The 55,457-nt window shown below is 53.9% G+C and overlaps 1 protein-coding gene across 1 annotated transcript; it reads right to left on the reverse strand.

The window, feature by feature from the left end:
• Positions 1 to 8,428: 8,428 nt before the first annotated feature.
• Positions 8,429 to 47,566, reverse strand: MYOM3 (myomesin 3; the record flags this gene model as incomplete). Its single annotated transcript, XM_084244105.1, has 36 exons — positions 8,429 to 8,692; positions 9,645 to 9,700; positions 11,245 to 11,267; positions 11,454 to 11,490; positions 11,702 to 11,865; positions 12,968 to 13,076; positions 13,323 to 13,361; positions 13,627 to 13,714; positions 15,257 to 15,367; positions 16,426 to 16,493; positions 16,828 to 16,887; positions 16,999 to 17,143; positions 18,434 to 18,570; positions 19,175 to 19,219; positions 19,993 to 20,102; positions 20,640 to 20,796; positions 21,490 to 21,604; positions 25,239 to 25,417; positions 26,391 to 26,517; positions 26,720 to 26,907; positions 27,226 to 27,347; positions 29,543 to 29,717; positions 31,455 to 31,638; positions 32,011 to 32,138; positions 32,521 to 32,574; positions 33,240 to 33,439; positions 34,875 to 35,016; positions 35,913 to 36,074; positions 37,432 to 37,572; positions 37,997 to 38,041; positions 39,854 to 39,942; positions 41,482 to 41,577; positions 45,520 to 45,677; positions 46,325 to 46,484; positions 47,088 to 47,168; positions 47,406 to 47,566. 36 exons carry the CDS (start codon positions 47,564 to 47,566, stop codon positions 8,429 to 8,431), a joined length of 4,320 nt encoding a protein of 1,439 aa, XP_084100231.1.
• Positions 47,567 to 55,457: the final 7,891 nt, after the last annotated feature.

Consider the following 55,457-nt stretch of genomic DNA (forward strand, 5'->3'; position numbering starts at 1 on the left):
CTGAACAGGAAAAATGTCCACATAGTATATAACTAATAAAGGATTAATATCCAAGATATATATGGTAGGAAGGAAAGAAGGTAGAAAACCTATACAATTCAATAATAAAACAAATACTCCAGTTAATAAATGGGCAGCAGATATGAACAGACAATTCAACAAAGAGGATATCCAGAGGCTAAAAAATCCATGAAAAAATGTTCATCACTTCTAATAAGAGAGATGCAGATGAAAACCACAATGAGATACCATCTCACACCAGTAAGAAAGGCACATCTCAAAAAGACCCCAACAACAAGTGTTAGAGGGGATCTGGAGGAAAAGGAGTCCTTTTATGCTGTTGCTAGTGAACTGGTACAATCATTATGGAAAACAATTTGGATTTACCTTAAACAGCTAAAAATGGAAATACCATAGGACCTGGCAATCCCACTCTTGGGCATCTGGCCACAGAATATGAAACCATCAACACAAAACCCCATACGTTCCACAGTGTTCATAGTGGCAATATTTACAATAGGTGGGACATGGAAACAGCCTAAGTGTCCATCAGTGGGATGATTGGATCTGGAAGAATCAGTATATACGCACCATGGAGTATTATATAACCATAAAAAGGATGTGATGCAGCCATTTTCAACAAAATGGAGGGAATTTGAGAGAATTACGTGCAGCAAAGTCAGAACGAACAAAACAAATACTGGACATTTATATAACAGACAATTCCATAAGGAAACGTTTCAAAAACTAGTAGGCATTAATAAACATTCTGAGGGCTCTGAGGTTAAAAGGGAGGCTGAGGGGCTAGGGCGCACAAGGGATGATGGTGAGGGAAAAATAATACGTATCTCTTGTTAGGAAATATAAACGTGTTCTCTTACCAGAGCTAGGGAATGTGAAGATGACTTCTCCATGCAGTACACCTCTATTGCCGCCCCCCTCTTATTTAGGGGGCTAGTACACACTCCAGCAAATAAAAATACATGTCTCGTTAAAAAAAAGTGGAGACTGTGAAGGTATTACATAGGCATCATGGGATGTAGTCAGAAAAGTCTGAGAGCTGGCAGATTGGGGTTTAGAGCTTGGTTCGGCTGTGTACTGGGTAGACTCTGGAAAATCACTTAACCTCCTTGGTCTTCTTCTCCCTACTTGGCAGTGCTCCACCATTTGGCAGCTCCGCCAAAGGGCAATAGTCCAGACCTGTTGAGTGGGACCTGTAAATATATGTGCACATGTATAAATAGATATGTAGGTATAGATGTGCCTGTCTAAAAATGATTTGCCAGTGGAGCATCTGGTACTTAAAGTGCTATTTTCACTTGCCTAGAACACAAATGATTGGGGGATGTCATGTGGCGAGCACCAGATGGATAATGAGACAACTTTATTAAGCAGCTTTAGTGGCCTGTGAAATCAGTACAAAAACTGGTGGGAAGCAACTAAAGATATCACAGGATGTTAGACCCAGGAAAGTCAGCTCACTTGGCCAAAGTCAGCAGGAGCAGCCCACAGTCCCCCAGGTAGGGTTAGGGTTGCAGGCACGTTGGTTATCGCCACTTGGCAGGTGAAAATAAGGAGAGCAAATTTAGACTGTTTGCCCACTGGGCTCCATTCCAGCTGACAGCCGGCGTGAGTTACTACTGCTAGGAGATCTGAGCTCTTTGGCCAGAAAGCTGCATGCTTTTGTAATTCACTATATTGACATATTTACTTCAATTTCTGACTCAGAATTAAAGAGGGGAAGGCTCTGCTGGAAGCTGGATTGCCTCAAAGCCGGACTCCACCCAAGGTCTCGCTGATGGATTTGATGCTGGAAACCCAGGTAGTCAGGGACATTGGTTATCACCACTTGGCAGATGAAAATACTGAGTTCTGAGATTAGGTGACTAAGATAAATGAACTGAGATTTAAACCCACATAACTTGTCCCTGAAGCTGCTTAGGAGACCTGAGACTTTGTTATTAGAGAAAAACTAATAAGTTAAATGCAACTAGTTGCCTTTGCATCCTCAGAAAATAATCTGGAATCTACCATTTTAAATGGTTCTGTCCTTCCTGAGAACTATGCCTACACCTTAGTTCTTCTTCTCCCTACACCTCTGAAGGGAGGTTTATGTGGTTTATCTCAGTGTATTGATTTGAGAATTTTCTAGTTGAGTTATACAGCCTCCATTCCCTCTCTTCCTGTTCTATCAATAATTTGGATGTTATATGCATTGAGCTCCATAAACCTTTTCCTTTGCCACCAACTTTCCAGTTATCTTTTGGCCTCCAGTAAAGCGTGTACATATGCAGTGCCAGCAAGCACAGGGTAGATTTTCTATCAATTTGGGCAGATAAAAGACAGTTCTGGAGCCCTTAGTGGCTTTTCAGGCTTTTAAGTTTTAGGCTATTTCCATGCCAGTTGTTGTGGGGCAAGCCCGCAGGCTGGCAAGGCAGGGAGGCTGGGGGGGGGTGTGCCTGGGAGACTGCCCCTCCGCGTGTGTAGGGTAAAGAAAATGTCAGGCTTTTCTGCCCTTCCGCCATCAGGATAGATGATGGATCCTTGTCCTGAATGCATGCCTGATGGCGGGCACCTGGAATAGGGTGTGGGCAAAGGTAGATGGGATTCAACTGAGCTAAGACTGTGCTTTTTTAAGGGTGGCGTCACAGGGACGCCAGGAGCAGCAGTAGAAGCCGAAGCAGAAGCCGAAAGAGAAGCCGAGAAGCAGCAGAACGAACACAAGAGAGCCCAGATAGAGTGAAGACTTGCTGGGGGGCTGGGAGGCTGGGAGCCAGCACCCCTGCCTGCCATATGCCTGGTGAACCCCAATAAAAAACCTGCAAAACTACTGAGGACTCTGACTCCTCCTTTACCCGGTCTGCATGGGATCAGAAAACCTGCACTGTGCCCAGTCCGGCCTTTACAGCATGCCCGCCCCGTGAATCTTCACTCTCTTTGCTGTAGCTGTCCGTGTCTCTGAGTGATGCTGCCCTTATATTTCCTCAGCCTCCAGGCTCAGGAAATGCACACTTAGGCATGTGTACCCACCCATGCTCCAGGTGTCCATAATCAGACACGCGTGCCTGGGCCCACGCTCCCAGGCGTCTTCTTCATTCAAGGCCGCAGGTGATAGCCACAGAGACTTGTGGTGTAAAAGCCTGACCAGTTCATTTACCCTACAACATATTATCGTTATGTAAGCAGAGTCAAGTAATATTGTTATAGGACAGGAAGAGTGGTAGCCCAAGCCCCGCAAACCTGCCTATTCTAAATGGGTTCTGCCATCCGCCGCATCAACACAAAACACAGGAGACTTTAATGGGAAGGAACTTTAATAAAACTAGGAAACAATACAGGAAAGGCAAAGAGACTAGTTTCTAAATGAAGCACCCAAAGTTACCCGTCCCCTCGTGGGTAAAACTCCATCCATATGGGATCGGCCCAGAACAAGGCCCCAAAGCCTGCTACAAGTCTAAAGCATCTTCCAGTGGGGACCCACAGAAAAGGGTCACAAACAACCGGACAAGCCCGGAAGGAAAAGAGCAAAATCAACATCAAGATAAAAGCTGCCATTGTCACCTCCCCACGGGTCTCACCCACATCTGTGTCACCCAGTCCATGACCAAAAGACAAGCGCAGTTTCTTTACGTGTCTCTAGGCTCCATGCGCCTCCTCCAGGTCTCCTTCTGGCTCCATCCTGCTCCTTCCTTCCTCAGTCTCTTCTTCAGCTTCTCTTCTTCCTGCTCAGCTCCACCCTCCCTTGGGTGGGGCAGGGAACCTCCCCCTTTCCTGGGGACCACCCTGTTACAATATGGCATCTCCTTACTTACTAAGTCAATATCACCCAAGGAGACTGTCCCCAGAGTTGATTTCAAATAGATTTTTTTTTATGTAGAGGACGAAAAATTATATATAGGATTTCTCAACTATGTTAAGACTAGCAGGAAACGCCAAATAATGTTAACAAGTGGAGTGTGAATTGGGAATACTTTCAGCTCCCAGAACCTGAAAACCTGACTTGTGATGCCTTCGACACAGAAGCAGTTCCTTTTCTCTCATAAGTAGCCCCGAGGTCTGAGGGCCTGGTGACCGCAGCTTGGTGATGCCAGGGCTGGCCTCTTGGGATTGAGTCTTTTCTTTCTGGTCCCAAGATGGCTGCCCCAGGCAGGACGGAGAAAGGAGAGTAGCGTGGTGCCTGCAGGTCTGTCCTTTTTGTCAGGAATATCAAGAAACTACCATGTTGCTCCAGCAGATTTCTGTTTAGGTCTCTTTGGCCAAAATGGTGGCCTGTGGCTGCCCCCAGCTACCAGGGAGCCTGGGAAAGTGAATATTCTGCTTCCCCAGAGTAGAGGCGACAATGGCAGGGGGTGGGGATGTCTGTTAGGTTAGTTAATAAGCAATGTTTTCCACTCTGCTTGTTTCTAGTTGGTGGGCTTATATTTTTCTTGAAGCATTCACCGATTTTTCTACAAGTGTTTACATTTCTGTGATTGAAAAAATACAACAGATACTCTAAAAATCCCTTGTGGTCAGTCAAAAAATGTACAGAAGGAACTGTTGAATTCTGCGGGAGTTGCTCTGACCGAAGTATCTTTCCCCAGAGATGGTAACAAGACCCTCCCCAACCTCAGGGTGGGGGATGTGAAAGTCTCTCATTTGCTTAACACCCCCTCATTCCTGTTGCTCGGAGGCACTGTGCTAGCTGCCTGGCAAGGAGCCCTGGTCCAGCTCTCACAACAGCCCTCCTTCAGCACAAGAGATGCAGAAAGGTTAAATACCTAATTAAGCCACACTATGAGCAAAGGCAAAGCTGGATCTCAGTTACAGCACGAGGCTTTAATTTTGTAAGCTCCAGTCACGTAGGAAGCTCAGTAAAGGTTGCGTTGAATGAATGCAGAGGCGATGAATCATTTGTTATGTGTAATTTTTTTTTTAAACTACAGCCATCACTTGATAATTATTTCTTGTAGGGCACCTCAGTTACCATTCATTTTAATTAGTGCAATGGAAAAATAGCAGGCTTTAGAAATTGCCTGCAAGAGAGGAGCTCTGGGCTTCTTGCCTATATCGAATGTCCTTGACTAATTGCTGGATAACTAATAGGACTCCAGATGAAAAGACAGCTGAGGATTCGTTTCCCATGGAGCCTTTAAAATTTTTCATTTTGAACAAATTTCAAACATACGTAAAAGGAGAGTATAGTAGTATGATCTACCTACCACCCAGCTGCAAGAATCAGCTGTAAGAATCATCAATATTTTGCTTTTTCACTTCACTCCCTTGTCTTTTTTTTAATGGAGTATTTTAAAACAAAACCCAAAGACTCATTTCACCAGAACACTCTACAATTGGAATGAAAAGGCTTTTGTGTGGTTCCAAGTTTCTCTTTCTTTAGATCTGCTAGTACAGGAAGCGATATGAAAATCAGCCCAAGGACACAAGGATTTCTGGGCGGCCCCACAGAGGATGGGGCACATTCCTCACGGGCTGTGCAATTTATTTTGCTCTCCACCCAGGGCAGTCCTTGGGCCTCAAGATTTATGCTTTTCTCAACTGCTGAAAATAAAATATCTGGCTTCCTCTAGCTAGAGACATCTGGGGAATGTTGCTTCTGAAAGTATTTTTGGCACGAGAATAAAACCCAAGTTGCTGGAAGCGATTTGGAAATTTTCAGGTATTGGAAACATCTGATTAGAGCCTTGGCTGAGGCCTAGTGGGTAGAAGTTAATTGTTACACAGGCCACTCTCTTCCCAGCAGGGCTGTTGCCCCCTCTGCTCTTCCTGTTTGTCAAGGCTTTGGGGCCAGCATTGCACCAGGCTTGGTACGTGCAGGGAGGCAGGACAGGTGTGTGGGAGGCTGGTTTTGTGTAGAGGGATATCCCACAGGCTGAGTGCCCTTCCTCCAATCTGCACGTCCTGCCTGGCTCCCTGGGAGTGCAGCATGCTGGGGAGAACTTGCAGGCTCCCTGGAGAATGCAGCATTGTGTGCTCTCGATGGGCTCCCCCAGACAAGAGGGATGCATTTCCTGACTTCTCAGTCCCATGCGAGGCACCAGGGATCAGGCTGGACCAACTCAGAGTGAGCCGGTGGGAGCTGTAGCGAAGGAGAAGCTGGCGGGGTCCGGTGACAGGACGCTGAGAAGGTGGAGGCCGTGGGAACAGGTCAGGAAGGGGAGTGAGGTGAAGGCCTGTGTTCAGGCTGTAGAGTTGGATGAGGTGCCACTGGGAGCCTGACTCACTGCAAGATAATGTGTCACCTGCTTGAGAATGTTACCCTGGAGGGCCCTGCCAGCCAAGGAGAAGTTGTCAGCTTTCAGGGACAAGCTCCTGCTCCCCAGCTGAGCTCTTATTTCCAGCCCCAGGATCATGAGTTGAGGCGCTTTTTAGCATGCAAACCCACTCTCTACCAACAGGGGGCGCTCACATCATGCTCCATCAGCACCCAAGGAGGGCAGGTGCTTCTCAGGGGAGAACTTACCAATTAATGGCTGTGTACCCATCTCCCCACTGCTCGCTACACCTCTCCATGGAGCAAATTTTACCCTTCTGGGCATTGAGACCAAGAAACCACTTCCATTTATCCACCTACTTGTTGACTTGCTCATTCTTTACTCTGTGATTCTTGGTGTTTATTGACCACTTGGGCCTGGCTCGCCTCTGGGCTCCTGGCTCCTGGGCTGCCTCCATCATGCTCAGGGGCAATGTGACAGGTGGAATGTCCTCTGAAGCAGGATCGGGGGACTCTTGTGTTCGTCCTGATTTTGCTATGTCACTTGGGTTCTCAAGGGTCAGATCGGGGCCACTGTTGTAAAGTCGGGGCCACCGTTGCTGTGCCATTTGGTCTGATGGGCCCTGGGATAGGACGACGCTTCATGACCTTGGCAGCGTTGTGCCCACATGAGCTGCTGTCATCACCATCGCTGCCTCCCTCCCTGGGCTGGGGTGGGGTCTGGTGCAGGAGCAGCGAAGGGGCTACGTGTGCTGTGTGAGCTACCTAAGGCTGTAAGGGCTTGAAGCATTAGGTGCATGGATGCTGTGCTTTCCGATTTCTTTGAAGTTTGTGACGTTTTTTCCCACTGATACCTGAAAGAAGACAAGTCTCTCCTTTGAGATTCCATGGACAGAGTGGGGACTGGGCTAGGTTGGAGCTGCTTTCCTCACCCCTCATCACCAGGAGAGAGAAACAAAGGAGAATCAAATTCTCAGAATAAAAATCTTAGTGTCAGATGAAGGGCCCTCAGAAAGGATCTTTCAGGCTCGTTGCTTCACAGGTGGGAGACTGAAGTTCAGAGGAAGGAAGAGAATTGCTCAAGATCATACAGTGTGACTTCAAGCCCTGGAATGTGTGCCTCTGAGACCTGTACATCCTCATCCCCAGGCAGGACATGGCCCCCCAGCCCCCTGCCTTGCCTCCTCATCCCCGGGCTCACTGAGCCCCTGGCTGACGGTGCCATGTGACCTGGAGACTGAGCCACGGAGTGGGAGGCTCTGAGTTGCCCTCCAGATCTGATGTGTGCACAGGTGGTGGATGGGGGAGGGATTCATTTCACCCTTAAATTCCAATGATATTTCAGAAATCAGAGGCTGGTGTTATCTGGTGTTGGGAATATAGGTGATTTTATTTTCTCCTTCCCATTTATCATTTCCAGGGTTTTCAAAAGTTTTACAACCAACATCTATAACTTGATAGCCCCCACCCCCTCTGAATCTTACCAGAAAGAAGGGAATTGGAGTGCACTGGAATGCCCAGTCCCTTAGTGAGAGTCATCAAGCAAGACCAGCCCATGAGCCAAGCCGGCTAAAGCCTGGGGCTGGGGGGGGTCCCTAAGGTCACCCCTTCTAGCTGGGCTTCCAAGGGGACCTAGGCCGCATCACCCCACCTCCCTACCTTTGCTGTCACTGTGCCCCATGTCTGAAACGTCCTCTTGTCACCATCACCAAACCAGACTCCTTTTGCCCTGATTCTGCTAGTTTCTTGAAGGTGTTTCAAAGCCCTCCCTCCCCCATTGGGACAAACACGTCTCCCTCCTCTCTCACCAGTGACACTTTACGTGGACCTGTTTTGTCATCCTCATCATCTGCCTCGCCCTGGAGTAATTCATAGTGAGGTCTGTCTCTCCTACTGTCTCACCCTCCTTGAGGGTGGGGCCTGCCCTGATGCCATCCTCAGCCTGGCACATGCAGGATGAGAAAGCAGAGTTTAGAGTTAAAGTGAGTCCTGCATATCGGTCTCCCAACCCCAGTCTGGTGTGGACCCGGCTGCTAACCCAGTAGCCTCTGGGACCCCAGCAAGGTGTGTCCACTCCACCTGACCTCCTGCACTGGGTCCCACCCGTCCCCTGTCCCCCCCACCCCGCCCACCCCCATGGCCTGTGCCAGGCTGTGACCCTGGGTTGACCCTACTGGCGCATGCAGACTAGACCCGAGCTGTGCCTGCAGGCACCTGTCACAGCTTATTCAGCGCCTGGGGCTCTTCCCCGTGCTTGAACACGCCGATGGTGACCTGGCCTGTCTCCGAGCCGTACTTGTTCTTGACGAAGATGCCATAGCGCCCGCTGTCCTCAGTGTTGACCTTCTCGATGGTGATGGTGACCTCTGACCCCCTCACCTCCATGTGGTAGCGGTCAAGGAAGGCGACAGGCTGGTCATTCTTCAGCCAAGAGATCTCAGGGGCAGGGTCACCTGAGATGACACAGGTCAGGCACAGGGTCTTTGGAAAGGACAGGAAAGGAACACTTAGTCACCTCCTTGTCATAACCCTTGGCATCCACTGTCCCTCCCCCTGAGAGTTCCCAGTCCAAGTTGCTCCTTGTGATAAATTCATTATGTGTGTTTTTATTGTAGCCCATAAAGAGATACTACTAAAGGGAGAGACATTTGACTTGACCCTGCATCTTCTGGCTTCAGTTTTTCCCTGGAAATACTAACTAGTTAGAAGTCCAGGATTCCCCTAATAGTCATCTGCCGTGGAATGGTCTGAACTTTGCTTTAGGCTTTTCGGTTTATATGTGTGTCATGATGATTTTTGCCATGCAAATAAGGTTACACTGATCCAATCCAGAGGTTTGTGAATTGAAAATTCTCCAAGTTCTCATGAAAGCACCCTAGTACCATGGTCAGACTTCAGACTCTGGAACTGGGCTCCCTGGCGGGTGAGTCTTAGTTCTGCCCCTTCAAGCTGTGTGACCTCAGGCAAGTCTCTTAACCTCTCTGGACCTCAGTTTCCTCAGTTACAAAATATGACTTGTAACAACACCTATCTCATGTGGTTGCCTTGATGGATAAACAAGTTAAAATGTGTAATACACACGGAGTAGTTCCCAGCACAAAGTAAGCACCATACAAATGTCAGCTGGCACGCTCTAGAGCACTAGACTTGCGTAATATCAGCCTGGAAAGGGCTTTTTGGGATTGTCTAGTCTGTGGAAATGGAAGTTCATTGGGAGAAGACCTTGAGGGCCACCTAGTGAGATGGGGGCGGAGCTGAGAGATGCACCCCACGGGCCTGGCACCAGACAGCAGCCGCCATGTGGGAGCTTGACCCGACGCTGGTGGCCCAACCCCTCTGGCTTGAGTCCACGGTGCCAGCAGTTCATGGTCATTGATGGACATGCCAGGGGGGCGTGTGGGATGGCTGGCTGAGGGCTGGGGACGGTCAGTACCTTGTCTTCCATGATAGTGGCCACATCTGGCAGACCCCTCACCACTTTGGCACGATCTGAAAGGGAAAGCGAGACCACCTGTGAGGTTGGTTCCCGAAGCGGGTTCCACAGAGCTCAAGTTCCTTTTCAAGCCAAGCTTTTTTTTTATGTTTCTACCATTTTGGGTGGAAATCTTTGTGGCTGCAGTACATGTTACCTTGCCTTCGTAAACAGAATGGGGCATAGTATGTGTTTCTGTTGAGGACTTGAGGTCACTGTTGTGGCAGATGCCCCTTCAAGGACTGGGGGGGCAGTGTGTGTTGTGTCCACCTTAGGTCATGGGCCAGGGAAGTGAGCAGAGGGGGCCGGGAATAGTGGGGCCTCAGGGCCACTCTGACTCAGGTCAAGGAGGGGACCTGGTGGCCCCTGTCGACAGGCAGAAAGGAATGTGCGGAGGCCATTAAGCAATGGAGTTGGTCGGCAAGAGGGTGGGTGGCACAGGCCCTGCGTCACGGATTGGGACGTGCAGAGTCTGAAGGCCACGTTGTGTCCAGTGGAGCAGGGGGAGAATGACCCTGAATGGGGGAGGGGAGGCCCCAGAGGCGGATACTGTTGTAGGCAGGAGTTTCCAGGCCCTTCCCAGCAGGTCGACTGACCCCTGCCCCTGACTCTTTATCCCACAGCCCTAGCAACCACATCTGATGGATTCACTTCCCCCTCTGAGGGTCCTGGAGGGGTGTCCTGTCCTGGAGACAGCATTCCAGGATGGCAGGGGATGCTCTTGTTGGGTAAATGACTGGATGTCAGCGAGGGCTCCCCACCCCAACCCCCCCCCCCCCCCCCCCCCCCCGTGGGCTGGTGTTTCTCCCAGCTGCCGCAGGCTGAGCTGAGTTCCAGGCTATGCTCTCCCCACCCAGAGATGTGCCCCCTGCAGGGGCCTCCTCTTATGCAGCTACTTGAACCCCCAAGTGCTCCTTTCCAGACTCTGGGCCTGTATCCTGCCAAGCAGGGACACTGAGGAGCCACAACGCCATGGAAGGTGACTGACCCCCTCCCACAGATGGCCCCAGGCTAGGCGCCTCTTAATTCTCTCCTGGGTTTCTCAGAGTCTGCCTTGTCAGGCTGTTACGTGTGGCTCTGCTCTGCTGCCAGGTGTCTTCTCTCATGAAAAATCCCCCCTCCTGATCTGATGGGCCAGTGAGATGGGAGAGCTGGACCCTAGGACCAGGGATGCAGACAGGGCTGGGGACACCTGGTGAAATTCCAATGTGTGGACTTGGCGGCAGCCTGACCCTGCCCCTGCCCTCCCCCGGCAGCTCGGAGGCTGTGGATATGTCACTCTGGGTTTGGGCCATGACTGGATTCGATGAGGCCCCAATGCCCCAAGAGCCAGCACCAGCTTCAGCTGTGAAGTCGCCCCCCCCAGCCTTGATCCCAGCTGCCTCCTGACTTTCTGGTCCCATGGATGGTGTCTGTCGTCACCCTGCTACCAGCCAGGTCAGAGTCACAGAGCCACACGGGTCTCATGGGGAAAACAGGACTTCGCAGCCTGTTTGGAGACATGAACCCCTGGGGCAGCCACCCCAAAAACCAGAAACAAAACAACACTCAGTGTACTCACGCTTCTCGATGAAGGCCGCGGCCCTGAAAGACAGAATGGGGAAAAGGCTCAGGGCTCTGTTTGTTAAAGGGCAGTGCAGTCAGCATGGGGTGAGGGGGTGAGAGGGAAAAGAGGAGCTGGCTGGGGCTCCTGGGAAGGGTCTTGCACACAGAACATGCCACACCAAGAGGTGCCGGTGATCCATGCTCAGAAATGCAGAGCAAACTTACTTCAGTCTCTGGTATTCATCCATGGCATCGTCAAATGCTGCAAGAAAGGAAACGTGGAGACGAGAAGGTCAGGGCCACTGTCCTGTGACCCACAGGTAGAGGGTTCAGGGCTGACTGCCCCTGCACTCTCTCTTCCCATTCCAGGATTCTCTGGGGTGATGCCAGGTTGGGCAGGTCATGGAAGTCCTTCAGGAAGATCATGGGGTTTTCTGACAGGTTCTCTGTGGACAGACCAGCAGTCAGCTCACCTTGCCCTGAGAGATCGACTGAGAGCTGTTGCACTTCCTTCCCAGCAGCTATCTCCAGGGTGTATTTGCCCTTGTCTGAGTCTTTGGGGTCCAGGATGTGCAGCCAGATCTCATTCAGGGTGGTGCCAGCCCTCACCCGGTCACCACTCTCCAGGCGCTTCTCTCTGGATGTGAGACAGAGAAATGGTGAACAAACTCAGCCCTTGAGCACTGCCGCGCAGGACAGGCTGGCTGTCCCTGGGTCACAGGCGCCTCCTGCCCTAAACGCCTCTCCTGGGGCTTTGTCTGCAGAAGGCGGCGACTCTCCATGAGACACCCCATCAAAATCCATGCACTCATCGTTCATCAAGTCGTTCATCAGATCTGGGCACATCTACCCTCTGCACAGTCTGCCTGTGACGTCTCCAGCAGGCTGGGTCTTAGAGGAAACAGCACTCCAGAGTCAGTGCCCTGCACCTCCTTCTCCACCTTCGGGAGTCCTAAACCCTCTTCGTTCTCCTCATCCTAAACCCTCCAGGGTTTCTTCCCGCAGTCCTTAGAGGACATATACACTTTCTCAAATTTCATCCTTGGACCCACCCAGTCCAGATCTCCCCAGGGATGGGTTACAGAAGAGATACCTCTGAGCTTAGTCACAGGGCGTACACACTCTCTAGGGCAGGGGCCATGTTGTCCTGAAATTCAACTCAGTTTTGCTTTTACTCATTCAACAAACTTGACCAAGTCAGTCGGCCTTCTTCATAGAACGGGGGCAGTCATGGCTGCTCCACGAGGCTGAGACATGCAAATGAAGAGGTGCCCTGGGAGAAAATTCTGTTCTCCAGCTCTCTGGGGTTGCTTAGCTCCCAGCTGGGTCTCTGGTATCCATCTTACTCTCAAGCCCTGACCAGTGTTAGTTGCAAGTCCCACAGGGGCCTCTGTTGCCCTGCCTCTTAGCGTGACTGCCTGAGTTTGCGAAGGCTACAGAGGCCCACAAGGGCACATACCCCACTTGAACCCCTGGTTCTCCCGCATCCCTGAGTCATTCTCTCCCACAGTTACCAGAAGTTGCTTAAGCAACGATCCTTCTGTGGCCATGGACATTCTGGGAATCTACCAGGGTTCCCACCTTTCCTGGGGTCTCCCTTCTACGTCTGACAGCCGTTCCCTATCCCCAACTCCCTTTGTGGATAGCAGGACCAGTCTCTGCTAACCCCTCGGGACTAGTCTTGGGCAGCTGCTGGCCCCTCCCCGCCTGGCCAGGGCTCCAGGGCAAGGCCAACCTACTTGTGGTACCAGGTGGTTTTCATGTACTCCATGTTGTAGTATTTGACTTTGCTGAAGAGCCGGATTCCCTCCTCAGTCCCCTGGATTTTCAGTGGGGCTGCGGAGAGGGCTGGGGAGACATGGGAGAAGGGTGAGTTTTCCCCAGGGCCTTTTGGGCAGCACAGTTTGAAGTCACCTAGTTTGTCCCTGCTCTGGGGAAGAGGGAATGAATTGTTGTGAGGTAGCAAGAACTTCTCCCCTAGTCTCTGAAGTTGGAACTAAACCCACACCTGGTAGCCATGGCTGGTTGGAGGTCCCCTGGCGGCTCTCTGGGGGCGGGGCGGGGCAGGGCAGGGCAAAGAGGAGACTTGCTTACCACTAATCCTGCCCAACTCAGTGAGGAGGGCATCCAGGGCTGGAAGGAGACAGAAAAAATGGTTAGCTGACGTCTGGCCCCCCTAGGGACATGTCTGGAGCAGAGCACTCCTTGGGAAAGGCTGGCGGAGCTCTCGGGCAGGGTACAGGGCAACATCCCCGGCTTGTGGGGGAAGGAGAGTGGGGGATTCAGCGATTGACCCAAGCGACATGGCCCACAAACTTCACCCCACAGTCATCGGTCTCTGGGTTTGGTGTGATCCCCCAAGGCTCTCCTAACCATTGCTAAGGTGGCCAACTCCTACCTTCACTTGTGAGGTCCAATATGGTATTGTCCTCGCCTCGATCGTCAGAAACCACTGCTCTGTAAGTCCCCTCATTCTCTTTGGACATCTGAGACAAAAAATGAGAGAGGACGGTGCTGGCACAGGCCCCAGGAGTGATGGACAGCAAACCAGCAGGCTCCAGGTCTGCCCGTCATCATCTGTGTGACCCTGCAAGACCCAAGTCCTTGGGCCTCAGTTTAACCATCTGGAGCCAGCGATTGCCGAGGCTTCTGCTCCACAGCCCTTTGATTCCCAAGCTCAGGGCTTGTCTGGGCCTGGCAGTGGCGTGGGAGTTGAGGGTAGACGCAGGCACCCCACCTTTGGGTTCACAGGCAGCTGCCTGAAGCACAGCACAGTCAGCTGTCCTTGTCCAGCTTGTCTGAGAGTGGCGCCCCTCCACCTGAGCTGCCCTGTTGCCTGGGGGCCCCTGGAGAGAGGGACCCTTCTGGCCCTCTCTAAAAGGAAGTGTGCTTTCTTTTGCCCGGGACAATGGCGTCATTTCTGGTACAAGTTTTTCATGTGTGCCTCAGTTTCTTCATCTGTAAAATGGGGGCATGATCCTTGTCCTGGCCGTATGCTAGAGTTGCTGTGAGGAGCAGAGAAGATCTGGAAGCCAGAATGTTCTGCACTGATGGGTATGAGGCACCTGGACTCCACGCCCAGTGTGGGGAGCAAGCACTGTGCTGACAATCTTAGTTATTCTCTCCTTAGTTAGCAAACCTGTGTTGGCTCATTTTCCCTGCCCCCCAGGGAAGCCACAGAAATCAGCAGCGTGTTGAAGAACAAGCCTCAAGCCAGACAGAGAAAGACAAACACCATATGATTCCACTCGTGTGGTACACAGAGAAAACAAACAGATGGGCTAAATAAAACAAAAAATCAACTTTTGGACAGTGAGACCACATAGCGGTCACCAGAAGGAGGGGGGCGGCGAGTGGACTGGGACAGAGGGGGACTACAGTCTGGTGAAGGACAGCTGACTTAGCAGTGAGCTTCAAGTGGTGTAGACACTTTGATTCTCAATGATGAACTCCTGAGACGTGGGTGCTGTTTGGGTACAATGTTACTTAAATTAAAAAAAAAATAAAGGAGCAGCCTTGGGTTTCTATCTTAACCAGTATTCACTCCTCTGCACGCCAGGGCAGTGAGGCCCAAGCTCCAGGCCTTCGGTGCTCTGCTCTGACCTCCCTCCTATGCAGACACCCTCCCTGTAGGGTCAGGGCAGGAAGGAATCTTTGACAGAGCGTCCCTTTTGACCTGCTCACGTCACAGATGAACATTGAGGTTGGAGAGGGGCAGTGACCAGCCCAGTGGTGTAGGGAAGGACTTGGACTGGAGTCTAAGCCAAAGGAAAAAAATATATAAGCCATATGGATCTCATCTTTATTTAAAATTTTGGCATTTCCTCTATGGCCTTTTTTTGTGTGTGTTACTTTTGATTTAAAAAATCGTGCATGAAATATATTTCTTGCTCAATGAGCTTCTTAGAGCTCCCTTCAATGATGTGCGTTACTTGCTGCATCTTTGTCCTGTCCCTGCTCCTGATTCTCAGTCTGGTGCTCCTGGCCCTGCCTGGTGGGTGTGACCCTGAGGCCAGAGCGGCACTTACCTCTTTGATGCAGACAAGCGCAGCTCCAGTCTCGGGGTCGTACTGACCATCTGGTATCTCTGTATTCTGGAACAACCACTGGAACTGGGTCTCCTTCTTGGTGTTGGTCACCTGAGGGGGGTGGTTGATGAGACTTTATCAGGCTTTATCTTTTTAAGTGAGAACTCAAGTCATCAGAATTTATGAGCCCAACTCAGCCAAATCCTTCCTCACACCATGTCTTCTCTGCAGGTTTCTGGACTCTGATCTTTTTCTAATGGTATTCCCTCTTCCACCTGCTTTCTTCCATACTTTATGTTCCCTTGTAAGTGCCTGTGCAGCTTAAAGACAAGAGTTGGATGCCACCTCCTCCAGGAAGCCTCCCCTGAAGAACCACAGAGTGGCTCCCATGGTGATCAATCAATTCCCTGCACATGTCTTGATCACATAAGGAGGTTTTCCATGATCCTGCCTTGGACCATGGTCTCCTAGAAGACTTCTGTGCTCTTGGATGCCCAGTGCTTTGCAGTGTCTGGTGCATAGTAGGTGCTTTGAATTTGCTGAATGGATATGCTTCTGGGACAGCAGCTTCCCCACCACATCCTTCCACCAGATATCTAAAGAGGTTGTAGGTGTTGAGAAGGAGCATCAACTTTGGAGTCAGAATGAATTGGTTAAAGCCTGGGTCCTAGACTCGTCCTTATCCATGCAGTGGAGATAATAATGCCAATCTCACTGATGATTGTAAAGCAGATGAAATTACACACCAGGGGATCTTCCTAAACATAGCGAATCCTCACTTGCTCCCTGATCACCTGGTCCCACAGAACCCCTTCTGGGTGCCACTGGGAGACAGAAATAACATGTATTTCAATAGTAGCTCAAGGTGGACCCAGCTTACACTAATCCTGAGACTGAATTGCCATGGAAGTGAAAATACCTGCATGTGGGCAAGTCACGGTTCACTCTAATACGACCTATTTACATGACTATTTGAGAAAAGCAATGTGATACCACTAATATTGAAGCATGGGCTTTGCAAGGGGGTGACTTTGTATTCTAGTTAAACACAGAGTCCCTGGGGCTACTTCCAAGCATTGGGATTTGGGGGAGCTGGGCAAGGAATAGCCATCCCTGGGGACCAGCTGCTGGGCCTGGGGGCAGGCCTGGAGACAGGGAAGGGGATTTGCCTTGCAGGTCAGCAGCACTTCGCAGTTCTCCGTGACCTTCCACTGCAAAAACTCCTGGAAATAGGGACCTATGAATGCAAAACAAATGCACCCAGTTAGAGGCCAGTTTGGCCAGGGCGCCACCTGCTGGTGATACAGGGGAAGCTAGCTGGGGAGGGGCAGCTAAAGATTGCTGGCCCCTCAGATGCTGCCCTTACCGGGGCTGGGTGGAGCAGAGAGGCACCTAGTAGGGTGCAGTACTTAAGGAGGTGCTCAGTTTCAGGGTGGGAAAATCCAGGGGAGACCTAGCTTGGATTTCAGTGGTCCTCCTGGAGGACCCAGCAGGGCTGAGGGGATCTCTTAACCCACTAGGCCAACATTCCCCAGCTCTGACTACTTTGAATTTTCCCCAGCATCTCTTACCCTGTTTTCTCTTCCATTCTTTTCTCATAGCATCTGCCTTCCTCAGCAGTTTGTCAAAATCTGTGAAACACAGGGAGGCAAGTCAGAGATGGACAGAAGGCAAGGTCTGGCTGCAGGCCCTGGAGCCTGGCGCCGAGGTGGTGCGTGGGTGGGCGGGCAGGGCAGGCTGACCGTCATCCACCAGCGTCAGGGTGATCTGGTTTTTGGCTTTCCCATCCCGGAGCTGAGCCGTGTATGACCCTTTGTCTTCCTCAGACAAATTCTGGATGATGACTTCCACCAGGCCCTTCTCTCGCTCGAAGTTGATTTTGCGGTTCTGGGGAGAACAAATCCTTAGCATCTTTTCTATATTTTTCCCATCCTTGGGAATCATAGGGAATGTGGGGCACACATTGGGGCAAACTGGACTGGTGCGGGTGACAGTGTAGTTAGACACCTTCAGGACTGGGGAGGGGACCCTAATAGGCCTCTGCTGCTTATATAGATGGGGCAACCCCCACACCTGGGCCTGGGGACACCCCTAGAGACCCACAGGCACAAGAAAGTCTTAGGTACCTGGATTAATTGCAGTTAATAATAAGCCTCCAATCCCCATTGTGTCATATTTTGGGGCTTTTAAAAAATTTCTTTTATAATGTAACAAAAAAAAAAAAAAACCCTGTAAAAGTTATAAAGGGTAATATAAGAACACCTATGTGCTTGCTGCCCAGAATGAATGTTCATTTACATTTTGTCATGTTCTAACAGTTTTATTGTCCACATTTAGGATTTTATGCTATTTGACTTGACTTGTGTGTATGAGTTGAGGGAGTCACCTAATTTTACTCCATTTTTCCATCACAATAATAGGGTCTCATGACTGAATCTCTTGTGAGATTGAATTACCATGTCTTCAAGTAAAAACAGTTGCAGATGGACAACTCCTAGGGTTCACTCCAATAAACCTATTTACACGGATTCCAAAAAAGCAACGAGATACCACAACCATAACATGAAGAAAAAAATAAAGATAATATGTATTTCATAGCAGGTGCTCAGGCACAACCTCACTCTGCTATCCTGACTTATGAGGAGTTGGTCTGAATTTCAGAGAAGTAAGAAAAGCGAAAAGATCAAAAGCTCTTGAAGAACAGGAAAATGAATGAAAGAGCACAGGCAAGCGACTAAAAAAATAAAACTGTACTCAATGTGCCAAAATACTTGCATTTCTATCTCAGAGTTAGGGCCTACACTTGGATAATTACACGCATGATCTTTTCAGCTGAAGAAAGCCTGGTGGGACATTCAAAAATTGTGTGGGGTGGGGGAGCATGGAAAATTGGTTGGGGGAGCTTTCCTCCCACTGGCGGCATCGAGAGTCCCTGGCCCCGCTCTCCCCTCCCCAGGAAGCCACTGCCCCCTCCCTAGGTTGTCCCCCCTCCCCGCTACTAAAAGCCAGGGGTCCCACTCTCCCCAGCCCCCATCACATCCACAGCCAGGGACAGCCACAGCATGTGGTAATTTCGGAAATTCCCGCTAGGGGGCGGTGCCGGCCCGGGAACCCCTGGCCCGCCAAGTCACCCTCGGGGCCCCGAAGCTCACTTGGCGCTTCTGAGCCCCCAATTACCGGGGAGCTGAAGATCTCCTTGTCATTGAAGATTAGATGCAGCTCCGCCGCTGGAGATAACTTTTCTACTTGCAGCCAAAGCCGCACCTCTCCTCGCTCCAGGACGTCCACGTTCCAGCCCGAGATGAGCTTGACCACTGGGAGCAGAGGCGGGAAGGGGCCGTGGGGCAGCGCCCTGCTCCCCTCCCCCCTGCCCGGCCCAGCACCAAGGAGGCACCGCGGGCATTTAATCGGTGCCAAGTGCTTGGAGAGTGGAGGGAGACAGGCCTGGGGTGGGGTCCCAGAGGGTTTTGTGCTTCAGCTGGAGACTGAATTGATCCCGAGGGCCTGTGCGTCTCCCTCTGGCTGGGCACCCGACCCCAGGACTTTCAAAAACACTAATGTCAGGATCTGGCCCACGGGTTCTGACTTATCTGGGGCATGACCTGGGTCTGGGGATTTTGGAAAACTCGTGGGGTGATCCCATTGTGCCCCCAAGTTATGACCCTCTGCTCCAGGGAACGCACACAACTGGAGGTTTAGATGACCCAAAGTCGGGGAGGAAATCACCTGCACCGCCCTCCCTTGCCCCCACTTTGCTCCCTGCTGACTGCCCTTTCCCTTTCTGGGACACTCCAGCCCCATGAACCCTCATCCTCTGCCCGTGGGCTAGTTTCTGGCTGTGGCAGGACTCAGCTCTGCTCAGGACACCCCAGTGGGCCTGGCCGGCGCTGCCTGCGGTTGCTGGGCTGGACAACTTACCCGGGTTTCTGATCTCATGGCTCAACTTCTTCAGCTTGTTCAGTTCTGGTACGGAGAGGGGCAGGGAAGACACCAAAAAGAATCACATACCTGGGCAGCGGGTCGATGGGGGTCATCCTGAGTCTTGCCTCAACTTGGGGTGACTTGCTGCACAGGGCTGAGCACTCTGAGACCCCAGAAGGATGTGGCTCCTGGCCACCTGGAGATTGCTCACTCTTCCTGTCTTGCCAGGCCCAGATCAAGTGCCAGCTCCCCCAGGGAAGTGCCTACTATGTGCATTCTCACTAGTCCTCACACAGTGCTGTGGAGCGAGCATGATCACCACCCCTCAGCCCCCAGGCCCGCTGGTGTCCAAGACCAGCTTGTCAACTGTGCTATGTTGTCGTCATCCCCAAGGTCCTGGCCCCACACTGGACACTCCAGTCTTAGAAGTCTCTAGGGTTGTTCTGAAGAGTGTATCTTTGCTAACTGCTTCACTGTGGGCTTTTCTCATCTGCTAAACTGAGCCTTGGGCCTGTATGAGTGTCTGGCACAAAGTAGGTGCTCAAAAATTATGTGTTACATGGATGAACTGGCAGGGGTAGAGTTTATGCCTCATTTCCCATAGAAGACCCTGAGTCCTTTGCACACTGAGTTCAGAGCCTAGGATAGTGCCTGGCCTGTGTCAGGTGCTCAATAGATACTTATTAATTGATTGGCTGATTGGGTGGGTGAGGGACTACTTCTCTGAAAGTTGCTGCTGACTCCAGTCTGGGGCATGTGTTTGGGGCTCTACCTGGGCTTGTCTCTCTGGGGGATGGGGCAGGGGCATTAATTACCTTCCTCAGTCAGGGTGTGGCTCGCTGAGATGTCTTCATCAGCATCGGTGACCACCACTGAGTAGGTGCCCAGATCCTCAAGGTCGGGCTCTTTCAGGATGACCTTGGACCTGGCAGAATGAGGAGAACTCTGGAAGTCTCAGATCACACCCCCAGATCCTGGCCAAGCTGGGAAGCAGACTGAGCTGCCTGCTCAGGCCTCCGGGGGTTCCTCTGCCCAGAGCAGCTCTGGCCTGGGATTGCTGATGACCCTTACTGGCCAGGCTCTGGCACAGGGTCCACTTGCTGGCTGCCTTGCCCTGTGAAGCCCCTGGCTTTACCTCGTGCTAAGCAGGGCTGGATGGAGGAGTGAGTCAAGGGGCATCTGACAGGGGACACTGAGCCCAGGAGCCTTGCAAGGCCCAGTCACTGGTACCCAGTCTAGAAGTCCCGAGCGTCCCCCAGAGGCACTGGCACGGAGGCACACAGATCCCCCAGCCCCCAGGGTGGCAACCAGCATTGTCAGTGAAAGGCTGGGCAGCCCCTCCAAGCCCGTTATCTCTGGGTCTTGCTGGTGGTCTTACCTAAAAGCTACTGCCAACTCATCTGACAACATCTGGGACCTCTGGGCTAGTTGTGCACAGCACCCCCCACCCCAGCCCCCTTACTTGTTTGCTTCCTCCTCAATCTTGACCCTCTGGGGATCCGGTGGGCCCTTGTAGTCCTTGGACCATTGAAACTCTGAGCCGTCGGGGGCTTGGGGGGCTTCGAAAGCCAAGTAGATAAAGCCCTCTTCATCCACACCAACCTTGATCTCCGGGGCGTCTGGGGGCAGGAATCAAGGGAGGCACCAGATGTTTATAAACAGTAAACTAGGTCATGCCCCTGCCTTGCTTGGCCCCCAGTGACGCCCCACTGCACTTGACTAAAATAATAAACCACAGACTCTGCTGTGTGTTTTGAGCACTGGCATCTCAACTGAAAAGTCACCTCCTCAGAGAGGCCCTCCCTGACCACTCTGCTGTCATATGGTAGCTGTAACCTGGCCAGATAAGCTCTCTGAGCTACAGTACATAGCTCTAGAGAGGGACAAGGATCCTCGCTCACTCTTGTTGGGGGGCCAGGGCAGGTAAGGACCTAGCACAGCATCTGGTGTGTGTGGTCAGAGGGGGCCTCGGGAGTCGTGGCTGCAAGACAGGCCCAGCCAAGTGTGGCATCTCGATGGAGCTGGGGGGGTTTCAAGTGTCCATGGGGACTTGTGTGAGTTTCGGGAGGTGTCCTATGAAAGAATGGACGAGCCTGTCAAGTTGTCAGGTGAAGCTACGTTTCTACGTTGGGGATCCTGTAGAAATAAATGGGAACGGGGGATGGGTTAGGAAAGGCGGGGCCAGTGACGGGAGGGTCCAGGGTCCTGGTTGTCCTTCTGTGGCAGATCTGCAGGCTCCTGACCCCCTTCCGGAGCTCCTCCTGCCTCCAGGGCACAGCCCAGCAGTGTGTGCTGGCCGGCGCTGCCCCTACCTGGCTTGTCCTCCAGGAGTATGGGGTCGGTGGGCATGGACGGTTGCCCAGGACCAGCTGAATTCATGGCCTGAACTTGGAACATGTATGTCTTCCCCATCTGCAAGTCAGACACCTGGGGGTGGGGAGGAGATGGCTGCAGTGAGCACGGAGCAAAGACTCAGCCCTCCTGCAATCCTGGCCATAGGACTGGGGGAACCACTCGGTGGTGGAGTCTCAGGAAGGTGGAATCTGTTCTGGGGGTGGTGGTGGACAGGCAAGATGGACATAGCGCTCCTGATTTCCAGACCCCGAGTTCCAGTTTTGGGTTGGTCTCCCCCCTGGGATGGTCTCCCCCATGAGATGGTCTCCCCCCAGCTTGTGGCTCCTGGAAGGCCACCTGCTCGGGGCTGGACTCATCTCCTGCCTCCCAGCAGGAAACCCCTCTTCCTTCCGAGGCCCACCCCCTCCATCCATCATCCCAGACAGAAGCCCGGGGATTATCAGCATCTTTTTCTTGGTCCTGCACATCTCACTGTCAAGTTCTGCCCTTTATTTCCCTAACACTTCTTGACTGTGGCCTCCTCCTGCTGTGTCCCTGTCATGGCCACGACTGACACTTCGTGTTTATTCGCCTGGATTAGCCTAAGTTCCCTAAATAATGTCTCTGCCCCTTGTCCCTGAGTCTCTTCCCTCCGCCTGCCTTTCCAAGACGCCATCATGATTGTGCTTATACCCTTCAGCAGCCTTTGGGGTACAGCCTTTGGGGTAAAATTCAGATTGTGAGGTTTAGTACTAAAAGTCTCCCTCGTCTGGCCTCACCTCCTGTCCTCTATGCCCCCTTCATCCATGACACCCCCACATTCATCACTTCGTTTCCTGCCTCCCTGCCTTTGCCCTTGCTGAGCCCTCTGCCTGGAGCACCTGCTTCTCCTCCCCAACCACCCTCCCCTCCTCCCTGCAGCACCTATGCCAGCTCATCTCTGACCATCCACTCGGGTCCCTCAGGTTCCAGGACGGGTCTCTGACCTTTAGTGGGCTCTCCCTGAATCTCTTGGACCCGCCTTCATTGTACCAAAGTTTCTAACTGCCTGGCACCCAAGGACGGTGACCACATCTAGAACCTGGTTCAGACCTGGCACTAAGTAGGTGTCAAGAAGTATTTAGTGAGTGACTGGGTGAGTGGGTGTCAGCCAACCATGCACTCACAGCAACAGTGCCAAGTCAGGAGCTGGCCCGTCCAGCCTGGGCCAGGCTACGTGAGGAAGTGGACTCGCCATCCACTGCTCGCGCTCCCTCAGCTGGCCGCCCAGCGCTGGCTGGCTCTCCCATGGGGGGCCTGGCCCAGGGAAGGAGAAGCTGCAGGCTCTCAGAGCATCCCCCTGCCCGGAGCTTGTCCTCCCTGATTCTGCCTTCATGTTATTTTTCAAAATGAAAAAAAATTTTTTTTTTTACTATTAAAGAAATACATGTTTGTTGGGGGAACTATTAAAACAATAGGGAAGAATATAAAGTGAAGGGTTCAAGCTCCCCGGGCAGTCCCACCCCTAAAGATAACCAGAAGGAACAATTCTGTAAAAATCCATTTACACTTTAAATATTTGTAGGGCCTCCTTGGTGGTGCAGGGGGTTGAGCGCAATGCTGTGAAGCTATCCACAGCCTCTGCAGCGGGGGTTCGATTCCCGGCCAGCCAGGGAGATACCGACATGGCGCGGCAGACCTCTCCTGTCTCGCCCGCTGCTCCCCTCGGCAGTTGTGGGTCTGCTAGACTTAAGTGGCTGCTAGACTTAAGTGGCCTATTCAGCCACCATTATGGTTACCTGCAGTTCTGCATTCCTATATAAAGGTCAGAACTGTCCAGTCACAGTCATATGAGCCAAACCTTACAAGGTGCCTTTCATATCAAGCAAGAGCAGAAAGCTTCATCACTCTGGGAAGAGTGTGCATCAAGAGGTATGACTGGGAACGCCCGGGGGGCTGAGGACGGATGCATAAACTTACTCCTGACTCATACATCATGAGGTATGACCGGGAATGCCTGGGGGGCTGAGGACTGATGTATGACAAGGGAGACCCCAGAATCTGATCAGTGGAATGCCTTGTTGATGAGATTAGGACCGTGGCCGGGGGCCTGGAGTCTAGTTCTGATTACACTTTGTCATCAAGCTGATAACATGGTCAGCAGACTTGTGTCCCCCAAGCCCTAGATGACATTCCTGAGTTTCACCATCCTTTTCTCCTTGTCCTCCTAACGCACGTAGCTGATGCTCTATGATTATTCTAGCAACAAAAAGGGCCAGGATCTTGCTCTCAGCAGCATCCTGCCTTGTGCAGCCTGCTCCATGACTCCCGTGTCTTTATCAGTGTGGTGCTTTCGGTCTGTCCGCCTGTTCTGTTCCCCACTCTGTCTCTGCTGAATCCTCTTACTCTCCCATGCTTCTGGCCTGTACCCCAGTTTTTGTATAAATAAATAAATCTTTTAAAAATAAATATTCATAGACATGCAGACACGGGACATGCGCTGGGTTCTGGGTTAGACCTTATTCTTCCCACACTGTTGGGCTTTCCCCTTCTTGGTGCCAGCTAATGGGGTGCTGATGTGTGGTCTGAACACTCCACTGGAGACACACACCTTAGGGCTGCAGACAATCTAACCCAACGTCACCAGAACTGTCCTTGCACCTCGGGGGTGGAGGGAGCCATGGCCTATGAAAGTGGCCCAGGTGGGGGTCAGGTGCTCATGGATGGTCTGGGGTGCTCATGGACCCTCTACGCTGAAAGTTTGTGTCTGCTCAGGGTGCTTCAGCTGACACTTTGTTCTCCAACAGGTATTTGTGAATTGTCATGTCAGGGGGGGATCGTGTGTGCCTGCCTCTTCTACCTGGAGGAAGGTATAGCCACCATCACAGGTGACTAAGCCAATGATGCTGCTGGGTCTTTTATTGATCCAGAGAGGCTCACAGTTTGCTTCTCATTTAAATGAAGAAACATATCTGCATATGTATATGTTAATATATGCTATAGGTTAAATGAATAAACATGTTTATTAATATATAATATTAAGAAACATAAGCATGTGTTCAATATCTAACATATATATTATCTAACATATATATATTATCTAACATATTATGCTACTCTACATTCTTTTTTTTCTTAGCCACATAGGATGGATGTATTTTCATGTCAATGATACAAGTAGCTCCACCCTATTCTTTATGCCATTCCCACACATTCCTTAAGCTACTGTACTCTTTACACTAGCTGCCACAGGCTTCTACTCTACGGATACAGTATGATTTCTTTAAGTAGACCCCCTACTGGTGGGCATTGAAGTTGTTTCTCATTTTTGTCTTTATAAACACCTACAATGAGCATCACTGACCTTAGGTTTTTGCATATCTTCCTAGTCTCTATAATTCACATCTAGAAGCAAAATTCCTGGCTCAAGAGATGGGTATATCCAAGTGCATACATTTCTCATAAATAATGTACTTGTGAGTATTAACGCTGACATACCTGGCTGATTGTACATGAGGTTTTAGGGAGGAATCTGCCCAGTGTGGGGACAGTGAGGACTACAGGTTGGCCATACTTGGTATCAACTTGCTGTGTAACCCTGGGTAAGCCCCTCCCCCTCTCTGGTCCTGCTGCCCCTGAGTAAGGGCAGTGACCTCTGAGGGTCATCTGGATTCTGAGGTTTTGTGGTTCTGCCATGTCCAGTAGCAGGCTCAGGGGTGGGTCAGCGGATGAAGGGGCAGACACTTACCCTCAGGTGGGTGCCAGTGATGGGGTCTGCGGTGACTGGTTTCCATTGCTTAGAGCCTTCCTCCTGGAAACTGATGCGGTAGCCTGTGATGGGCCCGGCTCCCGTGTACAGTGGGGGCTCCCACTTCAGCATCAGTGAGGTGGCCCGCACCTCGGATGCTCGCACATCGTAGGGGGGGCCTGTGGGAGATGGATTTGAGCACAAATTGGGCAGCCAGGTCACCACTAGATAGCCAGCGGATCCCAGGACAGTCAGGCAGGGAGCCGACTGGGGAGTGAGAAGCTTGTCAACCTGTCATTCACAGCCAGGCCTGGCAGTGCCTGCTCTGGGTAGAGAGGGGGCCCGGGCTTCACGACAAAGCTCATGATGGGGCTCAAGATATGTCTAGCATCCCTGGCTCCCAGAGGCCTCCCTGACCCTCCTGACCCCATCCCTTCAGGGGCCTTTGTCACTTCAGTGTTTAGTGCAGGGGCTGAAGGCGTGGCCACTGCTGGCCGGCTCAGCCCATGTGGCTTTGAAGACTCTGGCCAAGTTACTTAGCCTCCATGTTCCTGTCTCCCCATCTGTAATAGCTGGGGAATAATAATATTTTTTATAATGTAGTGTACTTGTGAGTGTTAATGACATAATTTATGGCATGTATCAGTATACAGTTAGGGCCCAATAACTAGTTGTTTATAATTGTTGTCTAAGGCATCATGCATAGTAATCATCTACCGTTTTGGTTAAGTTTGGTGTTGAAAACAGAGCTGAGTTGAACAGATGATGAAAGATTGTGGCCCCACCTTCCTGGGGGCGGGTGAGGGGCTTGTGTAGGGGCCTTGTGTGTGAACAGCTTTCCCTGTTTGTCTGGGATTGAGTAGGTTCCTGGGAGATAAGACTTTCAGGATAAAACCTGGAAAATCCCAGGCAACCCCGGGGCATGTTGGTCATGCTGGTAATGCACCTTTAGGGTTCGAGATTGGTCTGTGCCAGAATCAGTGCTGAGACAGTGTGTCCGTGTAAGAGATTACAGGGTCATTTGGAACAAGGAGCTGGGGCCTGGTGGTCAGATGAGTGAGCTTGAATGCCCAGAGCTCCTGTGACCTCACCGGTCAGTTTGGGGAGGGAGAGGATGTAGGTGATTGGAGTCCAGCACCCCCGGCCTCTCACCTGGCTGGGGCATCGTCCACTCTTTACACTCAAACAGACTGCTGGGCGCTGACAGCTCGCCCACACCTGCCCAGTTTGCTGCCCGGGCCCGGAACTCATAGAAGTGTCCTTCTCGAAGGTTGCTGACCTGGAAAAGTAGAACATGCTGTGAAGCCAAGGCAGGAAGGGGTAGGGTGGCAGGTGGGGAGACTCAGCATGGGGATCTTGGGGCTTAGGCAAGATCAGTCAAATGGACGATCAAGGTTCTTTGGGCTCAGAGCCTTCCGACAGTGACCTCGGTCTCCACCTCACATGTCATGATGTGGGCTGCTGGCCCCTCCCAGCCTCACCTTGCAGACGTGGCTGGGGACCAGCTGCTGATTGACTGCGTGCCAGTCTAGCTCCTCCGAGTCGTGCTGGTCCAGGAAGTAGCCCAGGATCTTGCCACCTCTACAGCGCTTGGGGGGCTTCCATCCAATGACCATGTCATTTTTCCCACAGTTCAGCAGGATGAAGTCATATGGGGCAGATGGTGTAGCTGTGGGAAGGGGGGGTGGCAAGGAGAAGAGGGGAGCTGCTCCCTAAGGGGTCCAGGGAAACCTCCCCTGTGGGGACCACACTACTCTGGGGTACTAAGGTAGCCAGTGGCATCTGCTGGTAACCCTGACGCCTCCCCAGACTTCACTCCCCAGGTTCTTATTATCTGCCCTATGTTACTTCCTTCCCCAGAGAAAGTGTGATCGGGGCAGCCCCAGGTCCCCTCGGAGGGCTGGTGCCCTGCTAGCCTCTGGGATAGGACCCTCGAGAAGTGCTGCTCCCAGAGGCTTGCGGGCTGGACCTGTCCCTCTGGACTCACCCAGAGCCTGCTTGACCCTGATGGGCTCGGTGGCGGCTGAGCTCTCGCCTACTCCAGCCTCGCTCACTGACCTGACGCAAAACTCGTACTCCTTCCCGCTCCTCAGCCCAGGAACCGAAAACCTGGGCGAAAACATGCAGTCATCAGGGAACTTCCGGAGGGCTGGGAGACATTCCTGAACTTTCTAGAACAGCCGTGTGGAGTTAGTGGCCACCGGTGTGGTTGGATTTGAGGGTCCCAGATCAGTTCTTACCTGGAGTTATCACCCTTCCTCTAAAGGAATCCTACAGCCTGGAGGATGAAGTCCTCAAGGTTTTAAAAGAACGTGGCTCTTCCAGAGTCCACCATTAATTGCCAATTCTCTGGGAAAGGTGCCAGCCTAAGGCCCAGGTGCCAGGTAGCTGACCGCACTGCCCAGTACATCCTCAGGGCTTTGGGCCTTGTCCTTGATACACAAAAGGTTCTTATTATCTGCCCTATGTGATGAAAAAATGCAGCCTTTAAAGGACCCCCAAAGAGAACTCTTATCTGGGGACACACAGAGACAGTCTGGCTTAGAAAAAAATGTTCTTCTCATCCTTTCCCTGCAGGTGAAAACTCAGACTGCAGATTCTTTCTCCTTTTTCATTTATCAGCCTCTTCCTGTAGAAAGTCTTGTTCCTCAGGGAGCATCTCTTGGCCAGCTGACCCCAGGACCCTGGAGGACTTATACCTCATGCAGAGACACCTGTGTCCAGCAGGCACCTGCCTCAGGAGAAGGACAAAACCTGAGGGGGCAATGCTCAGGCTGCGCAAGGACAGGTGAGGCTGGGTGACACCCCAGGCTACCCCCTGTTGATGACAGAGGACGGTGGTGCTGATGGTCAGAGATGCTGATGGTAGGGAGGGCAGAGCCTCTCGTGCAGCGCTCCCTGTCCCTACAAGGTATGTAGTCAGACGTTCGCCTGGCACCCTCCAAAGAAGGTGGAGGGTGCCAGGGTGCTGCACTTACCCCTGCTTTGGAGAGCATTGGAAGTGGGACTGTCCAATTTCTTCACTTTACAGGCAGGGAAGGGCTCCCCCAGAGGGAGAGCGGCATGCTCAGAGTGCACAGTCTGTGGGAACAGCTCCTGGTCTCCTGAGTCTGGCACACGGCCCACCCATCCGTCCATCTGTCTGTCCATCTATCCGTCCATCCATCCAGCCATTGCTTGAGCATCTCCCGTGAGCCAGGCTTGGTGGGGCCCCGTGATCTGGCCCCCACAGCCTGGCAAGGCTTTCTCCACAGCCTCACCCAGCAGCCCTCCTGGGCAGCGGTGCTCAGCCTCCTTCTGCCATGACACGTGTGCCAGGTGACATGCAGACATGTGCCCGGTGCTCTGGATATGCCCGCAGAGTGTGCACCCCACCTTTTCACCCCCTTTTCATGACTCTTCCTCAACCCCTGCTCCCCTCCACCCCAGCAAAGCACATTGAATGTAAGTAGGGGAGGGGTTATTTTAGGGGTAACAGCTGTCAAAAAACCTGATCATTCTCCAACTTGGGAACTCAGCAGTGACGAGTTCCGAGCGAGCCCGCTCAGGTGACTGAGAAGTGCCAAGGACCAGTGTTCCCTTTTTCTGGGGTAAGATGATCTTGGGGCTCATGGCCTATGGTGAGGGGAGCCCAAGCTAATGGCCTGGCCAGTGATGGAAAAGAAGAGATTGGTGTTGCCAGCTGAACTCCCCACCCCCACCTCACAGAGTCTCAGCACTGAGAGAAGTCGTGACCTGGGAGCCTTGAGACTCCTGGGCCTGCAAACACCAGGGTCATGAAGCTTTGAGTGAGGAGTGGGTGCTGGGAAGGCGGGGGGACAGGAGTCTGCCCCCTCATGCCCAGTTTGCAGAAGAGGGAGCCCAGGCTCACAGTGAGTGGGAGGTGCCAGGACAGTGAGGTGGGTGTGGAGCCTGAACAGGCCCCTCCAGCCGCCCTTCTCTCTCTAAGCTCCTGGGGGAATCAGGCCGAGACGGTCATCTCCAGCTGCAGACAGCAGGCCCTCAGCAGCCATTTTCCCAGAGACGCCAAGTCCCAGTTCCTCCACATGCTAGCCAGGGGAATTCTGACAAGTTAATTAACTGCTCTGTGTTCCAGTTTCATCAATTTCATGGCCGCACAGTGATAATACAAATCCTATTCCTAAGTGCATAGGTTTGCAGTGAGAACTAAATGACCCAACATAAGACAATTGCCCAGAACCGTGCCAGGTGCCCACCACCACACTGTGAAGCGGGGGACTTCACTCTTATTACACCCCCTTCTCCCAGGATGCCCAGGGGCGGGAAGGGGGCGGAGAACTCACTTGTGGCCCTGGATGGGCTTGTTGTTAACTGTTTGCCACTCAGAGGACCCTGGCTCCCGGGAGTAGATGTAATAACCCAGGAGCTCTGGGCCTTCTGTCACCGGCTCCCAGGTCAGGGACACTGAGGTCTGCGTATCCCGTAAAGCTTGAACTTGAGCTGGAGGAGGCAGGGTCGCTAAGAAACAGAAAAGTGGGTGAGTGAGGGTGATGAGTGACACTCGGTGGCAGAGCTACGGCGGGGGGGGGGGGGGGGAGGGTGGAGGGGTTGGGGGGAGGCGGGAAGCAGCCCTCACAGCAATCAGGGTGTCAGGGGTCCAGACACACCGTGGGGCTCTGGTAGCTCCCTCACAAGCCCGAGGTATGTTCCAGAATCTTTTCTTGTGTTCTAAATGTCCCTTCTCTTCTTTTCTCCAAATATCTCTACTTCTTCATTAGAGCATTATTCCTTAATCCTTATAATCTCTCTCCCTCAAGTCACCAAATCTGATGGTTTTCCTTAATCTTTATCTTTGTTCTCTAGAAAACTTGACTTCCCCTTCCTGAAACTTCTCTATTAACTTTCATGACCCCCTGAGACTAAGTCCTTGAAGTAGGGACAGCCAAGATTTGTTAGATGGACATGTGTGTGTATGCTTGCATATGTGCAGCGACAGATGGGTGTCTGGCTGGTTAGATGGGTAAATAGCAGATGAACGGATGGATGAAGGGATAAATGGATGGATGGATGGACAAGTGGATGGACAGATGGATGAATGGATGGATGGACAGAGGGAAAGACAGGTGTAGAATCTTTTCTTTTTCTCTTTCCTCAAACTCCTTATGAATCCTTTGGTGGCTCCCCATCTTGTCCCCCAGTGTGGGACTCCTTGAAGCTTTGGCCCCCTGACTTGCTCTGTTTTCTCCTCGACAGTGCTCTACTCCTGAGCTTTCAGTCCTCTCTGCAGGTCACTCTCCAGGGTACCTCGAGCCTTTTCATTTTCCTCCCCTCCGCCTCTTTCCTGTTCATTCTCTGAACCATACCAGAGCCTTGCCTTAAGGTTGGCTAGTGGTCCAGAGTTGCCCACATCCAGTTACAAACCACGCACTGGCCAGGCCTCTGAATCAAGCCTAAATGTTAACTGGACCAGAATGGAAGGAAACACTATTTGCCCAGCAACCCATTCATACTTGCTATGAATAGTTTTTTCTTTTTAAATGATTGAAACAGAGCAAATCTAGGGTTTGAAATCTTCCTGAAATGAGCCTGCAGTATACGAGACTTTTCTTGGCTGGGTAGAGCTGCAGCTGGTTCCTTAAAGGACTAGTTGATGACGGCAGCTGCAGGGAACCTTCTGGTCTAATCTTATCAAATAGGAAAGAACCCTAGAATCCAGCCTCAGAAGAGGGAGCGGGGCATAGGAAGGCAGAACCAGGATGGTTGGGTATAGGGGAGATACAGGAAGGAGCTGGAGTGGGCCAATGCTGACCTTGGCAGTAAGGACATTAGGGTCAGCATGCTGGCCAGGCCCATGCCATGCTGTAGCCAGGAAGCCAGGACTTGGGGGGATAGCTCCTCATGGCCAGGGGGTGTTCTCAGGAGGCTCACTCTTGGCTGCACAGGGCAGGGTGGGGTGCTGGTTGGGTCCTTGAGAATTGAGGTACCAGTTGCTGGCACTCGGCTTCTGAGCTGGACCCAGCTGAATTCTGCAGCCTGTGCATTGTTGATCTGGGGAAAATGTCCCTACTTCTGTGCACCACGTGCCCAGAGAAATGTAGTTCCTGATGTCCTGAAACTTTACAGGCTGGAGACCATGTTGCTTTTCAGCTTCATGGGAGGTAGATGGGGTCAGGGTGCGGGAAGTAGGCAGGGCTCTGTCCCTGCAACCTTAGGGAGCTGAGCCCAGGACCTGGCAGTGTGGCGTCCCAAAGGTACCTGGCTTTCCTGTCAAGGCGATGGGCTCGCTGGGCTCTGAGGGATCGCTCACGCCGTACTGGTTCATCGCCCGCACTCTGAAGATGTAGGACTTCCCTTTCTCCAGATCCAGGAGGGCGAATCTCGGGGATTTCACTGGAGTGTCTGAGCTGATGGCCTCCCAGGTGCCACTGCCTATGACTGACTGTGACAAAGGAGAGAAAATTGCGTTGGTTCACTCTGCCATGCTGCCTCCCTCCGCTGCACTGTGGAATCTACTCCATGCCAGCTGCCCCGTCCCTGGACACCTGCCCCAGCTCTGTCCTCAGCGAGAACCACCTCCCAGGGCTCCCCCATACGCCCTGTGAGTGCAGCTGGTCAGTGACTCTGCCTGTGGGGACCAGCCGAGCTCCCTCCCTCCCTTCCTCTGTGTGGGGCACAGTAGTCTCATCCCATCTCTGGAGGCCTCCCCAGGGGGCCAGTGTCTCTTAGCGCTTCCCTGAGCTCTGCACCTCCCTGCCCTAAACATGTGTATTTCTCAGGCTAGCCTGGGGTTGGGATACTTGGGTGTCCATACCTTCTCCAGGGAGTACGTCAGCGGGGATTTGCCCCTGGGCCTCGGCTCCTCCCAGCTCAGAACCACATAGGCCTCTCGGATCTCGCCAGCTCGGACGTTGGTTGGGGGTGAAGGGAGAGTCACAAAGTCTGGAATCAGAGTCATCCAGAGCAGAGATGGGTGGGTCCTCAGAGACCCCTAATCTTAGCCCCTCATTTTATAGAGGAGGAAACTGGGTGCAGAGATGGGGCAGGAACGTGCTGCAGGCCACACAGCTGGGCCAGCCGAGCCAGGCCAGAACCCAGGGCTCCCGCATCTTGCCTGGGGCTCCCCCAAAATGCTGCCTCCTCCATGAGGGGACAGCCAGACAGGTGACAGTCACCTAGAACTCTGGGTTCCTCCGACTAGACCCCAGAAGCCTCGCCTTCCCACCCCCGCGTGGGCTGGCTCCACTTCTGCCCACTTGTGACCCAGAGGCGCCAGAAGCAGCAGAGGCTGGAGTCTCGTGTCAGTGTGGGGAGTCACACTTACCTTCAAAATCGTCTGTGTTGACTGTGATCTTGTTTCCCAGATCAAAGGGAATCTCTAGGGTGGAGAAGGGAATGGAACACATTGGGAAGAAGCAGTGGGCATGGGTGTGTGGGGCGCGGGTGGGGGTCGGGCCAGGGCCTGCCTGCTCTGGGTGTGGGTTCCTCTTGGGCCCCTGGCCTGGCCTTTTGGTCCCTCGCTGTGTGAATGGAGGTAGGTCCTCTCTGGGCCCCAGGATTCTCAGGGGTCCAAAGTGGAACACTGCTGCCCTAAAGCCAAAGAAAAGCTCTGTTCTCTTGTGGCAAATGGCACAGGGAGGAGACGTGATATGCCAGGGGCGGACACAGGTGTGGTGGGGCTGGGAGGCAACGCCAAGTTAGACTGACTCCTCCTGGCTACAGGACTATGTGCCCTCAAGTTGGGGCTCCTGAGGCAGGTCTGCTTTCCTCCTTCAGGTTTAAGGCATCTGAGAAAGGTGCTATGATCAAGTTGGTATTTCTTCCATCAGACTAGCTTAGCTGCATCTTCTACCTCAGGTCAGGGAGTGCTAAGGACAGCACTGTGTCTCCTCCATCATTATAGGGGTTCCTGAAGGCTGGGCATGTCTCCCCTGTTGGGAATAGACTTGGAGTGGGGGCCGTACAACCTGTCTCCTGTGTGAGAAAGTCCCGAGTGTGCCTGACTGATGTTCTAGAATGTTCCTTCAGGACCTCTGTACCTACCTTTCATCTTCTGGGCTTCGACATGGTCCCTCATGACAACGGGCTCTGAGGCCTTAGAGGGGAGGCTGCTGCCAAGCCTGCTGATGGCTCTCACCCGGAACCGATAGCTCTGACCTTCAACAAGGCCTTGGATTGGGCATCGACAGGTCCCGCCAGGGGCCTTATGGCAGGGCACCCATTGCTCAGAGTCACCCTGGCACCTGTGGGAGAAAGAGGCCCTGATTCAGCCCCTGCTCATGACTCACAACCCCCCAGTCTGTGCCTTCCCAGGGCCATGCCCACCCCGGGCTGCCTGCCCTGCTCATCTCACTGGTTAAATCCTGGTCGGGCTCCAACCTTGTGTCCCCAGCATCCCTTTCCCCATCCTGTCATCTCTTTCATCTTAACAGTCAGAGTCGGGTATGAATCCCTGTGGACAGGGATCCAGGCTCACAGTGAAAAGACTTGCCTGGGCCCACATGGCTCTTGAGTGGTCGTTTCAGGTTTCACCGAGGGCTGTCCTCTCCCTAGGTTGGTGTGCATGCTGGATTGACCTGAGAGTCTGGGCTCTCTGTGCCCTCTGTAACCAGTGTCCCCAGGGGGTAGACAGCACCCAGCACCAGCTGGGTGGGGCAGTGGTCAGCTGTGTGTCCCAATCCTGATTCCACCACTGATGAGCTATGTGGCTCTGGGCAAAGTTAAAGCCAGGTAGTTCAGTTTCTCATCTGTAGCATGGGGCACTGAAGGGTCTCTCTTGCCCTTACATAGCACCTGGTGTAGGACTCCATGAGTCCTACTCCTCGATACTGCGAGCTGGGGCCTCTGAGCTGGCAGCACACGAAGGAGGCGGGATGACCAGGCTTTCCTTAAGAGGAAGCGTGAGGAGCAACCCCTGGTCAGTAGGTGGCGCTCATGGCCAACCTGATGGTAGAAGGTGGACCATTCCTCGTCTCCTGAAAGTTGGGGGGAAGGGACTGATGGGGGAAAATGGGCAGAGCTGGGGTTTTTGGAGGTTAAGCTGCTGGGGCTTAGGCAGTTTGACCGCTGGTGAGAAGCTGTCACCTTGCAGCATACGGCTTCGGTTTGGCCTCTGCCCGCCGCTCAGCAGACCTCTGTCCTGTCTGGGGCAGGGCAGATGTTATCCGGCCACAGGCCCACCTCGCTCTCTCTTTCCCGGTGTAAATCACTCCTGTTGTTGTTCTTTCACACCATGTGTCTGCTTTTGGGTCACGTCCTGTCCCGCAGTCAGATGCAGCTGGTGGTGAAGCCCCACCAGCTGGGTCAGCCTGGTTCCCCAGGTTTGTCCTGTTTCACTCCCTCCCTCTGTGCTCAGCGCTCTTCCACCTGTCTGGCACTCAGGGAGGAAAGCAGCCAACACGCCCACAAGCCCTCGGCTTCAAGCACTCGGTGTTTGCCCTCCCGGGGTCAGCTTGCCATGAGGGGTCCGGAGGGTGGTGGCTGACCAGCGGAGGAATCCAGGTGTCCATGCGGCAGATGTAGAGGCATGGACACCCTTCCCTCGCCCTGAGTTATACAACACCATCTACCTCCTGCCCTGTCCAGAGGCCGGGCAGGGGGCCCCTCTTTCCTGTGGTCCTCTCTTGACCTCACAACCAGACTGAGATGTCCTCCCAGGGGCTCTGCCACCCAACTCACAGCTCAATGGAGTAGCTGGTGATAGCGCTGCCCCGGGTGTCACTGGGTGGGGTCCAGGACAGGATGAGGCAGTCTCTGTTCACATCCAGACACCGGACATTCAGCGGGGAGCCGGGGGCTCCTGACTTTTCAGCGGCAGCATCTGAACCAGGGATGGGGGTGGGGAGAGAGTCAGTGTCCATCAGGCAACAATCCCTCCCACCCTCTTCTCATGACCCGCCAGGATCTCAGTTTTGATCTTGAGGGCCAGGACCTGACCAACAGCCTCTTCCTTCCAACACCATCAGGCTTGGCGACATCACCACTCGTTAGGCACCATCTACTCACACCCCTCAACAACTGGCATAATTAATCTCGGAGCACCGGAGCAACTCTCCATCTTACAAAGGGGAAAACTGAGCCACACGGCAAGAGTGACTTGCCCAGGCCCCTGGCTAGGGAAGTGGCAAAGTCAGAAACTGCACCCGGCTCTGGACCAGCAGGCAGCAATCAGCAGGGGCTGGAGTCGACCCAGTCACACTCCCTCCTCCCTCCCCAGCTCCACCAAGACTGAGACTGGCTGTCTTAGGATGCTGCCGGAATTCTTTTTTTTTTTTTTTTTTTTAAAGATTTATTTATTTATTTGTTTATACATGCACTGGGTACAGTCAGAAGCGCGGGAGGGTGAGAGAACTCACCAGAGCCAGAGCGGGGAGCAGAGCAGGCAGAAGGACCAAAGTACACTGCTGAGGGGAGCAGCGGGCGGCAGGAGAGGTCTGCGCGCCATGTGGGACCCTCCTCTGGTGGCCGGGGAGCAGCCGGGAATCGAACCGGTGCTGCAGAGGCTGCGCGCAGGTTCGCAACCCAGCGCTCAACCGCCGCGCCACCGGGGAGGCCCTAAGGATGCTGCCGGAATTCTTAGAGGAGCTCTAAACCAGCACCCTCTTTTTATAGTGAGACCCCCCCAAAAATGGACAGAGTTGCCTAAGCCTTCATAGCAAATCAGTCAAAGGAAGAACCGTGACCCTGGGCTCCAGCTGCCCCCACACACCCTCTCACCTCTCACAAACACGTAGGTGCTCTGCTCATGGGGCCCAAAGGGTGAGGCCACCTGCACGGTGTAGAGCCCCTCGTCCTCCTTGTAGGCACAGGACACCTTCAGGGATGCCCGGCGGTCTGCATAGAGGATGTGCCGGCGTTCTGAGGACCTCAGCAGCCTCCCTGAAGAAGAAGGGGTTCAGGGTGAGCTCATGCGGCTACTAGTTTCTCCTGGGAACCCTAGATGCTGTGTGGTGGGCCTAGGCAGAAGTGGGGCTGATGTGGCTCAGCTGGGGACTTGGGGAAGGAGTGGGAGCCTCCAAGGTGGCTGCTGACACCCCAATTCTCTCAATGAGCTGGAGGCTTGGGGAGTGGAACGGGGACAGGGAAGGGGTATGGGGCAACCAGGGAGTGAGGGTTTAGGGAAGCTTCCGTGCCTCGGTGAGGAGGTTCTGTGACAAAGTGGGAACAAGAGAGATTGGCCCTGTGTGAAGGTCAGGGGCTCTGGGAGGGGCTGGGGGCAGGCTGACAGCGTTGGGGGCTCAGTGGGTAGGGATTGTGGACTTCATGGAATGGGGGCTTATTAAGAGGGGCTCATTGAGAGAATTGGGGTGTCAGTGAGGAAGGTAGAGAGCTTGTTGAGGGGCTTAGGGGTCAGTGAGGACAGAGGGGCCCGAGTAGGTGAGAAGAATGGGGACTCAGTGGAGGGGCCTGGGGCTCAGGGGGTGGGCACTGCCCTGAGGCCACGCTGTTGGACCTTCCCTGCCCTCTGCCCCACTCAGAGGCCCCTCCCTCCTGTCAGCACCTCTATTCTGGAAGACCTATAGGTTTGGGAAAGCATCTCTGCCTGTTATTGCAGCTGTTTCTCAGGGCATCTCGGCCTCGCCCTCTTCCCCACCCCCAGCAGGTGCAGCCTCCCCAGGCTCAGAGAATGAGGGGGGGCCGTACCCCTTGTCCTTTGGCTGCAAGCCTGGTCAGGATGGGGCAGGCGGGCCAGCAGTCCATTTTCCTGGCTGGGCCCCCTCTTCTGCTGGTCTGAACTGATCTGCCTTCTGCAGCCCTTGCCTAGGCACCCCCAGGGCTTCCTGCCCACCTGCACCCACATGCTGACTGAAAAGCCCTGTGCAAGGGTCACAATCTACCCTGCGGTCCCTGTGCCAGCCAGTCACACCTCCTGCCTCACCTCTGTAGCTTCCACTGTCATCGCTCACCCCTAGGGTGCTGATGAGGATCCCGTAGGTGGACAGGGCTGAGCCAGGGCCTGAACCCACAGGCTCCCTCTGGGCAGGGGCTACCATGTGCTTAGTTTCCTCCCTCTTCCCAGAAGGAGCACCCCCAGAGCTCAAGCATGTTTGCCCCAGCCCCAAGCACGGGTGAGGTACCGTTGGCCCCTGTGAACCTTTTTAGGGGGCTCCTGCTTCCCACTGTCTCCGTAGCACCCATAACTCAGCCTGTCCTGGCTGGGAGTGAAGGGCAGAGCTGAGCCTCTCTCTCCACTAGGGATTCCAGACTGAGATGCGGCCAGGGCTGGGGTCCTCACCATCTCGGAACCACTGGATGTTCTGCTCAGAGTCTAACACATCTTCAGAAAACAAGCAGGACAGGGAGAAGGGTTCCTTCTCACGGGCAAAAATGGGGTTCAGTACCGAGGTGAACGCCACATCAGGGCCAAACAGCAGTCCTAGGTGGGAAGAGAAATTTAGAGCACATGTGTTCTGAGGCCACAGCTGGGCCTGGGGTCAGGACGGGAGGGGGGCCCTGCTGGGCAGCGGCACCATCTGGGTCGGGTAGCCTTTCCAAGGAGAAAAGGGGCTGGCCCTGGGGTGAGGATGGGGCCCGATGAGCCCAAACAGCCACCATCCAAAGATGACATGTTTGTCTTTTTTGGCTTTGCCTGTTTTTGCCCAGTTTTGTCCACTGGGTAGCTCAGTCATAGGGGTCAGCTCTGGGGTGCCTGGGACCCCAGAAGCCAGTCAGCTCATAGGACTACCCCATGTGGATACCCCTTTGTGGGTTGCTATGTTCTAAAAGGGGCTGCGGGAGGCCGCAGGGTGAGTCCCAGACCCCCTCCACGTGAAGGCCCGCCCTTCCCCCAGACTCCTTACTTTTAAACATCTCCGAGTCGAAGCCTGCATCCTTCCCCAAGTACGCTGAAAATCCAGAGCAAAAGGAGTTTGTGAAGGTTGGCACCACAGCTTCCTAGAGGTCTGGGAGGTATGAGCTTGGGTGTGGGTTTCCCAAAGTGGCTCCCCGTTTGGCTTCAGGAAAGTTCCTTCACCCACTACATCTCAGTCCCATCACTGGTCCAATGGGTGGCGGGTTCTGATAAACGAGTGCACGTGAACCAGGCCCTCAGTCAGAGCCCAATACAGTTGGTGCTCAATGAATAAATGGAGGTTTCCTTCCTGGGCCCAAACCCTTACCAGGGTCATTTGCTGTCATCACAGAGGCTGAGCCTGGCTAGACTCTGGGGACTAGGGGTCCAGGAGAGCTAGCAGGGGAAGGAGCAGTGATATGAGGGCCACCTGGAGGCTTCAGGGGGAAATCCAGGGTGATGCTGACAGACCCGAGAATGTGAGAGGGGCTTCCGTTCAGGATTTCACACAGGCTCTGCTCAGTAACTCCTTTAAATCTTACTACAACAGCCCTCGCCATGAAGGCCATTAGCATGATCTCGTACAGCTGAGGAAATGGAGGCATCAGCATCTGGGAGCACCCTAGCAGCCTGTAGCCAGGATGTGCCACTGGTCCCTCGAAAGGCCCTGAGTGAGACCCAGAGAGGGCAGGAGGCAACCCCAGGTCACACAGAGAGTCAGAGGGAGACCCAGAATTAGCACCCAGAGCTCCTGCCCCCCGCCCCCGCCCCGCCAAGGGCAGGGCCTTCCTCCAGGACCAGTGCAGTCGCTGTGGAGGTAAGGGCAGGAGAGGTGGCAGTGGTGGTGAGTGGGTGCTGCTGGGCCCCAGAGTTGTGGGCCTTGATGGAGGGAGGGACAGGGATCTGGACGAAGTGATGGGCAGGCAGAGGGAGGCAGGGCCCCATGCCTGACCTTGGGCTCGACTTGGGCACGGTCTACAGGGATGGCTCAAATGCTGAAGATAGCCTGGCCTGGCAGGGGGACAGCGGCCTCTCAAGAGCTATTTGTGGAACAGGGCACAGGGTGGACAGGAGGGTGAAGGACAGTTTAACAAGGTCTGATGAAAGGTGGGGTGCAGGGGAGGGCTGGACTGCAGCCTGTCTGCTGCCCAGTGTGTGTGTGTGTGTGTGTGTGTGTGTGCATGCACACACACAGGGGCCCTGAGGGTAAGGTTCATGGGGGCCCAGAAGTGTGGCCTCCTGGACTGTGCTCTTCCCTGAGCATGGGTGTGTGTGTGGCGGACAAAGCCTACTACACTCCTACATGCTAAGCTTTATAGACGAGGAGGATCAGAGAAGTGCAGTGACTTGCCCAGACTCACACAGCCCATGAGGCAGAGCCAGAGTGTGAACTCAGGTCTGTCTGCCTCTGAGCATCTCCCCCACTTTATGCTGTGGTTTCAGATGCCCCCCCTGGAGGGCCTGAACCCAACTGGGAGATACTATCGAAGTCAAATGGGCAGAAGGGGCTTGGCAGGGCTTGACCTTGGCCTCTGAGTCCCCTCAGCAGGACTGGCAGAGACCCTCCCACAGTCCCTGACCTGCATCTGGACTCAAGCTCTACCTGACAGGATAGGTGCTCTTGGGAGACAGGTGGGTGGGTCCCCTTGTATAGTAGTGTAGGTTCTCCAGTCTGAGGGGGGTGATGGTCACCTGCTCTGAAGACCCAGGGGAGCCAGTCTCCATGATGGCCCTGGTCACCTGCTCCCAAGCCAGACACCCCTGTGCCAGGGGCCCCTCCTTATGTCTGATTGCAGACCCATGTCCTCCTCTGCTCATCCTGGCGTGTTGTGGGCCAGTCTGGCCTGCAGGGGGCAGGGGGGCTTACTGCGGACAAGGACTTTGGCAAAGGAGGAGGCTTGGCCATAGGCGTTCTTCACCATCACGGTGTAAGTGGCTGCGTCCTCAACGGTGCATCTGAAAAGGAGAGAAGCAGAAATGCCCCCTGAGCCTGCTGGGCTCCATGGCAAACTTGAGTCCTCACGTGTGGCTGGGAGAGGCCTCAGGAGGGAGATTTGGGCCTGGGCACCATCTCTACAAAGTTGTGCACCTTGGGAATGGCCGCTGCCCCCCACCTTCTCCCCTGCTGCCTCAGTGTCCTTCTCTGAAAAACTGGGGACGTGGTATCAGCCTAACTCACCTCAGGTGGCAGTGCTTTGAAAATAGGATTGTTATTATTGACTTTGTAGGACCAGAGAGGTTAAGTGACTTGTGGGAATCACACAGCAACTGGACTTCCACCCAGTTTCAAGATGATGAGCCCTCTCCAGGCATGGCCTCCTGCCCTATCAACACCTCCAACTTGGAATCTAGGAGTAGGAGCAGGGCCTTCACTGGTCCAAGGAAACTTCCAGTCTGTGCCAGGACTGGGCCAGATGCCTACGTCTTCTCCTTCTCAGGCCTGCGGCTCACTGCCAGTCACGCCAACACTGTCTTGTTCCCAAAGGAGGCTTGGGTTGGCTCCAGCCCAGGGGCACCTTGTTGACAGAGTACTTGGTAGGATGTATGGCTCCATCAGTGAGCAGAGAGGCCCCTGGGTGCCCTCCAGGCTACTTGAGGCAGGGAGCCCTTTTGTTTCAAATGCAATTTCTGCTGAGCCTTCCATGGCTTCCCTGACTGTACAGCCCACTGGGCACTGCAGTGTGTGGTCAGGCGGTTATGTCCATGTTCCACACTTTGCTTCTGGAGGGGAGGATAATGTGTTCCTACTTGTGTCCCTGAAGCCTGAGCTGGTTGAGGTGCAGGATTTGGTGACTGGAAAGAAGCCAGCGAGAACTGGCTGGATCCCAGGCCCTGCCCTGGACAAGGGCTGCAAGAGTCTTGCCCATTTGGAACCTCTGTCTCCTTACCTGCCACCTGGGTCTCACAAGCTTCCTGCCTGAACAGCGGTGGGCACTGTCAACTGTCTGTGTATAGCACCCAGCACAGAGCTTGGCATGGTGGCATTCGCCCCTGGCTGCTTGCGTGAACGATGCATGTTTCGGACGCCGTGCTTTCATTATTTCCGCGGGACCTCCCTCCAAGCGTGCCGTGTCTTCCCTCACAGCCATGTTTAAGACTCAGCTGGGATACCTACCATTTTCCCTCTAGCTGCTCCTCTGTGCATGAGAGCATGTGTGCACGCACTCGTGTGTGCATGCGTGACTTCTCTGCCAGCACGTCTCCCAACACACCCAGCTCAGCATTCAGTCCCTGCTGCTGCCTCTGAGTCCAGTTTCTCTTCATGTATTTGAAGACATCAGAATCACAGGGCCCCATCTGGACCTGCTTATTCTGATTCTCTGGGGGCCAGAGGAGGGTCCATCCTTCCAATTGCTATTTTAACAAGCACCCTGGACACTTCTGAAGACGAGAGTGACTGGGGAGACAGCTTCAGGGAAAGGTTTGGAATCCTGCTCTGGCCTCAGTAGTACTGGGCCCAGGGGTCATGGGTTTCTCTGGGGCTTGGAGTCTCACCTCCTGATCTCCAGGGTCAGCAACCCATAGTTGTTGGTGACTCGGTACTTTCCGGCAGGAAAGAGGCGGGGGTCGATTTGCACTTCGTCTTTGTACCTGCAGAGACACAGTGGCCTGTGGCAGGCAGTGTGGTTCCCAGTGGGAAGGAGCCGAAGCATCTCAGGCCTGGCTTCCTGCCTCAGCTTTGGGCCGCTGACTTGCTGATGTGACCCAGAGCAGCCCTGCTGCTGCTCTCAACCTCAACTGTCCTCGTCTGTGAAATGGGAGTAATAATAGCGGCAACCTCGTAGGCTTGCCGTGAGTGTTAAATGGGATAAAGGATGTAAAGTTTTCTCTGGCACCCTGAACGCAGGAGATACTCAGGGTGTCACTCCCTTTTGGGGAGGCAGAGAAGGAGCCTGTAGTTGGGGGTAGCTGCCTTTTCTATAAGGTACCCCCATTCCCAGAGTCTGGGCCCCAGCTTTTCTCGCCCCTCTTCGGGTTATCAAGGAAGGGACTCTGTTCCTATCTCCCTGCCGAACCTTCAGGATAGCAGTTCTTTTCCTGGGCTCTCAGTAGAATCAGCTGAGGAGCCTTTGAAAATGTCCTGTCCAGGTTCTGGACAGAAGCCTTTGGAAATTTGCACTAGAAACTGCATTAGAAATAGCCTTTCTCCTCTTATTCTAAAGGAGCAGAGTTTATCACTGAGTCTCCCAATTCCTCACACATGTCCTAGCCTCTTGCTGCCTAGGTATGGCCCCGGCATTAAGTCTGTCAGCAGAAAGGAAGGACAAGTGTCACTTGGCTGATACTTCTCTTTCCTGGTGACTTTGCCTCTGTCCTCCGGCAAAGACGCAGCAGCAAGGGCTACTGTCTCAGACCGGGAGGGCCAGGGCTGTGTCCTTGGGGGGCTGGGCTGAGTCCCTGAGAAATGTGTAGAGCAGAGTTGTACAGCAGCCCTCCCCTGTCTACATCCAGACACCGACTTGGGAGAAAAAGAAACGATATCTTCTTTAAACCAACAGGGACAAAAATCTCCACGCCCAGGCTGTATCCCAGAATTTAGGCCAGTGGTTGGGGCTTGAGACCCTGGCATTGGTCTTCTTGAACTCATTAGGTGACTCCCAAGGGCGACCCAGGGGGCTGCCCTGCCCTGCAGCCTCCTGGTCTCTGCTGTTTGTTTTTGGTGAACTGGGGAGTCTTGTTCTTCTGGCATGGGCACAGATGGTCGGGTGGTCATCGTTCTGTCCACTGCCCATTGTGGGGCATGGAAGCCTAAGGAGTCAGGGCTGGGAGCGAAAGTGGGAAAGCGAGAGGACTAGGTTCTTGCTGTGTTACCTTGGGCATGTCCAACCCCCACTCTGGGCCTCTGTGTTCATGAGGCTGTTGAATGGAAAGTTTGCTCCAATGGGGGAGGCTGGGGTGGAGGAGGAACCCTCAGCAAGAGAGGGCATGGGGCCTCTGTGAGGCCTTCCTTGGACCCAGCTTTCCCCTCACTGTTTGTCTCCATGACAACCAAACAGAGCAGCACCTACATCCCACCAGGGCCCCTACAGCATGGCCTTCCCTGGAAGGAGCCCAACTGAGTCTTCTTTTTCGGGGGGGGGGGTAGTGTCTAATCTGGGCGTCAAGGTCAGGCCCCCGACACTTGACACCTGTCAGGAACATTCCAGATGCCTCAGCCTCGCCAGCCTTTGCTTTTCTCAGTAAAAGCAGCAGCTGCAGCTCTGGGTGCAGCCCAGGCAGCAGAGCCCAGCTCTCCTCTTGCCTCTCTGGGCGTCAGTCTCCAGCCTGCAGGAGCCCGTGAAAGCATGGGCTGTGTGGCTGGTCCTAAGGGGCTGCCAATAACAAACGAGCATCAAATGAGACAGCTGAGACCAGGCGCCCAACCCAGAACCCAGCTAAGGGTGCCCCTATAAGAGGGAGAGGTTTTTATTATTTATTTAAATCCACCCCCCCCCCATATTTTCTGTTAGATTTCACTTTTGAAACACTGCTTGGTCTGGGAGATTGACTCTGATTCAGGCAGAGGTGTGGTCAGCGCCCACTCGCAGCACAGTCGTGGGGTCTAACTTGCCCTGTGGTTGGCCTTGCATTCAGGAAGTGCTTAATGGTTGCTGCACGAATGGAAACTCTTCTCACAAGTCCTGTGAGCCAGGCCCTTCCTCTTGAACTGGGGCCTGGGTCTCCCCCAGGGCTGAGCAAAGCCCTGGAGGCCAGCCTCAGGATGACATTGGCATGCTCGAGGTGACTGATGATGGACAGCTCGGAGCGCTGGGGCCAGCTAAGTCCCTCTGGCTGGAGGTGGGCGGGGCCTTGGTTCTACCACTTGTAAGGGATGCTCAGCTCCCTGTTGTGGCAACCTTGGTGGCAGGGGCGAAAACAAGCGTCCCTCCCCAGAGGCTCCCCTGGGATGCCTCAGATGTGGCCTCAGTGCCAGGGCAGGGCAGGGCTTGGCTTCCAGGCCAGGGCAGCTGAAGTGCTGATCTCCACCTTTCCCAGGCTGGCTGTTAGGGGCAGATCTCCTACTGGACCAGCAGCCTGCAGGGAGGGTCTGCCTCAGTTTCCCCAGAATTTCAATGCCCAGCATGGTGCCTGGCACACTTTTTTTGAATGAATGCCAGCTGGCAGTGACCAGGCCCAATGCTAGCTCCCTCAAAATGCTTTTCTTGATCGTTCCTGAGTGCTTTCAATTTCTGACTTCTGAAGCATTAAGTGCGCTTTAAGGGAAAACAGCTGTAGTGGTCACGTTCTTACTCCGCAGGCCAGTAGGAAGAGCTATGAGCCGGCAGGAGAGAGACCTGAGTTAGAACCATGGCTCGCGCTGGCTGTGTGACCTTAGACAAGCCAAGTTGCCTCTCTGAGCCTTGAGAGGCTCTCCTGTGAAATGGGGTTAATAATCTCTATTTCATGGGTGGCTCAAAGCTCACATAAGCACAAATTTCTGGGTCAAGATAAAAATAGGTACAAGTACAAGAACTTCCTTTTTCCCTGAGAGCTTATCTTCCCTTCCTACTAGACCAAGATTCGGCTTATGTGTCTCCTCTTCCAAGAAGCCTTCCTGGATCCTCCAGGCACAGGCAGCCACTTCCTCCTCTTCGCCTCTGCTCTTATCTCAAATTTCACCCACCACTGCACTTCTCTGTGCATCGGCAATTCTCTTCTGAGCAGAGGGTCCTGGAGACGTGATTGTGCACTGTCTATGTAGTCAGTGCCCGCTTCCTGGCCCGGGACAAATGATGTGCCTGGTGTTATTTGCTGAAATCCCGTCCTCATTCTTAAAGTGTCTCAAAGTGGGAGCCCAGGGGGAACTCAGTAAACTGTGGGCTCCACTGCATGATGACATGCCTCCCTGTGGCAGAACGGAGACCCTGATGCGGCCATGCCCACTCCCAGCTCCCCGTGCTCCCCTTTTCACTGCCCACGAGGGCTAGACCCTGAGATGCTGCTGTGGTGGCTCCACTCTGGGGACGACATCGCCTGCTTCCCCAGCCCCTTTCACGTTCTGAGGGCTTCCACATCGTTGAGGCATTAGATCCTTATTACATGCAAGCTGTGCAGAAGGTCGTTGACCTATTCTGTAGAGCAGGAAAATGAGGCGGGGCCAGAGACGGTAGGGATCTGGTTGAGACTGTACCCTAAGTTAATAGCGAGAGAGCTCCCACTCCAGGCCCCTTCTCACTGCTGGAGCCCTGTCCTGCCCTCCCTGACTCCTTTCCTGCTCCCCTGCCTGGTACCAGGCCACCCTCCCCGCCCAACCCCAGGCACGCAGCTCAGAGTAGCAGCTGCCCCACGCCACCAGAACCATGTTTTATAAGTGCTGTCTCCTGGCGCCCAGTCTTCCAGGCCCAGGCTGACGGGGAAACAACTAAGAATAACCGGTTGAGTCTCCCAGCAGCTGCAGCTCTGCTGGGATTGGGGAGTGCTCAGGGCGTGTGCACGTGTAGCTTTTCTAAGGCAGCAGGGACTTCTCAGGGAGGAACTGGGCTCCTGGAAGGGAGGTGCTGGGCGCAGCATGGAACAAGCAGGGGCCCCCTTCTCTGGGCCACAGTGGCTTACCAGGTGACCTGGGGTGGAGGCGAGCCCCGGATAGTACAGGTCAGCAGGACTGTGGTGTGCTCCCAGACGGCGTGGGAGCGCAGGGGTATCCAGAACCAGGGCCCCCGGCCAGAACACAGCTTCTGCAGCTCCTTGGACTCCTGGATCTTCTCCTCTGTCTGGAGAGGGGAGGGGCCTGTGACTCCTATGAGCTAGGGCACCTCCTTTGCTGTCACCTTCCTCCCTGACACCCAGGCTGAAGTCAGGTCCAGAGCCTGGAGGCCCCTTCTTAGCAGGTGAGTGGCAGGTAGGTGCTACAGTGGGCAGGGCCTGGGCTTTAGAACCAGCCAGCCTGGTGTCAAGGCTGAATTCTGCCACTTACTAGCTGGTAGACCATAGGCAAGTCTCAGTTTCCTTACCTGTGAATGGGGATAGTAAGGTTCCCTCCATTACCATGGGGATGCAGAGAGGATTCAATGAATTAATATGTAAAAAACACGGGTGCTTCCCCACGCGAAGGGATCCCCAGGGTGGCTACATATCCCTGACTTCTGTCATTAACAGCATTGCCTGAGAGTCTGTGCTCTAGACCCTGGGAAAGTCAATAATTCCCACCTCATCACCGACAGCCTGTACAGCCACACACCTATTTTATAGATGCGGAAACCAAGGCCAAGGTCACACAGCTACAGAGTGGGGCCAGTGGGACTCAAACCCGGGTCGAAGCATACAGCCTGGTTCTTCTCTGGATGTCTGGCTGTCTGGGAAGGTTGGCAGAACGTGACCCCAGGTTCCAGGGCCCCGGGTCCCCAGCCTAGCCCCTCACCCTTTGTCTCTGTGCTTTCCAGTCTCGTCTCTGGCGCAGCAGCCGCTGGGTCCGCAGGAAGTCCACCTCTGTCTTCTCCCAGTCGTTGCCGAAGCCCACCCGCTTCTGCCCCCGCTGCTCCAGCTCCACGGTGGAGGTCTGGCGCCTCAGCCGGGCCTCCCTGCAGTGACAGAGGCCGTCTGGGCCTGGCAGGAGGGGCCCCAGCCAGCTCCATGCCATACCCAGCACTGCCAGGTGCGTTTAAACTCCTTGAGGACAAGAGCAACTTCTGTCCTCTCTTGCCTCCAGAAAACCCTGAATGGGCCCTGTTTACAGCAGGTGCATAATAAATATTATTGATATAGTTCAAAAGACTCTTTTACAAACCTTTATTCCTCTTGCTTTCACCATGACCAAGCGGACAGACCTTCGCCCTGCATTTTGCAGGGCAGGGGCCTCCCGCCTGAGGACGTGTGTCCAAAGCAGGGTTGGTGACCAGGTGGTCCCTTCTGCTTCATCAGCCCCTCCAGCACCATATGTAGCCAGTGGGGAAGCAGGCCCTACCTCTCCCATGGGAGACCTCACCCTCCTGTGGACCCGTCCAGAGGTGGAGTGGGGTTGGGGAGTTTTGGGGTCACACAGCCCTGGTCTTGTCCCTGGGTCAAGCTCTTCATTCTAGATGTGTGACTTGGGGCGGTTCTTTTTCAGTGTGGGATCCCAGTTGCGAGGCAGGACCGGATGGCTCCTCTAGCTCAGGGCTTTCCAAAAAGGTCACCTGACTTACCGAGTCGTCTCTGAGGAGGCTGTGAGAGCCAGGGCGGCTGCCAGGGCGTAGTCTGCGGCACTGAACTGATATTCTTCCTCACTGCCCCAGGAAAAGGGGGTCAATAGCTCCTGCAGGGTGGGCTGAGGATCCGGGTGGGGGCTTCCCAAGATGAAAGCTGCATCCACCCCCCTCCGCCTCAGCCTGGGGTCTGCAGAGGGCAGGATTTTACCTTCCACCTCAGGCCAGGTATCCAGAAATCCGGACTGAGCCCCCCACCTCAGACTAGGGTGGCCATGGGGGTGCGGCAGGGGCCGGGGTGGGGTCCCTGATGCCCACCTGCTGCGGTAGGTCCGCCTCTGCACCGAGGAACTCATGTGCAGGCTGTGCTGCCTTTCCTCCTTCTGCTCCTCCTCCTGGCGGTGTTCCCGCGTGTGGACCTCCATGGCCTGGGGGGGCCGGGGCTCTCCCACATTTCCAGGGCTGTGGGGTAGAGTCATGGCCGCGAGAACGACAACCTGCCAAGCCAAGGGACATGGTTTCCATGGGAACCTGCCTGGCCCTCCCCACGGGGGCCTCCCAGCATCTCTGCGGGGGTCGCGGTCTCTCCGCAGGACCCAGAGGGAAAGCACCCTCGCGAGGTGACTGAGGCAGGCTCTGAGCCTGGCTCACCCACCACCTCATGTGCTCCCTGGCACCAGGGAGCAGCCCCACACGTGCCTCACCAAGGGGCCTGGGGCTCTCTTCTCCGGGCCTCGGCTTCCCAGCCCGTGAGTGAGTGAGGCTGGCTTGTCCAAGGGCTATTCTCTGACTCAAGATTGAGCGTGGAGATGGTGGGTGCAGCCCCCTGGCCGTGAGCTCAGCTTCTCGTTCCAGCTTCTGAGTGTGTGACCTTGGGCAAGAGTCTATGACTTGGTTTCCCCAGGATCTGCTGGCCTCCCCGTGACCGCAAAGATTTGATGAGTGCCTGGCTCATTCCAACTACTACTTTTGTGTCAGATGTTAATATTTTCCTAAGAAGCCTGTAGAAAAGCTACACTTTATCCAGAACATTCCCCACTCCTTTGTGCCTTCTATCTGCTCTCCACAAGTTAGTTCTGATTGAGAAAATGCCTCCTTTTACTATTTAATTATTGTAATTTTTGATAGATATGCACCTCAACTTTTGACAGGATCATAAGTGAATTAAAAGTAACAACAGCGATGTTCACTCTGTGCCAGGCCCTGTCAGGAATCTTCAAATATTGCCCCTGGTCCCTGCAATAGCCCAGATCACACAGCACCAAGATCATCCTGCTTCACCCATCCACAGGGCTAGGGCTTGCCCACGGTCACCAGCAGCTTGGTGGGTGGCCCAGAACCTGGCCCCAGGTCTGGGTTTAGGCTGGGGACACACTGGGCCACTGGCCTTTCTTCTCATAAGAGGATCTTGACATTCGGCTCCTCCTCTGGATCTCCAAGGCTCAGGTCTGGGCCCCTGAGGGCACCCAGCAGGGTTAGGGTGACTGGTCTGGAGGAGGTTCAGGGGCCAGCAGTGAATGCAGGGATCTGGAGAGGCGGGTGGGTTGAGCGGGAGGCTGGCGACAGCTGGCTTTGAGTTCTTTCCCAAATCTGGGCCTCGGTGTCACGGCCGCGTCCCTGAGGGCTCAGAGATGCTAAAGCTCAGGGTCACTTGGTGGAATCCCTGGAATGGCCTTACACTTTCTCTGGCAGGCATGGTAGCCGGCAGGCCTCTGACCTGGGAGGGCCCTTGCCTGCCTTGGACCTGATTTAGATCCTGGGCACAAAGAAGGAAACGGAAGAGGAGCTTTCCACCTTAGCCCTGTCCCGTCTGCCTCTGCAAGATTCAGTTCTGCCCTGGCCCAGCCTCCTCAAGGGGCCTGCAGGCAGTGGCCGGGGGTGGGGTGGGGTGTGGTGTGTGTGTGTGTGTGTGTGTGTATGTAGACTGTGATCCAATGTGGGTGTGAACACGGTCCTGGATGACCATTTCTTTAAGCCCAGGACACAGGAGTTGGGCCTGCTGTCCTCATCAGGGAAAGGCCTCTTTTGGGGTATCGGGGCCTCAGGCTGCTAAGGGTCAACGTTAGTGAGCATTTCAGCTTCTAAAAGGGTGCTGTCTTTGGGGCATCCACAAAGACACCAGGGAGACTGGATTACTGCAGTGTTAGCTGGGACCAAGGGCCACCCCTAAAGCTTCCTTGGCCTCTTACTGATACCACAACTGCAGAATGGGAAACACCTCTTGGGCTTCCCATGTGGCCCCCCTGAGGAAGTCTGCCTGTACCCTGAGAATGACTGGCCCTTCCTCTTCACAACCCAGAAGGAGAGGGGGTAGGTACCACCCCATTGCAGGGAGGCCCCCCAGTTTTCCCGGGACACTGTAGGCCCAGCCCTGGCAGCTGAGGGTTAATGTTCCCTGGCACCGGCCACTGGTTCATTTCCCCGGATGCTCTGCTCCTAATTAGCACAGCTGGCTGGGCCTGGCACTCATCCCTGACCTCCTGGGCCACCGGCAACCAGACCCCTGGCTTTAGTGGATGAGCCACTGATTCTTTTTAAAGCACAGACGGAGCTTGGGATTAAGCAGTGACGAGAGTGCAGCCTCCCCTGCCCTGTTCCCTGAAGGTCTGTGTGTGTGTGTGTGTGGGGGGGTTGGTATCTGCCAGAAGGGAACCCCTGACCCCAAGTCCTCTTCTGGGGTACAAGGCTCTGGACCAGAGGTCCTGTCATTTAGCCTCCCTGACCCCCTCACTTTCCTCCCAAGCCTCAACCTGCTTTCCCACCCTCCCTCTGACAGGCACCCTAAATGAGGGGATAGTAGGGTACGCCCCTTCTTCAAGAGGGACGGGGAAGGGACAGAGGCTGAGTGGAGCCCCTCAGAGGCCTGAGGGCAGAAAGTTGTGTGGCGTGGGGTCTGTCTGTCAGGCTGGGACAGGCGGCTCCCCCAGCTTCTGAGATAAGAAGGAATTCTGAACCTGGGATGTTCAGTGGAGGAGCTGAGACAGCTCTTTCCCATCGGGCCTTGGTTTCTGGCCAGTAAACCCAGGTTGGACAAGAGCCCTCCAGTCCTGAGACTCGGGTCTGAGGACTTGTTCCCTTCCCTCCTGCGGGCAGGCCATGCTGGGCCAGACAGCCCGGCTCAAGTTTTGCTGGACCTATCTGCTCACCCCTGTCTCTGCCTCCACTTCCCAGCATCCCCAGATTTCTTCTTTTGTAATTTTTACAGACCTGGCCCCACACAGCAGTGGGATGGGACGGGGGTTCAAGGATCCCTCCCATTTTAACTCAGGGTGCTGCCTAAGCACCAGCCTGCTTTCTCTTTCCAAATCTCTCAGGCTCCTTCACACACCCACACACACCCACACACACCCCTTCCCAGTGGAAAGCTGAGGGCCTCAGCTTTCCTGATCCCTGGAGGTGACTCACAGAAGCAGCCGTGTCCACTTATGAGTCTCTGGACAGAAGATTCCAGGGGAGGAGAGTGAATGCAAGAGGAGATGGTCCCTTCCAGTCTCAGGGCTCTGCGGAGTCTGGAGAAGAATGTGATCCTGGAGCCTGCAGGGGGCTTAAATATAGCCACGCTGAGGCTGTGATGACAATGGATGAGAGCTGGGGTGGGGGTTGGGGGCAACAGGGAGGGGCCGGCCTGTCCTTCCAGCATTGCTCAGGCAGCAGCAGCAGCACTGACAGGTGGAGCTGTCCCCTACACGGCCTCCCGCAGACTACTCCTTCTCCCCGCAGCCTGATCTCTTCTGCTACCTCCAGCCCCTGGTAAAGTGAATAGAAGCTTTAGCTCCTGCTTGTGGCAGGGGGGTGGGTGGGGGGGTGCCCCCAAGGGCTGGTCGACCAGCTGTCTGGGGAACTGGCCTGCATTCTCTTTCCACTGACGGGGTGCCTGGGGGCAGCCAGCCAGCCTCTCTGATCTGCTCTCCCACCCTCCGACAGGCACCCCTAAATGAGGTGGGACCCTGAAAAATGGAACCCTGAGCTGGGCACCCAGATGTCATGAAGAGGTGGAAGAAATGTGACCTAAAGATTGTGCTCAGAAGTTATTACTGGCAGACATGGGAGTTTATCTCTGCCTGCCCAGTAGCTACCCCAACTCCCTACTGGCTACGATATGTATATGGGGGTGTGGCACAGGGAGGAGATGGCGGGGGAGCCTTTAGTGTTCAGACCACTCAGCTTTCAGAGAGGTAATCATGCGTCCCTTCTTCCCAGTTTTGTTACACCTGTCTCCCTTCTCAATCTTTCCCCTCACCTTCATTCTCACCTGCCCTTTGCCAGGCCTGCTGGGCACTGAGGATGCAGAAGGGAGTAAGATAAGGGCCTGACCTGGAGGAAGTTCTACTCTAGGAGGAGAGACAGCAGTTACAATAGGGGGTGATCAGGTACACCTGAGCTGGGTCTCGGGATGGGGGGAGGGAGGTGAGTAGGTTTGGGGAGACAGGTGTACCTGAGTCAGCTCCAGTCCAGAGCACAGCTGCCCACTTTACCTTGTCCTGGGGCCTCACTGGGCATGCCATTCCTAGTGCCTGGAAACTGCACCCTGGAGAGAAGGTGGGAGAGTCAATCTCCTACCCTTTGTGGAAACCCCTTCCTTCCTGGCTGGGTGCTAAGAGCATCTTTGGGAGGAGAACATGGAAACTCTCCCCACCTTGTATGAACCGAGCCTAAGGAGGACTTTTGAGACCCATAAAGGACCATCCTTTGGCCCTACTTCACTTACACCACTTTTGCAGACAGCAACCAAACTGTCTTTGACTGATGGCTCCACCTGGTGACCATGTAGAGCATTGTCTGACCCAATGCTTTGCTCCACTCCATCTTCTCTCTGCTCCAGTCTCCCTTTCTTCCTGCTGCTTGAGCACTTCAACTAATTCCAGTTACTTACAGATCAGGACAACTATTCCTTATGCCCCTTCCTCCTTCCAGAGGGAAGGGAAAAGGAACTCAAGCAGCCCAGGGACTGAGCAGTGGACTAGTCTCTCTTAGCTGTGTCCTACCAGTACCAGCCTCAGCACCAGGAGGGGCTGTCCTGTATCTCTCTGGCAGTTCCTGCCTCAGCCTATTATTCTGGAAGTTAGGATGGGGATAGTAGCAGGGGGCAAGCCTTGGTGGTGTTATGTGGCCATAGCCTCTTTGTCCAGGTCACCTGGGAGAGACATGGAGGAAATCTGGCCTCGGGGGCTCCAGAGGCGCTACAGTCCCATCAGCCCTGCGTGCTCTCTGGGTGGAAACTCTTGGAACCCCTGTACAGTCTAGGGCCAGGGGTTTGGGAGGCCAAAGTTCCACTGCCTTTAAAGGTTGAAATAAGATTAAGGGTAATCCACCCCGGGGTGAGGGAGAAATAAAGGAAGGAAGAAAAGACCTGTTTTGTGAGCGCTCAGCTCCCAGCTTCAGAGTACTAGAGAAGACCCCGAAGTAGACACATGGAAACAGAAAGGGTTTATTTACACAGGGAGTGAGGAAAAGGAAGAGGTGAGAGAAAAAGGAAAAGAAATTTATTGGCCCATGGGTGGTCCAATGCCTCTGGCCTACCCCAGGGTGTGTTCACTGAGTAGAAAATCTGACTGCAAAGGGAGATGCCTGCAGTGAAAAAGGATCCCTATTTGGGCTCCATCTTTGCAACGTCAACATGGCGGCTCTGCTCCGCCCCCAGTTCCCAGCATCCCCTGTTCCTGAAGTCAGGGCGTGGAGCGCAGGGGGCTACCTGTGTGTTACCCACATCTGGGAGGCTGCTCCTATAGTGGTACCACCTCTGACTTGCAGCTCTCCTAGCCCCATCCGGGAGGTATACAGATGACACGGGGTGGGGGGACAATTGGAGGCTCTAGGGGGGGAACTTGGCATAAGGACACATTCCCCTACACTTGACTGACAGCAATTGTCAAAGGAATTTCTTCAACATCTAGATTCCTCAGGAACAGTGAATTTAGCAGGTCTGGGGAGGGGCTGGGAAAGCTGTATTTTTAGTAAACTCTTCAGGGGATTCTCATGCTGAAGCAAGTTTAGAAAATCAACTTGGCAAGTAACTTCTCTGAGCCACATAAAATTAACAATACAATTCTTCAGGGAAAGTTAATGGGAGGAGGCATGATTAAGGACTTACACTGCAGCTAGAAGATTGAGTGCCTGCTTCTCTTTCTTTCTAGTTCTTTCTTACTAGGACTGCTATCACTGCCACCACTACTGTTTACTCTTGGCCTGGACTCTGGCACAGAGGCAGGTGACGGCCTGGAGATTCACCTTTCTCTGGGCGGGGTGGGGCTGGGCTGTGGAGATTCCAGATAATGGTTTCAAGGCCTAGGACATGCAGGAATAGCAGGGCCCCAACTCAGCTCCCTTGGGCCTTTGACATTCTGCTGGCTACCTGGTTCCAGTCACATCTGCCCACCTGGGAGACTGACACCTGGGCTGCCCACCTGGGTAACTGAGACCTGAGGGGTACCTACTCCAAAGTGGGGACAGGGTCAGCCTGAAGACTCTACCCTCTGAGAGTCACAGAATTGGATGGGCTCTAACCCCATGGAGTTAGAGCTTCCTGGCCCTGTGAGTTAGAAGAGATGATTATGGCTGTTGATAAACACCTGGGGACTCCCCTTCCCACTTACCTGGTGAGAACAGCCCAGCTGTTAAGTTGTTTTTCATTATTAAGCAAGGTGAAGACAGCCAACCTTTGGCCAAGCTCCCCCCAAGTGAGAGGAAGCAGACTTGTTTGCAGTGTGGGAGGAAGGGCAGCGGGAGGAGAATGGGCCTTGGGTGCTCAGGAGGGAGGCCCACCCTCAATTTTGGAGATAGTGAGCCTCAATCATTGACCCTGAAGAGATGTTAAATATTAATTACAAACAGATAAGAGTGCTGCCACCTGGTGCCGGAGGGGGTGGGAGGGCTGAGGAAGTGGGGCCGCGTATCTGGGTGAGGGAAAGGACACCCAGAAGGATGGACTTTGATCCGGTTTCTCAGCAATGTTCAGAAAGGGCTTTGGGATGGGAGAGTGATGGGGAGCTTGCCCCTCAGGGACCCCACTGTGGACCTCCCCTACCTATGCCCCATTAGTCACATTCTCGGGGAGTCAAAACCAGTGTGGCGTTCCTGCTCTCTCTCCTTTTTAAACTTTTATTTTTTTTTCATTTTCTTTTTATTTATATATTTTTTTACATCATTGTTCATTCTTAAACAATGTTTGCTTACCCGCACCCCCCCCCAGGTGTAGCCCCCACAGAATTTCCTTCACCAATGCACCCATTCTTTCTCTTGATGAGGACAAAAAGAACTAGGGATAAGCTCCCATCCTGTCATGGCCTCCAGGGACCCTGGGTGAGGCCCTTCTCTTTGTGCCTCCTCCTCGTAGGAGTTATTTGAGACGCAAGTGGTACAAAGAACTGGGCCAACTCCGAAAGCACAGAGCAAGGGACTCCTTTGGTAGAAGGAGACTGAGGGGCAGGAACTCAAGGTAGGAGGATCACAGAGTCTGGTGTGCGTGGAGGAGGCAGCCCTGGGAATTCTACGCGGGGAGGCCCTGTGGGAATGGTGCCTCCCAACACAGTCTCTGTCTACAGCCTCAGGGAGAAGGCCCCATTTTTGTCTGTGCCCTGTTACCAGGAAGCTCTGCCGCCCCCACCCTTGGCCTCTCTTCGAACAACCTGGTCCAGCTCCTGGAACAATCCTGAGGATATCAGGACAGTGTGCCCCTGAGACAAAGCCTGATCTGCTGCCAACCTGAACTGGGGGTGGGGGTTGGGGTAGAGAGTGGGTCACACCCTTGGGCTGCCCCATTAAAAAAATCACAACAGGAAATTGTTACCATTTATTGGGTACTGCCCATGTCCCAGGCACTGAGCAGTTACAGATATTTCACTTCCTCCTCACTGCAGCGCTGTGGTCGGTGTTAGCATCCCCATTTTACAGAGAAGGAAACTGAGGTTTCAGCAGGGATTTGTTTGCTAGAAGTCACACAGTCGTAAGTGGAATTTGAACCCAGATGGGCTGAACCCAAGGCTGAGTTTCCAGAGTTGTGAAATATAGTTTGTGCCTGTGTCTCCTTCCGGGGCTACATGGCCCCATATTCCTTTCAACCCCTCGTTCTCAGGGTAGGGTCTGAAAGTTCTATCTGTTCTCCCTCCCTGCACTACCCTCAGGGTAAAGCCTGTATAGAGAAAGGAAGTTGAAACGGTGCAGTTTCAGGCAGTAACCCTGATTGGGAAGGAGCCCCAGGCCACACCCCTCCCTGGCGTCTGCCACTGTGCTCCTTTTGGCCTTTTGGCGGAAGTGCAGGTTGTTCAGGTCCTGCCTAGCCTGCTTCGCGGTGTCCTTTTCCAGGTCCTTCTCCCACCTTTAGGGAATCACAGAGGAGGCAGAGACCTCACTCTCCTTCAAACCAGATTATGA

This window comes from Talpa europaea (assembly GCF_964194135.1).
Source record: "Talpa europaea genome assembly, chromosome: 9".
Lineage (NCBI taxonomy): Eukaryota > Metazoa > Chordata > Mammalia > Eulipotyphla > Talpidae > Talpa > Talpa europaea.